The sequence below is a fragment of the Oryctolagus cuniculus genome, chromosome 9, assembly GCF_964237555.1.
Source record: "Oryctolagus cuniculus chromosome 9, mOryCun1.1, whole genome shotgun sequence".
Taxonomy (NCBI): Eukaryota; Metazoa; Chordata; class Mammalia; order Lagomorpha; family Leporidae; genus Oryctolagus; species Oryctolagus cuniculus.
In genome coordinates this window covers 92025798-92096820 of record NC_091440.1, presented here as the reverse complement: position 1 = coordinate 92096820, position 71023 = coordinate 92025798, and the positions used below count along the sequence as shown (strand labels likewise).

At 45.8% G+C, this 71023-nt stretch overlaps 2 protein-coding genes, 1 long non-coding RNA gene and 1 pseudogene across 8 annotated transcripts in view; 2 read left to right on the top strand and 2 right to left on the bottom strand.

Moving 5' to 3' along the window:
* SKA3 (spindle and kinetochore associated complex subunit 3) overlaps window positions 1-5662 on the top strand; it is a 16294-nt gene extending 10632 nt beyond the window's left edge. For 3 of the 6 annotated variants that reach the window (XM_070049144.1, XM_070049141.1, XM_070049145.1), the window contains 2 exons: window position 1; window positions 2057-5662. The exon at window position 1 is cut by the window's left edge and continues 85 nt beyond it. In XM_070049144.1, the coding sequence (XP_069905245.1) occupies window position 1; window positions 2057-2392 (337 nt within the window). In that variant the 3' untranslated portion in view covers window positions 2393-5662. The remainder of the gene's footprint in view (window positions 2-2056) is intronic. The other 3 variants (XM_017343469.3, XM_051850698.2, XM_070049142.1) reach the window with 2 other exon arrangements.
* Window positions 5663-14543: 8881 nt separating this feature from the next.
* Window positions 14544-20677, bottom strand: SAP18 (Sin3A associated protein 18). The gene is made up of 4 exons (XM_002712801.5): window positions 20415-20677; window positions 20097-20206; window positions 15190-15312; window positions 14544-14954 (listed from the first exon to the last, which is right to left on the bottom strand). The coding sequence occupies exons 1-4, from the start codon at window positions 20541-20543 to the stop codon at window positions 14798-14800; spliced, it is 519 nt and encodes a 172-aa protein (XP_002712847.1). The 5' UTR covers window positions 20544-20677; the 3' UTR covers window positions 14544-14797.
* On the top strand, window positions 20643-70764 carry LOC103349028 (uncharacterized). The gene is made up of 5 exons (XR_001793731.3): window positions 20643-20906; window positions 31705-31842; window positions 43515-43758; window positions 55630-55682; window positions 55787-70764. It is a non-coding gene; the product is annotated as an uncharacterized lncRNA (long non-coding RNA).
* On the bottom strand, window positions 21722-21849 carry LOC127492252 (U2 spliceosomal RNA; annotated as a pseudogene).
* Window positions 70765-71023: the final 259 nt, after the last annotated feature.

Below are 71023 nucleotides of genomic sequence, written 5' to 3'. Positions count from 1 at the left end.
GGTAAATTCCAGACTCAGTCTCTTTAACAAGTTTACAATAATGTAGCTGTTAGAAGCATATTTATAATACATTTCCAGAGGGTAATTTAGCAGCATAAATTAAGAGCTTTAAAAATTTTTCATAATCTTTAGCCATGTCTCAGAATTTGTTCTAAGGCAAGTTAGGAAAAAGATTTATAACAAAGAATGTATAAGAGGAAGGAACAGCATTAATTATAAGGGCAAAACATGAGAAACTATTAATATCAAATGACAAAGGGGAAGCAAAATACAATAAGGTGTATACATAAGATCTGTTATCATCCATAAGGTCTTAGGCTTTGAAAAACAGAACATAGAATGTTTTCAAGAAATATGGAAAATGACATGTATGTGTATGGGTATACACTACAATATATACCTGTATTTTATTTTATGGAAAAAGATTGGCTAGAGGTGCTGGCATTGTGACGTAGTGTTTGAAGCCACTGCCTGCAATTCTGGCATCCCACGTGGGTACTGGTTTGTGTCCCAGCTGCTCCACTTCCAGTCCAGCTTCCTGCTAGTGGCCTGGGAAAGCAGCGGAAGACGGGCCCCTGCACCCATGTGGGAGACCTGGGTGAGGCTCCTGGCTTCAGTCTGGCCCAGTGTTGGCCATTGCAGTGAACCAGCAGATGGAAGCAGGTATCTCTCTCCCCACAACCCTACTCTTTCAAAAATAAATAATTTTTTAAGATTTTTTTTTTCAGTTTGGAAAACACTGATTTATTCAATTATTTTTTATTTGAAAGGCAAAGTTACAGAGAAGCAGAGAAAGAGATCTTCCATCCACTCTTTCACTCCCCAAATGGCCACAATGGTTGGAGCTGGGCCAATCCGAAGTCAGAAGCCAGGAGTCTCTTTCAGGTCTTCCACGTGGGTGCAGAGGCCCAAGGACCTGGGCCATCTTCTATTACTTTCTTAGGCACGTTAGCAGGGAGCTGGATCCAAAGTGGAGCAGATGGGACTCAAACCGGGCCTATATGGGATGCTGGTGTTGCAGATGGTGGCATCCCCTGCTATACCACAGCACTGGCCCCCTGAAAAACTAATTTTTAATTTTTATAACTTGTACTTAATTTAAAATTAAGTAGTCTCATGTGGCGTTTAACTGCTGTGCGGGATGGTACAGCTGTAGACAAATAGTGCTGTGTTATCAGTTAAGAGTTTCAGGTAACCATCCATTTACATTTAGTCTACTCCTCATGTTTCCATTCACATGGAAAGCATCCTACTGATGTACACTCCTGGCCTTTCTCCTCTTAACCACCCTGACCCTAGGAGATGTAGTGACTTACCCAGTTGGTCAATTTAGTGTGATTAAACTGCCAAGCTTACTTCAGAGTTCCTTTCTCCATTGCCTGCTTGAGGGTATGTAGTAACACTTTGCCCATACATGCCAGGATTCTCATCTGGCCGAGTTTAGTGTAGTCTGAAACAAGGTGGGTGAGTCCATCTAAACCTGGTGGTTTAATTAAAAAGTCCATTTAATCCTCACGTTAAGTTCTAACTTAACTAGCCTTTTCTAGTAATGAAGATGGTATTTAGTATTCCATATGCTATTTCCTTTCCTTTTTTAAAAAAAGATTTATTATTTTTCATTTGAAAAACAGAAGTGGAAGGAGGGAAGGGAAGAGAGAGAGAGATCAATCTTTTATCTACTGGTTTTCTCCTAAAATTCCCACAACAGACAGGACTGGACCAAGCCAAAGCCAGGAGTCAGGAACTCTGTCTAGTTCTCCCATGTGGGTGGCAGGGACAAGGTAGTTGGGCCATCATCTCCCTCCGGTCTCAATAGCAGGAAGCTCGATGGAAAGCAGAGGTGGGACTTGATTCCAGGCACTCTGATTTGTGTTGCACCAGCAGCAGCTTAACCTGCTGAGCCTCCATAGAGTTTCAGTTTCAGAAGTTGGTCATGGATAGAGTCATTTTGAGGCCCACTTGGAGACCCCAACAGAACTAACAATTAACTAACAGTTTTTGTTTATTGCATTATTTTATACTACTATAATTTAATGACTGTTTTTTAATCCCATAGGTATCCACAAATTTTCCATTATCAAAAACAAACAAATCATCTAATGATTTGGAAGTTACAGATTGTACAACATTAGTTTTAAATTCAGACAAGTGCTTTGAGAATTTTGCAGATCCCTCTTCTCCTACGATTTCTTCTTATGAGAATCTGCTCAGAACACCTACACCTCCAGAAGTAACTACAATTCCAGAAGATATTCTCCAGGTATTTTTCCAGCTATTTTTTCTGATATTCTTTCCAAAATTAATTACTTATATATTAAAGACCTATGACTGGCTGGTGCCGCGGCTCACTAGGCTAATCCTCCACCTGTGGCGCCAGCACACTGGGTTCTAGTCCCGGTTGGGGCACCAGTTCTGTCCCGGCTGCTCCTCTTCCAGTCCAGCTCTCTGCTGTGGCCCGGGAGTGCAGTGAAGGATGGCCCAGTGCTTGGGCCCTGCACCCCATGGGAGACCAGGAGAAGCACCTGGCTCCTGGCTTCGGATTAGTGCAGTGCGCTGGCCATAGCAGCCATTTCGGGGTTGAACCAATGGAAGGAAGACCTTTCTCTCTGTCTCTCTCTCTCTCACTGTCTAACTCTGCCTGTCAAAAAAAAAGACCTATGACTGTCCATCGTCAGACTAATGTGCTAAGTTCAGTATTGAGAAAATCTGAATTCTAGGCTGTTAGGTGTTTCTAACCTATCCATAGCTCTTTTGAGCTAGTGACTTAAGATTTTAGTGATAACACCCTGAGGGGCATTTGCTCTTTAACTTCATGTTCTGAAGTACACAATATTTTCTAAAAGTTGTTCAGCTGGCCGGCACTGCGGCTCACTAGGCTAATCCTCTGCCTGCGACGCTGGCACACCGGGTTCTAGTCCTGGCCAGGGTGCCGGATTCTGTCCTGGTTGCCCCTCTTCCAGGCCAGCTCTCTGCTGTGGCCTGGGAGTGCAGTGGAGGATGGCCCAAGTGCTTGGGCCCTGCACCCCATGGGAGACCAGGATAAGTACCTGGCTCCTGCCATCGGATCAGTGCGGTGCGCCGGCTGCAGTGCGCCACCGGAGCGGCCACTGGGGGGTGAACCAACGGAAAAGGAAGACCCTTTTCTCTCTCTCTCTTTCTCTCTCACTTTCCACCCTTCCTGTCAAAAAAAAAAAGTTGCTCAGCTGCCATTCCTGTGTTGATCATTGTTCAATTTGAAGTGCTGTTGGCACGTCGTTTCTGCTACAGTTCTCCGTAGCAGGGTGTCATGGAAAACATCAGTGTTGAACTTCCTGGACTGCAGTTTGAGAAACACTGATTTTTGTATATTAGAATATCTTAATCTACTGATTTATAAAAACTGCCAACTCTGTTAAATAACCAGTGTGATTTCTTTTACACTCCCACTTGAGAAGTTATAGTTTTGGCAATAATTGCTTAGGCAAATGGAATTCTTAATAACCACTCCTGACATCTTCTTGGCTTATGCAGAGTCACAGGGATAAGCCACTTGGGAAGATACCTAAATGCAATTAGACTATATCCTGGCCAGCACTGCAGCTCGCTAGGCTAATCGTCCGCCTGTGACGCTGGCACCCCGGGTTCTAGTCCCAATTGGGGCGCCGGATTCTGTCCCGGTTGCTCCTCTTCCAGTCCAGCACTCTGCTGTGGCCCGGGAGGGCAGTGGAGGATGGCCCAAGTGCTTGGGCCCTGCACCCGCATGGGAGACCAGGAGAAGCACCTGGCTCCTGGTTTTGGATCGGTGCAGCACACTGGCCGTAGCGGCCACTTGGGGGATGAACCAATGGAAGGAAGACCTTTCTCTCTGTCTCTCTCACTGTCTAACTCTGCCTATCAAAAAAAAGAATATATCCTAAGATATCAGTAAAATATTTATTCTCCTTCTTTATCTTTTCTGTTTTCCTGAGCGATACAAGAATTTGGGTGAGGAAGGAACATCTCTTGTCATGATGGGAGTTTAAGTTTATATTTCCCTGTGGTTGATTCTTTGCTCCATATTTCTGCATGAAGGGAAAGAAACTTCTTTATGTATGAAAAAAATTGGTGATATTTCAGATTCTTCTTTTATAATCTTTATAACTGATGAGCATTCATTTTGGATTTTTCCTGTGTTTATTTCCGCTAAATCCTTGTAGAAGCTCAATTTGCTTTCATGAGTGTATTGCTACTGAGTGCATATTGAAAGGCTTTATGCACTGGTAAAAAATAATTCTTTTTTTTTTTTTTTTTTGACAGGCAGAGTGGACAGTGAGAGAGAGAGACAGAGAGAAAGGTCTTCCTTTTTGCCGTTGGTTCACCCTCCAATGGCCGCCGCGGCCAGCGCGCTACGGCCGGTACACCGCGCTGATCCGATGGCAGGAGCCAGGAGCCAGGTGCTTTTCCTGGTCTCCCATGGGGTGCAGGGCCCAAGCACCTGGGCCATCCTCCACTGCACTCCCTGGAAACAGCAGAGAGCTGGCCTGGAAGAGGGGCAACCGGGACAGAATCCGGCGCCCCAACCAGGACTAGAACCCGGTGTGCCAGCGCCGCTAGGCGAAGGATTAGCCTAGTGAGCCGCGGTGCCAGCCAAAAAATAATTCTTAAGAGTTTTAAATGATCTATATCTTCAGAATTTCCAGGGCTTTTTTTGAACATTTTGTAACATCTTCCACATTTATATTGATCATATAACTTTAAATACAAAAGAATTTTCTTGGTTCTGCTGACAACTAGGAGGGCAGGGTCGGTACCGTGTGGGAGTCGGGAATAAGGAAATGGCAGGGAGACTCACTGAGTTTCCTGCACCTTGTTTTCTATCCCTGTTGTATCCAAACGGAAACCCTCGAAAAAAAGGAATTATGCATGTGTACTAGAAGTACTCAAAAAAATTTATTTTTGTTTTAGATTTTAACAAAATACAATTCAAAGCTGGCTACTCCAGTAGCTGTTAAAGCAGTACCAGCCAGGAAAGAGTTCCTCAAATATGAAGGACAGAACATCCGGGATATTGGCAACAAAGAAAACTGGTGAAAGTGAGTATGTTACTTTCTGAAGAAAGTACACATGCTATTTGAGAAGGGCATTTAAAAATTACATTTGATAAGCCAGTCCCAAAGGGACAAATCGTATGTTCTCCCTGATCTGTGATAACTAAGGAAATCTGTAGAAGGGAAATTGTCACTTTGAGAAGCAATGACTTGAACAGCCCTTGTCTTGACTTTTGAGAAACAGGTTTTTTTTGTTTGTTTGTTTTTCTGAATGGAGAATGGGAATGGGAGAGGGAGAGGGAGGATGAGGTGGGGTGGGAGGGTAGGTATGATGGAAAGAATCACTGTATTCCTAAAATTATACTTATGAAATTTGTGCTCGTTCAATAAATGGTTTTCTTTGGGAAAAAAATTTAACATTTGAGTGGTAATAAAAATTTTACTTTTAATTGATAATTTTTATTTATATCTGTTTGCAGAAATTCTAGTGGATCCATCTATTATAAAAACTGTATGGAATCAGAAGAAGGCATAACTGGACTTATTCACATTTCCCTACGGCTTCCCCTTTTTAAATCTAACCCGTTGTAATGAGCAACATGGACACTGGTGTCTTATCATGCTTTTAATGAAGTTTTGATTCAGTTCAACCTCAATCTTGTTGACATGTAGCTCTGTATCATTGATACTAAATTACCCTGCTTAAGCTAACAGAGCGGAGTGGTTTAAGTAATATTAGGAAGTAGGTCAATAATTTTAAAAATTTGAATGCTACTGTTTGATCTCTGAATAAGGCCACCCACTTCTCATGGCTGCGTGGTTACTGCCGTCTGCTAGCTCTGCCTTTCTCCTCTCATGACAGTCCCAGCGTCTTCTCTACCTCTTGCTTCATTGGTGTACTTTTAAGACTGTTGCTGGATGCCGATAACAGAAGCACAACTTCAACTAACTTAGGAAAAGAGGAGGAGCTCACAGGGTGAAGTGCACTGTGACCCTTGAGGAGGAGGCGGGTCAGACAGTTGGAAGCAGGGCTCACAGCTCTCTAGCTGTGCACCCTATGTCAGCTTTGCACCCTGTGTCACGTTTCATTCACTTTGGCTCCTTCCCCCATGTGGCCGCTGACCTCCGAAGCTCCACTCTTCAGCTCGGCCACCCTGAGCAGCCCAAGCCTCAACTCTGTCCGAAGGTTCTGATGGCTCACCCTGGGCCAGAGGCCCTCAGGTGAACTCTCATGCGGCCACAGAAGTCTCTAGGGTTAATAGCTTCAGACTGTCCTGTCCATTCAGCATAAGATGCCACCGATTTATGTACAACTGGAAAGGGGTTGTCCAAATGCTAACAGTGCTGTTAGAGAACTTCTCAAATGGGGAAATAAGGACCTGGCCTCCTGTGAAAACTGGTTAAAGATGTAAGAAACAGTTGACAAATGTCAGGGTGTGGTGCTTCAAAGGCGTAGTTTTGGGAACTCTGATGAAACAAAGATTAACCTCTTTTATAAGACTGTGCCTTAAAGTCAAATGGAGGACGTGTCACAGTGTGCTATGCTAATTTTGCGAGGTAACTGTCACCAAAACAAAACCTGGTTCATTTCCTTGATCTAGGAATTACTGTGTAATGCTAAGTGTAATTTTTGTTAAATATAATGTAAAAATTATTTTTGAGAGATTTAATCTCTCAAGGTAAAGCCCTAGTCAACATTATATATGCTGATGACTCCAAAATGTGTGTCAGCCTTGCTTTCAGTACTTACCGTGTGTGTGTGTGCATCTGGAGCAGGAGGGACTGCTGGGGGAAGGAGGGTATTCACAGCGTACCACAGACTAGAGGATGGAGGGCACAGAGTCATCTGGCAAGGGAAACTGAGAAGAGGCCAGTAATGTAGGAAGACAGGTTTCAAGGAGAGAGATTCTGTCATTCTTGCTGAGAACTCTAGTAAACAGGACTGAGAACTACATCTGCTGCATCTGGCAAAGTTGACATTACTGAACACTGGTTAATTTTGATAATGACAGAAGTCCTGGGAAGGATAGAGAGAACAGAAGTGAGGGGGTAAAGACAGTGGCTTTGGACAACTCTGATGGTTTTGCTGAAGAAGGAAGACAGCAGCTAGACAGGAGATAGGGTTTTTGGGTTTTTTTTTAATATTTATTTATTTGACAAGGTAGAGTTGGGGGGGGGGGGGCGGTATCTTCCATCCACTGGTTCATTCCCCAGATGGCCTCAGTGGCTGGAGCTGGGGCAATACGAAGCCCTGAGCTTCTTCCAGGTCTCCCATGTGGGTGGCAGGGTCCCTGGGGCTTGGGTCATTTTCCCCCAGGTGCATTAGTAGGGAGCTGGATCAGAAGTGGAGTGGCCAGGACTCGAACTGGGGTCCATATGGGATGTTTTACCTGCTATGCCACAGCACTGCCCCAGTAAAGAGGTTTTCAAAGATGGACAATAGATGGATACCTACTTCTGATTGTCCGTGAGGCCATGACATTGCCCCACAAATTCAACTTTTCCAACTTCCCAACCCTTACCACCTTCCTCCTATAATCCTCAGGACTATTGGGATCTTCTGGTATTTCCCCACAGTTCAAAATGAAATCCAAGGGTCAGGCATTGTAGCACAGCAGGGCAGGCTGCTACTTGGGATGCCTGCATCCCATATTGAAGTGCTGATTTAAGTCCTGGCTGCTCCACTTCCATCCGCTTCCTGTTAGTATGCATGTGAAGGCAGCAGAGTCCACAAATACTTGGGTTCCTGCCACTGACATTGGACACCAGGTGGAGTTTCTGGCTCCTAGCTTCAGCCTTGCCCAGCCCTGGCTCTTAACAGCATTAGGGGAGAGAACCAGGGGATGGAAGATAGATCTCTTTCACCTCTCTGTCACTGCCTTTCAAATCTTAAAAAAAATCCAAGACCCTTAGCACAGCCTACATGAACCTACATGATTGGACCACAGCTGCTGACACTCTATTCACACACACCCTTCCCTTTCTTCCCTTCCTCAGAGCCTCAAATGTCCTGCCCCACCCTGCCTAGAATACTTTTTCCTGCCCCCTCTGCTTTGCTAGATCCCTCTCCTGCTCAAGCAGTGGATACCCACTATTGCCCTCAACAGATAGCTCTCCTCCAGGATCAACCCAAGCACCATCCCAGCCCCCTGCCCACCCAGGCACAGCTGTGACTGCAGCCAGTCAGTGAGACCCAATTCTGGGACCTTGGGGAAAAGAGCAGCACGCTTCTTTCCCAGAGATGCAGAAAGACCCTTAGCACTGCTGGCCTCCATCTTACCACCATGAAGGGACAGCTTCCCCAATGAAGCCCACACACACGGGCCCTAGTCTGAGGGGTGACTGCAGTTTAGTGCGGTGAGCAGCTGAGCCTCCTTGTGGTTAAGCTATCTGGAATTTTCTGGTTATTTCAAACTTTAAAGGGTCACATGTCATTTTATCCAAGACTTACTTTTTAGCCTAAAAGAGGTCCTTCTAGTTCTCAGTGCCCTATTCTCATTCTTCATAGTATCTGCGCTTGTAATGAAATTATTATGGTATACATTTATTGAGCAAGGATTTTATTTCCTTGTATTCATTACCCTGGTACCAAGCGAGTTAAAATATTTATTGATGGAATTAATGGTAACATCAAGCCATTACTATGCCAGGCATGGTTCTAAATGCTTTGTTCATCTGTTTAATCTTACATTTAGTGGTATCCACATTCCAATGAGAAAATTAAGGCTGTTAACAATTGACTTTCCCCTCCCATGTCCCATTTCCTACCCAAGTCTTGTTGGTTTGTCAAGCCCAACTGATGTCTCTGATATCTCTGGCATATCCCCTCCTCTACATTCTCTGCCAATACCCTGATTCTCACCTAGATTATTGTGATAAAATCCGACGTTTCTATCTGCCAGCTCAGTACATAAGAAATGCTCCACTGATCCCAAGTTCTGTCATTCCCTCTTTAGCTCTTGCTGTAAACTTTATCTGGAGTACAAATTCCACTACTTTAAAAGCTGGACATGGAGTTGGCGCTGGGGCATAGTGGGCTAACCTTCCACCTGCAGTGCCAGAATCCCTTATGAATGCTGGTTCCAGTCCCGGCTGCTCCTCTTCCGATCCAGCTCTCTGCTATGGCCTGGGAAAGCAGTCAAGATGGCCCAAGTGCTTGGGCCCCTGCCCCTGCATGGGAGACCTGAGAGAAGCGCCTGGCTCCTGGCTTCGGATGGGCTCAGCTCTAGTCATTGAGGCCATCTGGGGAGTGAACCAGCAGGTGGAAGACCTCTCCCCCTCTGTAACTTTGCCTCTCAAATAAATAAATAAAAATCTTTAAAAAAATTTTTTAAATCCTATTCTAAAAGTTGGGTAAGGTGCCAACACCATGGCACAGTGGGTTAAGCTGCTGCTTGCAGTGCTGTTTAGAGTTCCAGATGCTCCACTTCAATTCAGCTCCCTGCTGGTGTGCCTGGGAAGGCAGTGGAAGATGGCCCAAGTCCCTGGGCCCCTGTCACCCACATGGGAGACCCAGAAGCAGCTCTTGGCTTCAACCTGGCCCAGGAGCTGTTGCGGTCATTTAGGGAGTGAACCAGCGGATGGAAAATCTGTCTCCTCTCTCTGTAACTCTGCCTTTCAAATGGATAAATAAATATTTAAAAAAATAAATAAGAGTGTGGGGCCGGCACCTGCAGAGTCGGCATCCTACATATTCAAGTCCCAGCTGCTCCACTTCTGATGCAGCTCTGTGCTATGGCCTGGGAAAGTAGAAGATGGCCCAAGTCCTTGAGCCCCTGCACCCATGTGAGAGACCTGGATGAAGCTCCTGGCTCCTGCCTTCAGATTGGCACAGCTCCGGCCGTTGCAGTCATCTGGGGAGTGAACCAGCAATGGAAGACCTCTCTCTTTTTCTCTCTGCCTCTCTGTAAACTCTGCCTTTCAAATAAATAAGTCTTTAAAATAAATAAATAAGAGCTGGACAAGCTCAAATGCCATCTCCAGGGCAGCTTACACAACCCTGACGTAAACAACATAATCTCTTCAGTTGCAAATTATGTCTTAAGATTTTCCTGTCCATGTTTCTCCTTACTAGATTGTAAGACTTTCTGAGAAAGAAATCTGTTTGTGTCAGATGGATCTTTGTGTCACCAAGCCAGAACACCTGGTAATAAAAGCAGATACGGAATTAATGTTATTCCCTGCAAATAGTATAAGGAGAATTTAAATAATCAGGAATATTGCAAATTCTCTGCAAGTTTCCAATGTCCTTAGAATTTACATGGATTTTAAATTGCGCTTAATTTCATTAAATCCTGTGAAATTTTAAAAGTAGGTTGTTACTGGGCTGGCATGCCAGCCTGGGTGGGACTGGAAATTCTGAACAGCCAAAGGCACAAAGTGAGAGGTTAGGAGTTTTTTCCCCTTTATGACTGACATCTACTGAACACTCGAAGTCCATTAGGCTCTCCTAAGCACTGCTTCACTGGCTCCTCCCAACAGCTTTATGAGGTAACTCGTCATCATAGCTTTCTGTAATAAAGTCTGCATAAAATCCTGAGACTAAGGATTCCTGCTTTTTAAAATTGCTCTTAGGTTTTGGCTTTTTCCCCTCAGGGTTTCTTTGAGGGCAGGGGGAGGTACCTATGTTAGCTGCCTACGATTAATCGTTTCTACCAGAATATACTTCAAGTTTATTCCACTGCAAACTCCGGGGAACTACAGCTATCGGAAAAGCAACCTCTATCTATCCCAGCAGTAAGTCAGAACAGGTGGACTTTCTGTTAACCACATTCAGATGAAACCATGACCGTATTCTTTCAAAGAAGGATAGGTGTTTTTGGCATATATAAAAACCGAATAGAGCTGGCATGGCACAGCAGGTTAAGCTGCTGCTTAGGGTACTGGCATCCAGTACTGAAGTGCCAGTTCGAGTCTCAGCAGCCCTTCTGTTCCAGCTCCCTAATGCACCTGGGAAGGCAGCAAAGATGGTGCAAGTCTTTGGGGCCCTGACACCCGTCTAGAAGACCCGGATGGAGTCCTGGACCAGCCCCAGCTGTTGTGGCTATTTGGGGGAAGAGCTTTCTGACCCTGTCACTCTGTTTCAAATAAACCTTAAAAAATAAAGCAGGTCTACTGGCTTTGAGAGAACTGTTCCTGGGCAGAAGTATGTATTACAGAGATAACTTCATTACAAGTACAGTTGTCAGTGTGGTGTAGGGGGAGCCAGATAAAAAAAAAAAAAAAAAAAAAAAAAAGCCCAGTTCTCTGTTGCTGCTACTTAGGTTCACATGCCCCAGTTCTGAGCGATGATCCTGAGGAGCCACTATGGCGCTGTGGGTTAAGCCGCTGCTTGATGACCATGATCAGGCTTTCAGTTCTAGTCCTGGCTACTCTGCTTCCAACCCAGCTTCCTGCTAGTCTGAGAAGGCCCAAATACTTGGACCTCTGCCACCCACGTAGGGGACCAGGATGGAGTTCCTAGCTCCTGGCTTTGGCCTAACCCAACTTGGCTACTTGTGGCCATTTGGGGAGTAAACCAATGGATGGGAGATCTCTATCCCTCTACCTTTCAAATAATTTTTTAAAAGCCTCTATCTCATCTATAAATGGAAACTTTAACCTTTCTATCCCAGCTGTAAATGTTAATACAGGAAGGACTTATATCCTAATTATAAGCTGAGTTTTAGAGTGTTGTCTTCTCAAGTCAAACAAAAACCAAAAATCCTGTTGCATACAACAGGAATTTGTGTCCAAACAGAAAGAAGGCAAGTTTAGCTAGAGTTTAAATTTTAGAGAATTTTAAATCCTTAATACCTCATTCCCCCTCAATTTATACCCGCCCCTCCTGTGCATGTGTGTGTAAACACATGCATACAAAGTTGACATCTTGTCGCTCCCCCTCTTCGTGGAGGAGCAACACAGGACCCTGCGCTGTTCTTTCGTCTGCTCGGCCCTCCCCGGGTTTGCTGCTGGTTCTTCCCGGGTTGGCTACTATCCCTTCCACCTCCGTGGAAGGGCAGTTCCCCCTGGCCACATTCCCCACTTCCGCAGGGGAGCGGCACACCGCCGGCCAGCTTTCTCGGGGGCTGCACAGGTGTTCCTTCAGCTAGATGTTCCCCTTAGATGTTCCTGGTGAATGCCGTCTCTCTCCTCCTTTATAGTCCTCCTCTGCCAATCCTAACTCGGCTGCCCACACGCCGAGTACGCTGCTCTCCTCCAATCAGGAGCAGGTCCTACAGTTTACTGGTTGAACTGGAGGCAGCTGTGCAGAAGCTGTTTACTTCTCTCCCAGCGCCATATTGTGGGAGAGCAGATGCATAGAATAAGTCTTAATTCCAGTAACTTAGTCTAGTCCGAGTTGCTCCCCACACATCTGAAATATGCGAGTCAATGATTAGAGTGTACTAGTCTGGGGGGCAGTGGTGTGGCACAGCAGGTTAAGCCGCAGCCTGCAGTACCAGCATTCCATGAGTGCTGGTTTAAGTCCCAGCTGCTCCACTTCCAATCCAGCTCTCTGCTAATGAGCCTAGAAAAGCAGCAACAGACGGCCCACGTAGGAGATCCAGATGACGCTCCTGGCTTCAGCCCGGCCAGCCCCGGGCTGTTACAGCCATCTGGGGAGTGAACCAGTGAGACGAAGCGGTTTCTCCTCCCCTCTCCCCCGCATAATTCTGCCTTTCAAATAAATCAATCAATACCAGCTTGGTTTTTATACACTGAGAAAATTGAGATATAATGAATTTCAACTCAAAAACATCTACGAGCAAGTGAGGCTACGAAGGGCAGGTAACTAGATCACTGAGCAAGACACTGATGTGGCCACTATTTATTTGATATTTGAGGAAACAGCTGTTAATATTCAAAGCCATACTTAAGTTTTTTGCTTTTTAGCATTGTATTCAGTAACAGTCACTAGGTATTCTCTAATGATACTTTCAGCAAAAAACTGAAATTTTTAAAGGAAAAACTCCATGAAGGAACTAAGCAAAGATTAGAATTTGACAAACCAGCCAAGCCACTTTAAACTAGTGGGAGAATGACCTGAAATTACAGGACAGCCCATGTTAAGAGTTCACATCCTATGAAAAACTGGCTTCTAGGCCTTTGATTTAGTTCCCACCCTTCTGATCTGCATGGAACATCAGGTCTTTCCCATCCAGAAATAAGAAGGGAAATTTAGGTTTATCTTAACTTTATGGCCTATAGGACTCAAGCCTATGTAGTTCAAAGATAATTTGGGTTTGAGGCAGAGCACAGCATTGAAGGGGCATTAAGGTCTAGGCTCCACTCACCTTTGCCACTGTTGATTAGCTTTGCAACAGGGACACTAAGTCTACATAATCATTAGATCTTAAAGGGCTGAGTTTGAAGATACAAGTAAGAGCTAGTGCAATTGAGCATCACCACTACTGCATATATTTTCATTTGGGGATACACACTTTTAATCTGTTATAATAGACTGAAAGTACCACCCAATGCCATGTGGTCTATAAACTTCAAAATGAGACTAGAAGAGTACCACAGAAGAAGACAGAGGTCAGTTTTGACTAAACTGTTTATGGCTAAATTAACTAGTGTTTATTTTTTGTCATCTGTCTGGTACTAAGTCCTTAATATTTAATTTTCACAATCAACAACAAAAAAACCCAACTTGATGTGGGGCTACTGGTTCAATCCAGATTTCAAAGTTTTGCCATCATTGGTCTTAAGCACTATGTATGCTATATTGCCTTTCCAATCAGACGAACACAACAGAATGTGGGAGGATCTCCTCTGTCCTCATCCTTGCCCATTCTCTGTTGGTTTTACGATGCCTTTCATTCTTCTCTCCATTTTCAGATCTTCAAGGTAAACCTCTCCAACCTTATCCTAAGATTTTTTTTTTTTTTTTTTTTTTGACAGGCAGAGTGGACAGTGAGAGAGAGAGACAGCGCACCACGCAGATCTGATGGCAGGAGCCAGGTGCTTCTCCTGGTCTCCCATGGGGAGGGCCATCCTCCACTGCACTCCCTGGCCATAGCAGAGAGCTGGCCTGGAAGAGGGGCAACCGGGACAGAATCCAGCGCCCCGACCGGGACTAGAACCCAGTGTGCCGGCGCCGCAAGGCGGAGGATTAGCCTAGTAAGCCGTGGCGCCGGCCCCTTATCCTAAGTTCTAACTGGTTCATTGCCTTCAAAACCAGCCCTCCCGCCAACTCTCCCCACCCCCCGCCCATTTTTAAAACAGAAAGCCCTCTTTGTGGCACCTGCTCTTTTCTACAACCTTTTATGTCACTGCACCCTGATCAGGGAAGGCCAATCTCTTCCAGCACAGGCAGTTTTCTTTAACTTGCCTCAGTTCATACAATTTCAAAATGCCTCATCCAAACACATCCTTTTTCTAACTGCAAACAAGGGTCTATTACCACAAAGTTGGGCCCGATTTCATAAAACGCCATGGCTTTCTTGTACAACCCCTCTGAGACTTAAGACACACACCCCTCTCCACTACTCAGTGTAAGTCTGCAAAATGACATTAAGCCCTGTTCCCTTGCCCCCATTAACTTTCACACTCAAGCAGATTGCACACATGTATTTAACAATACAGTTTTACACAGAATGCTAAGAGCACTTTTCTTTGTATTTTACAGAAGGGCTTGAAACATATGGACTATTAATATTCATACCATAGCACATCCAAATCTCCTAAATAGAAGCATTACAATTTGTTTAGAATTTAAAGGCTTAATGGCAATAATCTGGAGAGGAAAAAGAGTAAGTTTATTTTACATAACCAACTGAAAAATAAAGTCAAGAAATAGTAAATAGAATTTAATATGGTCTCATGCGCCCTGAAGTGGGTGGTGCCCGATTCGGAGGGGTGATCGCTATGTCCAAATAATCTCCTATTTGGAACTTCTGTGACTGCAGGGTCATGGAGTCATCAGTCCCCTTTCTGCCGGACATGGTGCTGCCAATCTCCTTAACTCTGCAGGAAAGGAAACCAACTATATAGTACAAATATATATATAGTACAAAGTGAATATGGTACTGGCTTTGCCCCATCATCTTAAACAGTTAAATCTGAGATATATTAAGATAAGCCAGATAGTAATATAAATTCATATTCCCCCACTGAAGAGATTTATTAAAGAGGTTATTTCTATCAGTTAAAACACACCAAAAACAAAAATTATAGTAATGAAAAATGAGAAGTTACCTACCGATAACCAGGTCTTTTAATATCTGTAAAAACAATTGCAAAATTGAAATGTGTGCCCTTCTTTCTAGCTTCTGGGTAGACTTCTTTAACTAAACTGGTCAATTCTTTCAGGGTTGCATCCATCCTAAATTTTTTTAGGGAAAAAAAAAAGACATTTACAATTTATTAATCAGCAATAACATAACAATGAGTTAATTTCATGTGTCACAATCGTGACTTAGGAACTCCCAGGGTCTTTTAATACAAGAACGTAATTGTATGTCAATCTTTCTTTAATAAAAATTTTATTTGGAAGGTAGAGGTGGGGAGGTATCTTCCAATCACTGGTTTACTCTCCCAACCCACAACCAAAGTCATGAGCTGAGAACTCAATCTGGGTCTCCCTTGTGGGTACAAGGACCCACACATCTGAGTCATCACTGCTGCCTCTCAGGGTGCCTATTAGCTGGAAGCTGAAATCAGAAGCAGAGTGGGGGGGGGGGAGGGCAGTTGTGGCGCAGTGAGTTAAGCCTCCACCTGCGATGCCAGCACCCCATATAAGCACTGATTCAAGTCCTACTCATTCCACCTCCAATCTAGCTCACTATCAACATGCATGGAAAGGGCAGTTTAAGATGGCCCAAGTGCTTGGACCCCTGCCACCCATGGAGACCAGGATGGAGTTCCAGACGCCTGGCTTTGGCTTGGCCCAGCCCAGGTGTTATGGCCATTAAGGGAGTAAACCTGCAGACAGAGGATCTTTCCCTCTAACTCCGCCTTTCAAATAAACTCTTAAGAGAAAAAATTCAAAGCAGCAGCAGAGCCTGGACCCAAATCCAGAACTCCAGTATGGGATGTGGACATCCCAAGCAGCATCTTAACCACTGCGCCAAATGCCCACATTTCATCACTGCTAAGACATGCACTCTTCCACATTTTCTCATCTCTAAAACTGGAATGCGTCTTCGAATCAAAGTGTTAGGTATAGTTACTGTTTTTCTTTCTTAGATGTGATCTTATCAGTTTAAAACAGATGGAATCCTGGAGCCAATGAGACAAAGTTTTCTCAAGATTAAACACAAGCTTCTTTCACAACAGATTGTCCCTTGAAAATATTTTTGGAAATAAGAATCCCATATAGTCCTTTGAGCTACCACCTATAAAACTCTAAAATACAAGAATTTGAGATACAGTAACCACCTAGTATATATTTTTTTTTCCATAACTAGAAAAATCAGATTGTTTGGAACTTGAAAAAGCATTGTCTGTAGAGTGCTATAAACCAGCACAAGGATACTAGGCACTTCTGGAAACTAAACAGCATTCTGTTAACACAATATGACCATACCATCTTCTATTTTCCACTGCTGCCCAATCATTCTTTTTTCTCTCTCTCTCTTTTTAAAAAGATTTATTTATTTATTTGAAAGTCAGAGTTACACAGAGAGAGGAGTCTTCCATCTGCTGGTTCACTCCCCAGTTGGCCATAACAGCTGACCCGAAGCCAGGCGCCAGGAGTTTCTTCTGGGTTTCCCACGTGGGTGCAGGGGCCCAAGGACTTGGGCCATCTTCTACTGCTTTCCTAAGCCTTAGTAGAGAGCTGGATCAGAAGTGGAGCAGCCGGGACTCGAACCAGCACCCATAAGGGATGCCAGCATTGCAGGAAGCGGCTTTACCTGCTATGCCACAGTGCTGGGCCCCCCAGTCTTTAACAGTTCCCTAATGGACCTCAAAATCTTTCCCCCCAAACATGCCCCTCCTCTCATATTTGTATGAAAAAACCAACACCCACTCTGTTGCCCAGATCATCACTCCAAGCATTATTCATTTCTTATCTCCACCCTGTTAACAAAGTCCTAATGTTCCTATTCCTAGATACACATGAAACCTAATTTTTTCTTGCACTCTCACATCACTGTTTTATTTCAACCTCTCATTAATTTTAACTCTCTACTTTAACCCATCTCTCAGTGTTTTAGTTCTATTTTTATATAAAACTGATATGCAAAGCAAGATCACTTTGTACTAACTCCCAGGAGTTCGTACTGCAGACAGCACTGCCAAGGTCTGCACAAGGAGCAGCAGTCCCAGGACGTCAAGTTTCTGCATGATTTTCAGGTGTTTCACCAATACAGACACAACTTACACTGGCACTGGCTCAAACAACATTTTGCTCACACAGGGAAGAGATGGTAAGAACACCTTCAACAGTAAGAGTTTCCCATGGTTAGGTCTTGCCCTGAAGCCAACACAAGGTCTACATGCGCCCATTATGCTCCAGGCAAAGGACTTCTGTTTACTCCCAGCTGGATACACATACACACACACACACACACGTAAGCAAAACACAGCAGTATACCTCAAGCCCACAACAGGGCTAAAATACTCTTCAAACATTCGGGCTGCCATTATGGCGCAGTGGGTTAAGCCGCTGCCTGTGATGCTGGCATCCTGTATGCACACAGGTTTGAGTCCGGCTGCTCCACATCTGATCCAGCTTTCTGCTAATGTGCCTGCAGAACCAGCGGAAGATGGTCCAAGTACTTGGGCCTTTGCCACCCACATGGGAGACAAGGACCGAGTTCCAGGATCCTGGCTTTGGCCTGACCCAGCCACCCACTGCTGCAACCATTAGGGGAATGAACCAGCAGATAGAAGATCTCTCTCCCTCTGCCTTTCAAATAAATCTCACACACACACACACACACACACACACACATACAACTCAAAGACAGACTAAAGTCTCTTCAAGGAATGTTCCAGATCCAAAGCCCTTCTGTGCAAGCCATGCAAGGGGCCCAACTTAATAAATGCTTATTATTGAAAGAGGGAGAAGGAGGAAAAGCAATACATAAGAATATGGTAAATTACATCCCAAATTTCACCAAGGAGGAAAAGCCATACATAAGAACATAGTAAGTTATCCCAATTTTCACCAATCAGAAATAGTGACATTAACATCACTATGGGCTTTAAAAAAGGAAGGAAGGAAGGAAGGAAGGAAGGAAGGAAGGAAGGAAGGAAGGAAGGAAGGAAGGAAGGAAGGAAGGAAGGGATTGATTTACTTTACTTATTTGAAAGGCAGAGTGAAAGGAGCAGAGACATATAGATCCTCCATCCACTGGCTCATTCCTGAAATGGTTGTGCCCATCAGGGCTGGGCCAGGCAGAAGGCAGGAGCCAGAAACTCCATCTGGGTCTCCCACGTGGGTGGCAGAGTCCTATGCACTTAGGCCATCTTCCACAGCCTCACCCTCAACCCCCATTACCAGCGAGCTGGATCAAAGTGGAGCCAGCAGCCAGAACTTGAACTGGCATTGCCATAAGGGATGCTGAGGTGACAGCTGGAGGCTTAACCTGCTATGCTATAACACTGGTCCCGGTAGGCATCTTCTGTGCCTATACAAAAAGTAGTAAAGAGAAAAATTCCCCAATATATCAAGCATATTCTACATGTGAAGACTTATGACACAAAAATTTAAATCCTACAAGAAAACATATTTTTAATAAAAATTAATTTTACTGGGGCCAGCGCTATGGCATAGCAGGTAAAGCCACCACCTGCAGTGCTGGCATCCCATACGGGCCAGTTCAACTCCCAGCTGTTCCACTTCCTATCCAGCTCTCTGCTATGGCCTGGGAAAACAGGCTCAAGTCCTTGGGCCCCTGCACGCGCATAGGAGACCCGGAAGAAGCTCCTGATTCTGAATCAGTCCAGCTCCAGCCGTTGCAGCTGTTTGGGGAGTGAACTAGTGGATGGAAGACCTCTCTTTCTGCGGCTCTGCCTTACAAATAAATAAATCTTAATTTTACTTTAACTGGAAAAAAAGAGCTCAAACTGAAGAAATTATAAGCCTTCGGATAAGGACTCACATTGTTATGTAAGTCTACAGCTTTTTATCCTGTCAGAGTTCACATTCTATTCTGCAACAATTAGCTTGGTCATTTTAACTGTCACCATTGAACACCAACACTAACATAAACTCTGAGGTCAGAATTATTTATCTGTCTTGGAAACAACTTAAAAAAAAAAACCTGACATTTTCTATAGATCATTCTAATACAGTGAATATTTATGACAATACACATTTATAATATACAAATATATTTTAGAAAGTTCATGGAAAATGGAATTACAAGTATGGGTTGTTGTTTTTTTTTTGGGGGGGGGGGGGCAGGCATTTGGCCTAGTGGTTAAGATATCTGCATCCTGTACAGAGTGCCAACAAAGTTCAATAACCATGTCCACATCCTGACTCGTGCTTCCTGCTAATGTAGACCCTGGGAGGCTGTGGGGATGGTTCAAGTAGTTGGGTCCCTGTCAACTACTTGTTTGAGTTTACAGCTCCCAGCTTTCAGCCTTGGCTTAAACCCCAGTCACTGCAGGCATCTGAGAAATGACACAGTAGCTGGGAACTCTTTCTGACTCTCAAATGAATTAAAAAAAAGTGTTGGTTTTCCACAAACTGCTTTTGGTCTTTTTTTTTCCCTAGTGCTTCTCCATCTAAGGCTTCATATTAAGCCGAAATTTTCTTTAGGATAACAGGGATCACTCCAACAGCATCCCGTACCCTTACTATGTTATCCTACTACCATTGATACAATTTTGAGTCCCTTAAGTCTGGTATGGAATTTTAATTAAGTACATACTCTTATCATTTTCCTATCAGGCAGCAATAACAGGATAGCAACCTTGGGTCTGTCAATTCTTAACCCAAAAGTTTCGGCGACAATTCTAAAAGCATTAAAAAAAATGAACAAATCCCCTTTCCCCTAACAGTAAAAACCTTTTTAACTTTCTCGGAGCTGCACCCAGAGGCCCACAGTGGAAGAGAAAATCTGGAATCAAAGATTAACTCTAGCTAAGGCAATTAAGGAGCGGACGTCGCAGGTCTCCGCCAGGGGCCTGGCCCGCCCCCGCCGCGCTCACCAAGTGTAGATCTGCAGCTCGCTGGACGGTACGTTTCCGCGGGAGAACTCATCCATTCGGTGGTGGCGGCCGTTATTGGTGGTGAAGACCCGCAGCAGCAGCGGGCATGTCTAGGGGAAGGAGAGGCGAGGGGAGGGAAAAGGCAGAAATTAAGCACGGCGGCCCGGGCTTTCTTCCATCCCGAAGCGTCGCGGCCTCCCAGCCGCGCCGGGAGCAAACACACGGTCTTCTCCACCGCCACACACACAGGCCGCGCCTTTCTGCCCTACCCGGCGCACCTCCACGTCTTCCCGGACCCCACAGCGCCAAGGCCCTCACCTTCTCGCGGTCAATCGGCTTCTCTGGCTCCTTTTTAATTTCCTCCTGGGTAACGCGCGATTCCACCGCCATCTTCCTCCTACGGCCCGCGAGACGCTCGCTCTGACCTCCGACCCCTGCAGCGAGCATGAGCACGGAGTCTCTCGCGAGGAGAGGCTCGAGGCTTTATAAAGAGCCGGGGGGCGGGGCGGGGCGTCTCCCGGCGCAGGCGCCCTTCGCGGCCCGGCGCCTGGGGATTACGGCCTCTGCGAAAAGGCGGGCGCGGGCGGCCGCGGGGTGGAGCCTTGGCCGGAAGTGCTTATTGTCGGTCCCCGGGCCGTTAGGGGGTGACGTATTTATCCCGTTAAACGTTGACTGGCGAATTAAGCTTGAAGTGGCGGCTTCACATAAAATAATGAAAACCTGAGCGAACCCAAAACGCTGAGGAACATGGCAGCCCGTTCTTTATTAGCAAAATCACAAGAATAGCGGCCTGGCACCTACGGACCTCAGGTAAAATGAAAAGCGCAGAAACAAAGCCTTTTGGCAAATGATTAAGACATCGCATAATGGAGAGGAAACGAATTGGATTCTTTTCACGCAGTACACGGCACACACACTTGAGGCGGACCAGAGACCTACATGCGAAAGGCGACATTAACAGCTTTAATGACCTGTAGATAGGAATATGTGCTACAAAAACACCAGCCAGAAAAGATGACATCTGACTAGATTAAATCTGGAAAAAAAATCTTCAAAATACATCATAAAGAGAAAAACAGAAGATAACGTAATGCATATATTGACCAAATCTTGTATCCAGGGCCAGGATGGTGGTGTAAAATAAGGCTGCTGCCCGTGTCGCCGGCTTCACGTGGGGCACCCATTGGTACCCCAGCTGCTCCACTTTCCACTCAGCTCCCTGCTAATGGCCCGGGAAAGCAGTGCAAGATAACCCCAGTGTCTGAGCCCCTGCCACCTACGTGGGAGATCAGGATGAAGCTCCTGGCTTCTGGGTTTCAGCCCGGCCCTGGCCATTGGGGCCACCTGGGGAGTGAGCCAGTGGTTCGAAGATCTGTTTCTAGCCCTCTATCTAACTCTGATTTTCAAATAAATAGGTAAATCTCAAAAAAAAAAAAAAAAAAAAAAAAAAAAAAAAAAAAAAAACCTTGTATCCAGACTATGTAAGAACTAAGGAGGAAGACAATACAATTGAAAAATGGGTAAGATAAAATGTTTTTAGAAAGGAAGTCCAAATGGCCAATGACTATATAAGGTGATCAGACATTAATCAGGGAAATGCATTAAAACCAAATGAATTAGAAACTGACAATAGCAATCATGGTAGACTAATGGAATTCTTACATACCACCGGTAAGAGTATAAATTGTTACACCCACTTTGGAAAATGAATTATTTAATATACTTGATCTTAGCCAAAAGGCCAAGAAGCAATTAGAATTATTTAGTACAACTGAAGATATGTATACATCTAACAGCCCCATTCTGTGGAGTATAAACCCTGGAGAAAATATTGCCCAAGTGTATCCAGAAACATTACAAGAATGTACTTAGCAGTATTATAAGAACAAAAAACTGAGATGAGCCCGTGTTGACTAACAGCAAAACAGTTCAATGAATAGTAGTATACTGTATAGCAAAAAAACTACTAGACCACAAAAAAAAAAAAAAAACCCTGCTAGAAAACAAATACTATAAAGCAACAAAAATTACAAGCTACAGCTGCATAAAACAGGGATCTCAGAAACATAATGGCAAGTATAAGATGCCAATGACAAAAGAATGTATGCTGTGTGTAAATCCATTTTTATAACATACAAAGCAGACACAACTAAAATATGTTGTTCAAGATTCCCAGGTGTTAAAACAATCAAGATAATTATAGAAGTCAAAGTGGTGATTACTTCTCAAGAAATAACAGGATTGTGATAAAGGAGGGGCTTCTATACTGTTGGCAAAATGTTTTTAACTTAGGTAGTGGTTATATAGTTGTTTGAATTAAAATTAGTCTTTAAGGAGTATATTTATGCTTTTTGCACTCATCTGTGCCAATAATAGAAAAGTAGACAAAAGGCATGGGCAGGCATTTAAAAGATAAAGCATAAATTTGAATGTAAATATTTGGAAAAAATGGCCAGTCTCATAAATAATCATAGAAATACAAATTAAAGTCACAAATATAAAGAACATTGAACATTTTTACTAAATAGACCAAAATGTAAAAGTCTGACAAGTAAGTGCTGGCAAGGATATGGGAGAAGGGAATTTTTATAGACTATTCTCATCTACTTTGGAAAATTAAATGGCGTTATTTTAGAAAGATTAGATATGTGAACACCTTAAGGCCCCTGTTCTAATCCTCATGCATACCTCAGAAAACTTGCATAGGAGCACAAGGTGATATTCCTTATAACTTGTAACTATCAAAAAGTATATTCATAAATTGGAATACCATAAAGACTTGAAAATGAATCAATACAGTTTTTAAAAATATAGAATAAGTCACAGAAGAATATAATAGGGTTCAATTTATGCAAGAGTCAAAAATAAGAACCGCTTCCCTAAAAGATATTGTTTTGGGAATAAACACAAATGGTGAAGTCATAAAGAGGAGCCTGGGGATGATCAATTATGGATTTGGGGAAGTGTTATCTCTGTGGGATAACTTGAGTAATGCAAGTTATGAAGGGTATTCAGAGCCTGTAAGGTATCAGTAATGTACTCTTACTAGGCAGGGTATGATTGTTCATTCTTTAAAAGTGTAGCTGTAGGAGTGGGCCTTGTGACCCAACGGGTTAATCTGCCACATGGCATGCCGGCATTCCCTATTGGAATGCCAATTCAAGTCCTGGCTTCTCCATTTCCAATCTAGTTTCCTGCATCTTGGGGAGTAGCAGATGGTGGTCTAGTAATTGTGTTCCTACCATCCACCTCAGGGACCCAGATGAAGTTCTGGGTTCCTGGCCTTGGCCTGGCCCACTGCTGACAGTTGCAGGTATTTGGGGAGTGAACCAGCAGATGGAAGACCTCTTTCTCTCTCTCTTTCCCTCCTTTTCAAATTTTTTTTGTTTTGTTTTGTAATTAAGATTTACTTACTTATTTGAGAGGCAGAATTAGAGGGAAAAGCAGAATGAGAGGCCTTCCATCCGCTGGTTCATTTCCCAAATGACTGCAATGGCCAAAACTGGGCCAGGCCAAATCCAGGAGCTGGGAGGTTTTTCTGGGTCTCCCATTTGGAAGCAGGGGCTCAAGCAGTTGGGCCATCTTCCACTGATTTCCCAGGCCATTACAAGTGAGCTGGGTTGGAAGTGGAGCACCAGTCCCTTTTTTGTAAAGTTTAAGATGTGTGATTTAGATCACTGTTTTTTATTTATTTTTTGTTTTAATTTTGCTTAGGATGGGACCTGGCATGCAGGTTATGTTAAATTTTTTTCAAAAATTCTATGATTATAAAATTAAATCTTTTTCAAAATATCCAGAGTTTAAAAAGGCTGACACATGAGGGCACTCTAGTCAATCAAAGGGAAAACATTGGAACAATGAAAAGGAATCTCTCAACATTTTATTGGTGATATTGACATTTTACTTCTTTAATATAAGTTCTCAGCCTTTTATTTCCTTTTTTTACAGATTTATTTATTTTATTTGAAAAGCAGAGTAACAGAGTTAGAGACAGAGAGAGGTCTTCCATCCACAGGTTCGCTCCCCAGATGACCACAATGACTGATGCTGAGCCAGGCCGAAGCCAGGAGCCAGGAGTTTCTTCCGGTTCTCCCACGTGGGTTCAGGGGCCCAAGCACTTGGGCCATCCTCTGCTGTGAATTAGACGGATTAGCAGAGAGCTGGATCAGAAATGGAGCAACTGGGACTCGAACTGGCACCCATATGGGATGCCAGCACTGCAGGCAGTGGCTTTACCTGCTATGCCACAGCACCAGCCACAAGCTCTCAGTCTTGAACTTTAAAAAATAGCCACCTCTTATCAAAATGGAATTCCCTAATACCTTGGGGCATTAGAACCGCAGCTATATTTTAGAATATGTGAGCATTTAAATAAGTTTGTAGAAGAATGGAGTCAAAAGATAAATTTAGGGGTTGTGATGAGCCTAGCAATTAAGACACTACGTAAAAAAACTCACATCCCACATTGGGAGTACCTGAGTTTAATTCCTGGCTGTGGCTCCTGACTCAAACTTCCTTTTAATGCAGACTCTGGGAGGCAAATAATTGGGTTCCCTTCACTCTCATGGGAGTCCTGAATTGAGTTCTTATCTTACAGATTTGGCCTATCCTAGATCCAGCTGTTCTGAGTACTTGGGGAGTGAACCAGGAGATGGGAGCTTTCTCCCTCTGTCTTTCCAGCTCTCAAAAATGAGAGAGAGAGAGAGAGAGAGAGAGAGAGAGAGAGAAGTGCAAGAAAATTTTGAAGTTCATGCATAGTTTTTTCATAGTACATACTTTCCATGAACTTTTGAAGACCTCTTGTAGTTAGGGTAGTTGTTCAGTCCATTTGGCCTTATAGGACCATCTCAGTAGAGAAATTGTATTTAAGTGTGAACATCTTTTCTCTTTTTCATTAGATTTTACACACATAAGTAGTACATTTCCAGATGTATAGCCCAAGGTATTTAAAGCAGTGTCTCAAGCAGATACTTCTACAGCATGTTCATAACAGCATTATTCTCAACATCCAAAAGACATAACCCAAATGTACGTTGGTAGATGAAAAGATATACACATAATGGAACAGTATTCTGCCTTAAAAAGGAATGAAATTCTAACACATGTTAACAACATGAATGAACCTTGAAAATATTATTCCAAGGGACATAAGCCAGGATGGATTTCTAATGGCAGGGAAATAAGTATTCATGAACACAATACAACATGTGTTTCTGGGGGCCAGCCCCATGGTGTAGCAGCTAAAGCCACTGCCTTCAGCACCAGCATCACATATTCAAGTCCTGGCGGCTCCACTTCCAATCCAGCTCCCTACTAACATCCCTGGGAGAGCAGTGAAAGGTGGCCCAAGTGCTTGGGCCCCTGCACCCGTGTGAGAGACCCAGAAGAAGCTCCTGGCTCCTGGCTTTGGATTAGCTCAGCTCCAGCCATTGCAGCCATTTGGAAAGTGAATCAGTGGATGGAAGAGCTTTCTCTCTCTCTCTCTCTCTCTCTCTCTCTCTCTCTCTCTCTAACTCTGCCTTTCAAATAAATAAAATATTTTTTAAAAATTAACTAACTTAAAAAAGTGTTTCTGGGAAAGATTTAATGGAATCTATTAATCACACAATTTTCTGATTCTTTGTAAAAGTTATGGATTATAAATTTGAGTCCTTTCAGGTGATTATTAAAGTTTCTCAAATCTCTAAAATGATAAACTTTCCTTCCAATGCAACTACAAGAGACAATACATACAGTCTAAGCACAATATTTATGAGGTTCTATTGTAGTAAAGCATCTGCTTGTTACTAAGAGTAAAAAAGATATAAAAATTCCCTTAACATTAGAAGAACCAAGCCTGCAGTTATATTATTATTACTTAGAGGATAGATTACTTTCTGTTCCCCTAAGAACTTGCTGTATTTTCACAGAAGAGCATATACACTACAAGCAATGCTGCACTTCACTAGTCCTAATTGGCCTTGCTGTGTCACCCTTGCAGCCATCTTCTCACATTACAGACCGAAGGGTAGTGTTTTAAAAAATCCTAACCCCTGCCAGTGCTGTGGCTCACTTGGCTAATCCTCCGCCTGCGGCACCGGCACCCCGGGGTTCTAGTCCCAGTTGGGGCACCGGGTACTAGTCCCAGTTGCTCCTCTTCCAGGCCAGCTCTCTGCTGAGGGCGGTGGAGGATGGCCCAAGTGCTTGGGCCCTGCACCCGCATGGGAGACCAGGAGGAAGGACCCGGCTCTTGGCTTTGGATCAGCGCGGAGCGCCGGCCGTGGCAGCCATTAGGGGAGTGAACCAAGGGAAGGAAGACCTTTCTCTGTCTCTCTCTCACTGTCTATAACTCTACCTGTAAAAAAAAAAAAAAAAAAGTCCTAATCCTTGATTAAAAGCCTTCAAAGAATCCTATTGCAATTTAGAATAGAAACCAACTTATGTACTAAGTTCCTACTGTCCCCTTTGGCCTTCTCCTCCTTCCAACCCCCTGCAGCCAGGCAGGCCTTTCCTGCCTAGGACATTCGCACTTGCTGCTTTCTCTGGCTGAAGCACTCTCCCCAGACTGTTGTGCCCCCACCCCATCTTCATTCACATTATGATCACAGTCATCTCAGAGAAGCCTTTTCCAGCTTCACTAAGGTTCTACCTCCTTCACTCCTCCACTCATCAGTCACCCATTTATTTCTCTTAGCATATCTCCCTTCTGATTGGCTTATGACTAGCCTCCCTTTCTAGAATGTAAGCTCCCCAAGGGCTGACATTCTGTCTGTCTTATCTCTGCTTCCACACCTTCTAGCCCATTCCTCATATAGTGGGTGCTCAGTAAGTATTGAGTGATATGAATGAACAGATAAATCACTAGACTGCTCCCACTGATACGGGCTAGGCAGGGAGCTGTTGAGCACAGGAGCTGAGAGACTGCTAGAAGCCTTTGTGCTGGAGCCTCATACTGCCTAAAACCCCACTTGCTTCTGCACTGACCCAACATGGTTGTAGCCTTCACACACACCCACTTTCCCATCATGCGCCTTAGCCTCACTTCTCATGCACAGAATGCCATGATGACCACGTGGAGATCACCCAGGCACTGCAGCCCTGCCCAAAGCCCATCCTACTTGAATATTCAATTAGGGCATCATCTTCTCTTCTGTACACAGATGACCCTAACTTTGGTGGGGGTAGTTGCATTTCCTTCCTCATGGAGAAGGGTTGCCACACTCATATCTTTCCTGCACCTCTGTGTCTCTGAATTCTCTCACACCAAGAACTTGGAATAAACCCAGCTGGGGACTCTATTCCCCATAATACTACTAAAATAGACTACAGGGGCTGACGTTGTGGCACAGTGAGTTAAGTCCCAACCTGCAGCACTGGCATCCCATATGGGTGCCAGTTTGAGTTCCAGCTGCTCCACTTCCAATCCAGCTCCCTGCTAATACACCTGGGGAAGCAGCTGAAGATGGCCCAAGTCCTTGGGCCCCTGCATCAGTGGGGGAGATGCAGAGGAAGCTCCTGGCTCCTGGCTTTGGCTTGGCCCAGGCCTGGCTATTTTGGCCATTTGGAGAGTGAATAAGCAGATGGAAGATCTCTCTCTCCATCTCTCCTCCTCTCTGTAACTCTGCCTTTCAAATAAATAAATAAAAATAAAATAAAATAGACTATGGTGTATGATTTAGGAACCCACTTTTCCACTAGGCTCAGGTTGTTCTCATCTCATTTGCAGTACATTTTAAGTCCATGAAGCAGAATGAGGGATTCTATTGCCTTTTCAGAGAATAGAAATATCTCTCAACTTACCCCTATGTTAAGCATTTGAATGATCAGATTGAAAATGGCTTTTAAACAAAGGAACGCTTTCTCAAGAGGCTGTAGAATGTCAATATATTTGCCAGAAGCAAGTTTAGAAGGCAATTAAAATTTTAATACTCAAGTGGACAGTGAGAGAGAGACAGAGAGAAAGGTCTTCCTTTTTCTGTTGGTTCACCCCTCAATGGCCGCTCTGGCGGCACGCTGTGGCCGGTGCATCGCGCTGATCCCAAGCCAGGAGCCAGGTGCTTCCTCCTGGTCTCCCATGTGGGTGCAGGGCCCAAGAACCTGGGCCATCCTCCACTGCCCTCCCGGGCCACAGCAGAGAGCTGGACTGAAAGAGGGGCAACTGGGACAGAATCCGGCGCCCCAACCGGGACTAGAACCTGGTGTGCCGGTGCTGCAGGCGGAGGACTGGCCTAGTGAGTCACGGTGCCGACCTGAAAGGCAGATTTTACAGAGGCAGAGAGAGAGAGAGGTTTTCCATCAGCTGGTTCACTCCCCAAATGACTTCAATACCTGGAGCTGTGCCAATCCAAAACCAGAACCCGGGAGATTCTTCTGGGTCTCCCACGCAGGCACAGGGGCCCAAGGACTTGGGCCATCCTCTACTGCTTTCCCAGGCCATAGCAGAGAGCTGGTTCAGAAGTGGAGCAGCTGGGACTTGAACCAGCGTCCAAATGGGATGCTGGCACTGCAGGCGGTGGCTTTACCCCTTACGCCATAGCGCTGGCCCCAACATCTTAGACTTTAAAGTCAGAAGGATCTTAAATTTAAATTTCACCACAGGCATGTGTTAACTGGTTAATCTGAAGTCCCTTAATTGCTCTGAATTGATAAATAAGTTAGGAACAATTAAATATCAAATAGTCTGTTACGAAGAATAAGTACATCTGAAGTAATTGGTACAGTTTTGCTATGCACTTAGCACTCAACAAAAGTGAGCATTATAATCATTACTGTCACTATCATTATCATGTAGATTTTATCTTTTAAAATGAGGCAAGAGGATCAAATTAATATGCTAATTCCCTGTAATGACCAAGGATGGCTGATTCTGTGAAATCTTTATAAATAGAATAGCATTGCTGTCATAATTACTTAATTATAAACTTTTGCCAATTCATTATGCACATTCAAAGATCTAATTGTCAATCATTGCAAAATATTGGGAACATGTTTATTCAATTGGGAAAAAAAAGCAGCCATAGAAATTGTTTGGTTTAGGCCTTTAATCATTAAGTCTGTAAGGAGTGTTTTTGGGAAAAACTGGGGTGGCTCTTCTGGCCCTGATTCCAAGATTGCACATAAAGAAAAGCTTCCAGGCCAGCGCCGCAGCTCACTAGGCTAATCCTCCGCCTTGCGGCGCCGGCACACTGGGTTCTAGTCCTGGTCGGGGCACCGGATTCTGTCCCGGTTGCCCCTCTTCCAGGCCAGCTCTCTGCTGTGGCCAGGGAGTGCAGTGGAGGATGGCCCAGGTGCTTGGGCCCTGCACCCCATGGGAGACCAGGAGAAGCACCTGGCTCCTGGCTCCTGCCATCAGATCAGCGCGGTGCACCGGCCGCAGCGCGCCAGCCGCGGCGGCCATTGGAGAGCGAACCAACGGCAAAAAGGAAGACCTTTCTCTCTGTCTGTCTCTCTCTCACTGTCCACTCTGCCTGTCAAAAAAAAAAAAAAAAAAAAAAAAACTTCCAACTTCCAATACTGTAAGTAATATTTTTGGGATTAGGAAATATTTGTGACTGAATGTGATATTGATATCCACCGTGACATGAATAAAATTTAAGTCTGCCTTCAGGGTACTTCAGAAAGTTCATGAAAAAATGGAATTGAAAATGTTTATTTTGGTACAAAAAATTTTAAAGTCCATGCATAGATATTTTTCATCATACACATTTTTCATGAACTTCTTGAAGACCCCTCATATATATGGATTTCAAAAAATGCAGCAAAACCAACTTATCTTTTAATTTCATTTTCCACAAACACTTCGAAGTACTTTCATTTACCTAAATAAAATATATACTTGCCATCGGTGCTGTGGCATAGCTGGTAAAGCCGCCGCCTGCAGTGTCAGCATCCCATTTGGGTACTGGTTCGGGTCCCGGCTGCTCCTTTTCCAATCCTGCTCTCTGCAATGGCCTGGGAAAGCAGTGGAAGGGCCCGGGTCCTTGGGCCCCTTCATCCGCGTGGGATGCCTGGAGGAGGCTCCTGGCTCCTGGCTTTGGATTGGTGTGGCTGTGGCGGCCATTTGGGGAGTGGGCCAGAGAATGGAAGACCTCTTTCTCTGCCTCTGCCTCTCTGTAACTCTGCCTTTCAAATAAATGGGTAAATCTTTTTTTTTTTTTTTGACAGGCAGAGTGGACAGTGAGAGAGAGACAGAGACAGAGAGAAAGGTCTTTCTTTTCCATTGGTTCACCCTCCAATGGCCACTGCAACCAGCGCACCGCGCTGATCTGAAGGCAGGAGCCAGGTGCTTCTCCTGGTCTCCCATGCGGGTGTAGGGCCCAAGCACTTGGGCCATCCTCCACTGCACTCCCGGGCCACAGGAGAGAGCTGGACTGGAAGAGGAGCAACCGGGACAGAATCCAGTGCCCCGACCGGGACTAGAACCCGGTGTGCCAGCACCACAGGTGGAGAATTAGCCTATTGAGCTGTGGCACAGGCCAAATAGGTAAATCTTTTTTTAAAAAAAAAAGTGCTTAGCACTATAATATATGTTAAATAATTAAAGATTTTCTGTATGCTTAAGTAATAATTGCAGTATCACATTCTCCCCTTTTAGATTTATATGGTAATAGCAATAGTTAATATTTATTGATCACTGTGTATTAGCTCTTCATCACTGTGGTGAAGAACCTGAGAGAAGTTAATTTTGTAAAGAGATACAGTTTATTTTTGGCTCATGGTTCTGAAGTTTCAAGTCCAAGATAGGGAATGTAGGTTAGGGAGGGACCCATTAGTTGGGATACCATGAAGATGGAGCATGGCAGTGGTGGAACATATGTGGAGGAAGAATCGCATGGTGAGCCAAGAAGTACAAACCTTCTAAGACTGACTCAGACTACCAAAACCAGTCCTCTGTGAGAACTGTCCTCCAAGGGCATGCCCCCAGTGACCTAAGAATCTCCCACTAGGCCCACTTACTAGGCACCACAATTGTAATGAACTTCACTCTCAGTACCATCAACTTAGGACTTTGTGATTTAACCATGTGCATGAGTTCAAGAGCTGTATCTTGTTTAAGCCATAGCACACACACCACATCAGGTGTCTTTTTATTGCTGTGCAACAAATCACCCAAAAACACAGGAGCTTAAGACAATAATCATTTTATTTTTTAATCTTTTTAAAGATTTATTTATTTATTTGAAAGGCAGAGTTACAGAGAGGCAGAGGCAGAGAGAAAGAGAGAGAGAGAGACTCTTCCATCTGCTGGTTCACTCCCCAAATGGAGGCAACGGCTGGAGCTGGGGCAATCTGAAGCCAGGAGCCAGGAGCTTCTTCCAAGTGTCCCACACCTTTGTAGGGACCCAAGGACTTGGGCCATCCTCTACTGCTTTCCCAGGCCATAGTAGAGAGCTGGATCGGAAGTGCAGCAGCTGGGTCTCAAACTGACGCCCATATGGGATGCCGGCACTGCAGGCAGCAGCTTTACTGCCTTCACCACAGTGCCGGCCCCAATAATCGTTTTATTTGGACTGGGTTCATATAAAAGTTCTCTGTGTCTTACCCAAGTAGGCAAATGTTGTTACCTAATAGCTCAACTTTGTGGAAAGGAGGGAGAAGAAACTAAATGCCTCTCACATCATGTTCTCAGGGTTCCAATAACAAACAGAAGCTGCAAGACATCCTGAGGACTTGGCTCACTGCCTACACATTCATTTTGGCAAAATTCTATTGGTCAAGCAAATAACAAAGCCATGCCAAGAATCCAGGAAGAGGAGATCACTTCTTGGTAAGAGTTGCAGCAAAGACATGTTGCAAAAGCACACAGAGTAGGGGAAAGGTGCTTGCTTTTGTTTTTTGCAATTTACAAGCTAAGCAGTTTGTTGCAACTGCAAGCATTGTTTCATTTAATTTTCCCAACAGCCCTATGAGACGGGTATATTATTAAAAGAGAAAACTAAAATATAGGGATATGATTGAAACAACTTTCTAATAAGGAAAATGTTTTTGTTTTTAATGAATAAAACTAAAAAATAATAGAATGTTAAATGAAAAAGCAGGATGCAATGTTATAAAATAATTCAATTTTTAAGATTTATTTATTTGAAAGGCAGAGTTACAGAGAGGCAGAGAGAGAGAGAGATCTTCCATCTGATGGTTCACAGCTCAAATGGCTGCAATGGTCAGTGCTGGGCCAGGCTGAAGCCAGGAGCCAGGAGCGCCATCCAGGACTCTTATGTGGGTGGGCCATTTTCTGCTATTTTCCTAGGAGTGTTAGCAGGAATTTTTTTTTTAGAGATTTATTTATTTACTTGAAAGTCAGAGTTACAGAGAGAGGAGAGGCAGAGAAAGAGAGAGGGATCTTATATCTGCTAGGCCACTCCCAAATTGGCTGCAATGGCCAGAGTTGAGCTGATCCAAAGCCTGGAGCCAGGAGCTTCTTCCGGGTCTCCCACATGGGTGCAGGGGCCCAAGAACTTGGGCCATCTTCTACTGCTTTCCCATGCCATAGCAGAGAGCTGGATCAGAAGTGGAGCAGCCGAGACTCGAACCGGTGCCCATATAGGATGCTGGCACTGCAGGCAGTGGCTTTACCCGCTACACCACAGCATCGGGCCCCCATTAGGGTTTTTTTTAAAGATTTATTTATTTGAAAGTCAGAGTTACACAAAGAGAGGAGAGGCAGAGACAGGGGGTGAGAGAGAGAGAAAAAGAGAGAGAGAGGGAGAAAGGTCTTCCATCCACTGGTTCACTCCCCAATTGCTACAATGGCCAGAGCTGCACTGATCCAAAGCCAGGAGCCAGGGGCCCAAAAACATCTTCTAGTGCTTTCCCAGGCCACAGCAGAGAGCTGGATGGGAAGTAGTGTAGCTGGGACTCCAACCGGTACCCATAATGGATGCTGGCACTGAAGGCAGCAGCTTTACCCGCTACACCACACACCGGCCCCTTCCTATTATGTTGTGTTTTTTTTTTGTTTTGTTTTTTTTTTTTTTTGACAGGCAGAGTGGACAGTGAGAGAGAGACAGAGAGAAAGGTCTTCCTTTGCCGTTGGTTCACCCTCCAATGGCCGCCGCGGCTGGCGCGCTGCGGCCGGCGCACCGCGCTGATCCGATGGCAGAAGCCAGGAGCCAGGTGCTTTTCCTGGTCTCCCATGGGGTGCAGGGCCCAAGCTATGTTTTTAAGATACATGCACGCACATATACAAACACTCTATAGGGAAATATTTTTAAATATTAAGAAATTTCTCTTAATTAGAGAATAATCTAAGCCAAATTTTTGTGTTTTCCAAGTTTTCATGATAAGAATATATTTCCTTTTAGAAATTAAAAAAAAAAAAAAAACAATGTTTTAAAAAGCTACCAAAATTCAGGCCAGCGCCGCGGCTCACTAGGCTAATCCTCCTCCTTGCGGCGCCGGCACACCGGGTTCTAGTCCCGGTCGGGGCGCCAGATTCTGTCCTGGTTGCCCCTCTTCCAGGCCAGCTCTCTGCTGTGGCCAGGGAGTGCAGTGGAGGATGGCCCAAGTGCTTGGGCCCTGCACCCCATGGGAGACCAGGAGAAGCACCTGGCTCCTGCCATCGGATCAGCATGGTGCACCGGCCGCAGCGCGCTGGTCACGGCAGCCATTGGAGGGTGAACCAACAGCAAAGGAAGACCTTTCTCTCTGTCTCTCTCTCACTGTCCACTCTGCCTGTCAAAAAAAAAAAAAAAAAAAAAAGCTACCAAAATTCAAATAAGAAAAAGGTGATCTGAAAGGCTATGTTGAATCAGTAGCTAATAGTCTTCTAAAGTAGATAGCCCCAGGCCCAAATAGGTTCATTGATGAATTATACAAAACATTTAAGGAAGAAATAACACTAATTCTTTACCATATCTTGTATAATATAAAAGCAGAAAGAATATTTCCTAACTCATTCCATGAGGCCATTATTTCTCTAATACTAAAACCAGACAAAGACATTGTAAGAAAAGAAAGTTACAGACCAACATCTCATGAACACAGATGCAAATTTTTTAAAAAAATCAGTAAACTGAGTCTAACACTATACAGAAAGAATTATATACCATGTCCAAATGGGATTTATCCTATTATGCAAGCTTGACTCAATATTAAGAACTCAATGTAATCCATCACATCAACGGACTAAAGAAAGAAAATCATAAACATTATCAATAGATGCATTAAAAGTTTTTAACAAAATCAAACACCATTGATGACTTTTATTTCTTTTAAAGATTTATTTATTTGAAAGGCAGCGTTTCAGAGAGAGAAGAGACACAGAGAGAATCTTCCATCTGATGATTCATTCCCTAAATGGACTCAATAGCTGGGGCTGGGCTAAGCCAAAGCCAAAGGCTGGGATTCCTTCTGGGCCTCCCACATGGGTAGCAGGGGCTAAGGTGATGGGCCAACTATCCCTGCCTCCCCACGTGTATTAGCAGGGAGCTAGATCAGAAGTGGAGCAGCCAGGACTTGAACCAGTGCCCATACAGGATGCTGGCATGCCAGGCTGCGGCTTAACCCACTTCACCACAATGCCAGCCCAACCATTCATGATTTTAAAAACTCAGTAAATTAAGAATAACTTTGCCAACTTGAAAAAGAACATTTAAAAAATGTCTATAGCTAACTATTAACTGGTGGGAAACAAGATGCTTTTCCCCTCAGATCAGGAACAAGGGGCAAGGGTGTTCCCTCACCACTGTTTCTCAGTATTATACCTGAAGTCCTAACCAACACAATAAGGCAAGAAAATTAAATAGATACAGATCGAGCAGGAAGAAATAAAACTGTCTTAGTTTACAGGTGAAAGGTATTTGTGTAGGTAAATCCAAAACACTGACAACCCCAGATGCTCACGAGTATGTGGAGCAATAGGAACACTCTTTTCTTACTGGTGGGAATGCAAAATGGTACAGCCAATTTGAAAGATAGTTTGGGGGCTGACGCTGTGACGTAGTGGGTAAAGCCACCGCCTGCAGTGCCGGCATCACATATGGGCACTGGTTTGTGTCCCAGCTGCTCCACTTCTGATCCAGCTCTCTGCTGTGGCCTGGAAAAGCAGTAGAAGATGGCCCAAGTCCTTGGGCCCCTGCACAGCATGGGAGACCTGGAAGAAGCTCCTGGCTCCAGGCTTCAGATCAGCTCAATCGGCTCATCTCCAGCTGTTGCAGCCCTTTGAGAAGTGAACCAGTGGATGGAAGACCTCTCTCTCTCTCTCTCTCTCCCCCCCTCTCTCTCTCTGTAACTCTGTCAAATAAATAATCTTTTTAAAAAAATTGCCAGGGCTGGTGCTGTGGTGTAGCAGGTAGAGCCGCCACTTGCAGTACCGGCATCCCATGTGGGTGCTGGTTTGAGATTTTTAGAAAGTCAGAGTTACACAGAAAAGAAGGAAAGACAGAGAGAGAGAGGTCTTCCATCTGATGGTTCACTCCCCAATTGGCTGCAATGGCTGGAGCTGCGCTAATCCGAAGCCAGGAGCCGGGAGCTTCTTCTGGGTCTTCCATGTGGGTGCAAGGGCCCAAGGACTTGGGCTGTCTTCCACTGCTGTCCCAGGCCATAGCAGAGAGCTGGATCAGAAGTGGAGCAGCCGGGACTAGAACCGGCGCCTATATGGGATGCCATCGCTTCAGGCTTTAACCCACTGCACCACAGCACCGGCCCCCCACTAAGTTATACAAGTTTCATGCATTTCATATATATAGATTTAGGAACATAGTGATACTTCTCACCTTACCCTCCCTCTCACCCACGTTCCAACCTTTCTTCCTCCTCCCTCCTCCATTTCCACTCTTAATTTTTACAAACACCTACTTTCAGTTTACTTAATGATCATAAGGTTAAGCCTACACTAACTAAAAGAGCTCAACAAATAGTATAAAGAAAAAAAATAGTGTTTCTCAACAAAAGAGACAAGGGCTATAAATAGTCATGCAATCTCAAAATGTCCATTTCACTCCAATACGTTACATTTTAGGTACTCTAACTAACATAGCTATTGTATTGAAAGAGTTTTCAACTCCCCTGGAAAAAATAAGAAAACATTATTTGTTTTAAAGAAGTCAATCTAATTTTGTTGCTTTCTCAAGCCCAATAAACCAATTAAGTTGTACTTAGTGTCTGAGTTGATTCGTGATACTAAGTTAGATATCAGGGCAAATACTTTGTGTTTTTAGATAGTACACTAAATGGTTCCCAGGCCATCAGCAGAGGGCTGGATCAGAAGAGAGGCAGCTGGGACTTGAACCAGCACTCATATGGGATATCAGTGCTTCAGGTAGAGGTCCAACCCACTACACCACAGCACTGGCCCCCACTAAGTGGTTCCTAAATAGTCTCCTATCACATGAAAGAGTCAACATATTAAGTGCTTAATTTACTAAGGGAGAACCCTAAGCCTTAGGACCCTGAAATCTACAGAAGGCAGTTTCAGCATTACACATTAAAATCATGTGTTCAAGTGCAGGATACTCCTGAGTGATTTTTCCCAGTCGGCTAACAAGCCAAGAATTAAAAAATTGCTAGGGCTGGCATTATGGCATAGTGGGTAAGACCGCCGCCTGTGACTTTGGCATCTCACTTGGGCTCCGGTTTGAGTCCCAGATGCTCCATTTCTAATCCAGCTCTCTGCTAATAATCTGAGAAAGCAACGGAAGATGACACAAGATGGCCCAAGTCTCTCTCTCCTCTCCCCCATATCTCTGATTTTCAAATAAAATAAACAAATCTTAAAAAAACAAAATTGTAAAATCAAGAATTGTTGCCAGAATTTGAAACAAATTCATTAATATGGGTTGTCCATTTTCATACAGAAACACATCTGCTTGAGTGTAGGGAATATTTTTAGATACTCCATACACTAATAAAACTATTTGATAACAAAAATTCCACCATTTAATATTATTTTTTCCTCATTTTAAGCATTAAATCATATAGGCTTGATGATTATATTATTTATTCTCCATAAATAAAAATTTTCTTCTACCAAATTAGAAATAGCAGCTTCTAATAGAATGATTCCTTAAGTTTTTTTAGATATTGAGCAAATACCTAAATACTTTTTTAAAAGATTTATTTATTTATTTGAAAGACAGAGTTACAGAGAGGCAGAGGCAGAGAGAGAGAGAGAGAGAGAGAGAGAGGTCTTCCATCTGCTGGTTTACTCCCCAGATGGCCGCAACAGCCAGGGCTGTGTCAATCCGAAGCCAGGAGCCAGGAGCCAGGAGCCAGGAGCAAGGAGCTTCTTCCAGGTCTCCCACATAGGTGCAGGGGCCCAAGGACTTGGGCCATTTTCTATTGCTTTCCCAGGCCATAGCAGAGAGCTGGATTGGAAGTGGAGCAGCCAGGTCTCGAACTGGCGCCCATATGGGATGCCGGCACTGCAGGCCAGGGCATTAACCCTTTGCGCCACAATACTGGCCCCCATCACCATTTTAATCTAGTGAATGGGCAGATCCCAAAATACATATGGGCCTTGTGCAGTCGGCATTGTTTCTATAGGTAATGTGATAAGTGGATGTGGTGCTTAGCTTAGCTACGGATGTTTTGCTAAGAAATGTTCACATTGAAGGAAAAAGTAAGATCTTTAACATTTTGAAAAATATCCACAGTATGGTCTGGTAGAAACACGGTCAGATTGTTTTTTCCATAAGAGTATTTAAAAACAATACTAATAGAAACTAGTTTGAGCATGACTCCTCCCTATTTTAGTTATTGACTGTGGGCAAGTCTCATGTTCTTCCTGAAGCATGGAGGTAAGGAAAGACACACAGCTATGTCACAGGATTATTGTGAAGGGTAAATTAAAGGAGTGGGGCCAGCACTGTGGCGCTGGAATTCCTGCAGCACTGGAATCCCATATGTGCACTGGTTCAAGTCTTTGTTGTTCCTCTTCCAATCCAGCTCTCTGCTTTGGCCTGGGAAAGCAGTAGAAGATGGCCCAAGTCCTTGGGCCCCTGCACCCGTGTGGGAGACCCGGAAGAAGCTCCTGGCTCCTGGCTTTGGATCAGCTCAGCTCCAGCCATTGCGGACATTTGGGGAGTGAATCAGAGGATGGAAGACCTATCTCTCTCCCTCTCTGTGCCTAAAACTCTACCTCTCAAGTAAATAAATAAAACCTTTTTTAAAAAATCAAGGGTGTGTGATACTGTAAAGTAATTAATTTATTTGAACAAATACTTTGTGAAAAATTACTTTATGACATGCCTAGCAGTGTTATAGGTGCTGAAAATAGAGTAATGACAAGAACGAATTCCCTGCCCTGTGGACAGGGACATTTGAGGAGGGAGACAGAACATAAATGACAAGATACAAGCACACATATGCATGTGTGTGTGTATACATATAATTTCAAACCATGGTCCCTTCTATAGACAAATATGGCACCGTGCTCGGAAGCCACAGGGACTTAGGATGACCAGGAGGAGGTCTAGAGGATGAGGGTTGCAGGTAGAATGTGCGCTCTGGGAAGGGGCTCAGATGGCCGCAGCTGCCTGCGAGGGAGACAAAATGCAGTAAGGGCAGCTGCAGCAGGGCAGCCAAAGAGAACAGAATCAGAAGAGGCAGAGAAGTGCTCAGGGATCAGGTCACCCGCCAGAGACTGTGGGAGGTGTTTGAACTTGACTTACATTTTCAAAGACTGATTGATTCAAAAGGCATAGCGATGGAGTTGGATGAGAGAGACAGAGATCTTCCATCCACTGGTTCATTCCCCCAAATACCCACAACAGCCTAGGCCAGGCCAGAGCCAGGAAGAGTCCAGAACTCCATCTGAGCCTCCCACATGGGTGGCAAGATCCCAGGTATTTGGGCCATCATCTGCTGCTTCCCAGGTCCAGTAGTAGGAAGCTGGATCTGAAGCAGAGTAGCCAGGACTGGCACTAGGCACTCCCATGCAGGACGCCAGCATTGCAAGTGGTGGGTGGATTAGTCCACTGCCTGCCCTGAACTTCATTTTCACTGGGGTAGCAGTAGTAGTGGTTAGGAGTCTTACCGTAAAGAAGGGAAGACCCTGGCCAATTTTAGAAAAGGAATTCACTGGGCCGGCGCCACGGCTCACTTGGCTAATCCTCCACCTGCGGTGCTGGCAGCCCGGGTTCTAGTCCTGGATGGGGCACCGGATTCTGACCTGGTCGCTCCTCTTCCAGTCCAGCTCTCTGCTGTGGCCTGGGAAGGCAGTGGAGGATGGCCCAAGTGCTTGGGCCCTGCACCTGCATGGGAGACCAGGAGAAGCACCTGGCTCCTGGCTTCGGATCGCACAGCGCACCAGCTGCAGTGGCCATTTAGGGGGTGAACCAATGGAAAAGGAAAAGCTTTCTCTCTCTTTCTTTCTCTCTCTCTCTCTCACTGTCTAACTCTACCTGTCAAAAAATAAATAAATAAAAGAAAAGGAATTCACTGAAAAGGAACTAAAAGGCTCACAGAACAGCCAGGAGGGCTGATGAATCAGGACAGAAAACCACGTAACCACAAGGTGAGGGTGGGCAGTGGGCAACACAGGAAAATTATCTCCAAAAGTAGCACGGAGGGGCCTGGCTGCAGCCCCCGGGGTGGATTCCAGCTGGTCTTACTCCAGATCACCTGGAGTCCCCACCGTGGCGCCCAGGGCAGTGTGTCTAATGGATCCTTCCAGCCAACAGTGGCCATGTAGGAAGAGGCTGCCAAGACAGGGTGTCAGACACTTGGTGTCCAGCTGTCCCTGAAGTCTCCACGTGTGACTGCAGTCTCCACGTGTGACTGCAGTGGCTCAGGCCAGGTGTTGCTCGATGACCTCTGGAGCCATTTATTCACTCTGTAGACAATGAAGAGAGGAAGGAAGAAAATATAGCTGTGGGTCACTTCTCCATGCTCATAATGCTTTCTGTTCAAACACTAAACGTCATGACATTTAAAAATATGATGTAGGCACCGCGGCTCACTAGGCTAATCCTCCGCCTTGCAGCACCGGCACACCGGGTTCTAGTCCCAGTTCGGGACGCAGGATTCTGTCCCGGTTGCCCCTCTTCCAGGCCAGCTCTCTGCTGTGGCCTGGGGGGGGCAGTGGAGGATGGCCCCATGGGAGACCAGGAGAAGCACCTGGCTCCTGCCATCGGATCAGTGCGGTGCGCCGGCCGCAGCGCGCCGACCGTGGCGGCCATTGGAGGGTGAACCAACGGCAAAGGAAGACCTTTCTCTCTGTCTCTCTCACTGTCCACTCTGCCTGTCAAAAAATAAAAAAATAAAAAAATATGACTTCTTGGGGCTGGTGCTAGGGCACAGCGAGTTAAAGCCCCAACCTGCAGCATTGGCATCCCATATGGGTACTGATTGGAGTTCTGGCGGCTCCACTTCTGATCCAGCTCTCTGCTATGGCCTGGGAAAGCAGTGGAAGATGGCCCAAGTGCTTGGGCCCCTGCACCGCATGGGAGACCCGGAAGAAGCTCCTGGCTCCTGGCTTCGGATCAGCTGTGCTATGGCCGTTGCGATCGTTTGGGGAGTGAACCAGTGGATGGAAGGGCTTTCTCTCTCTCTGGCTCTACCTCTCTCTGTAACTTTCTTCCAAATCAATAAAATAAATCTTTAAAAATAAAAATTATAAAAAATATGACTTCTTACAGAATTAAGGAAGAATTTATTCAAAATAAAAGCAGTTGATCACCTATTGCAGTGGTAACGTGTTCTGTTAGAGGAAGCCAGGGAACTTATTGTGAGGAAGCATATTTTTCACTGCGAGCACCTTCCTCACTGGGGTTATGACTCATGCACATTCTTGGCAACCAGATTCCAGTTCAGACGAATATTTAGTTTAATTTCTTTCAAAACTCTAAGCGCTGAGCAAGGAAAAGAGAGAAAAAGCAACTGAGTAGGCATGCACTGTACGTGGAAGACTTCAAAGCCAAGAAAGCACATGGTCACTCCGGTACATAGAGGCACCGTCTCGCTCAGGGCAGTCTTGCGGATCAGCTGTCATCTGAGGCTACGGAAAGGAGACAAACAAGGTAGCAGTTAGAGCCAGCTTTAATTGGCGTTAGTTCAAGACTATTGCCTTGTGGAACCGGAAATAATCACCAGATTGTTCCTGAGACTAGTACAAGCCTCAAGCAGTGATACAAAAACATTGAGATGTCCCCATTTGTGTAAACAGTTGTGACTGGCATTTTACATTTTGATGGCTCTCTTTAACTTCTAAACCAGAGGTTTGGGATCCTGGCTGTACATTAGAATGCCCTGGGGAGTAGGGGTGGGGAGGTGACACTGTAGCATACAGGGTAAATCCACTGCCTGTGGTGCCGCCATTCCATATGGGTGCAAGTTCGAGTCCCAGCTGCTCCACTGCTGACCCAGCTCTCTGCTATGGCCTGGGAAAGTAGTAGAAGATGGCCCAAGTGCTTGGGCCCTGCACCTTTGTGGGAGACCTGGAAGACGCTCCTGGTTCCCGGCTCCTGGCTCCTGGCTCCTGGCTTCAGATCAGCCCAGCTCCGGCCGTTGTGGCCATTTGGGGAGTGAACCAGCAGATGGAAGCCACCTCTCTCTCTGTCTCTCCCTCTCTCCGTCTGTAACTTTGCTTTTCAAATAAATAAATATTAAATAAATGTTTTTAAAAAATCACCTGGGCAACTTAAAACAGCAACACAAAACAAGTAAGAACAATCTCTTAGCAGCTTCCAGAGCTCCCAGGTAATTCTGATGTGCACAGCCAGGATTGGGACCCCTGATTTAGGAAAGTCCAGCTGTGCAGTTCAAGCAGTCAGGCAATTTCTGTGTAAGATCACCAGTGCCTTGGATGACTCCTCTTTGTTATTTATACAGTTCTAAGATTTTTTTTTTTTTTGACAGGCAGAGTTAGACACAGAGAGAGAGAGACAGAGAGAAAGGACTTCCTTTTCCGTTGGTTCACCCCCCAAATGGCTGTAATGGCCGGCGCGCTGTGCCGATCCAAAGCCAGGAGCCAGGTGCTTCCTCCTGGTCTCCCATGCGGGTGCAGGGCCCAAGGACCTGGGCCATCCTCCACTGCCTTCCCGGGCCACAGCAGAGAGCTGTACTGGAAGAGGAGCAACCGGGACAGAATCCGGTGCCCCGACCGGGACTAGAACCCGGGGTACTGGTGCCTCACCAAGTGAGCCACAGCGTCAGCTGAGTTCTAAGATTTTTTTAAGGCTTAATTAGTCATTTTACTTGATGTATATTACTGGGCAGGATAACATGCCTCTAAGTTTTTGTAGTTTTCGTTTTCACAAGTTTGAATTTTAATTGCCTGTTTGAAAGGAAATCAGGGGCCGGTGTTGTGATGAAGTCAGGTAAGCCACCACCTGCAATGCAGGCATCCCGTATCTTGGCTTCTGATCCAGCTCCCTGCTAATGTAACTGGAAAGGCAGCAGAATGTGATCCAAGTGCTTGGGCCTCTGCAACCCACATGGGAGACCCAGACAGAGCACTTGGCTCCTGACTTTGAAGAGTGAACTGGTAGATGGAAGATCTCTCTCTCTCTTTCTCTTGCTCTCTGTAATTCTGCCTTTCAAATAAATAAATAAATCTTTAAGAAATTAAAAAGTGCCGGCGCTGTGGTGTAGCAGGTAAAGCCACCACCTGCAGTGCCAGCATCCCATACGGGAGCTAGTTCAAGTCCCGGCTGCCCCACTTCAGATCCAGCTCTCTGCTATGGCCTGGGAAAGCAGTAGAAGATGGCTCAACTCCTAGGGCCCCTGCACCCATGTGGGAGACCCAGAGGAAGCTCCTGGCTCCTGGCTTCAGATCAGTGCAGCTCTGGCCGTTGCAGCCAATTGGGGAGTGAACCAGTGGATGGAAGCTCGCTCGCTCTGTCTCTCTCTCTCTCCTTCTCCTTCTCTCTCTGTGTAACTCTTTCAAATAAATAAAATATTTTTATTTATTTATTTATTTTTTAACAGGCAGATTTAGACAGAGAGAGAAACAGAGAGAAAGGTCTTCCTTTCTGTTGGTTCACCCCCCAAATGGCCGCTTCGGCCGGTGCACTGCAGCCGGCGCGTTGCGTTGATCCGAACCCAGGAGCCAGGTGCTTCTCCTGGTCTCCCATGCGGGTGCAGGGCCCAAGCACCTGGGCCATCCTCCACTGCCTTCCTGGGCCACAGAAGAGGGCTGGCCCGGAAGAGGAGCAACCGGGACAGAATCCAGCACCCCAACCGGGACTAGAACCCGGTGTGCCAGCGCTGCAGGCGGAGGATTAGCCAAGTGAGCCACGGCACCAGCCCAAATAAATAAAATCTTTAAAAAAAAAGAAATAAAATAAAAATAATTAAGCCTTGAACATTTAAAATGGAAATATTTTTCTTCGTGCTCTCTAGACTTTAAACAACGTCTTATTTTTAACTCAGCTTAATTGTTGTTTGTCTGCTAAAGTGCAAGGGTATGTAACCATAAATTCGTAAGTTACACGGAGGGCATGAATTGGGTGTAACTGGGCAGCACAGGGGACGCTACAGTGGATTATTTCTGTTCTCCAGGACAAAGGGAATGACTGTAGCCGGCACTTCCTGCTCTGTGCAGCAATGGTCTCCGACGCCTCCAGTGCGTGGAATGTTCCAGCCGGCCTGAGACCACAGAGCTGCCGCTCGAGGCAGACACCTGTTCCGAGAGTTCTGTGGGCTCTGCGACGATTACCAGCTTCCAGAAGGAAAAGAACGGCTCACAGAGGGGACTTGACCACTACTAGCTTCAGTAGTGAGTGCACTTCAGGGTCCCCATAAGGTCAGCTCTAGAGACGATATTGTATTGGTAGGTCTGGGGTGGGGGGCACAGTTAACCTGTGGAGAGATCATTGAGACACGCCCGCCTCTGGGCAGGGCAAGGGCTTTCCAGTAAAAGACTGAGTATAGTTAGGAGCTGAATTCATGACCATAAAGAAGGATTTTTTGTGAGGGATGTTGCACATGATGGGGTTTCCTCTCCGTCTTTGTGTCTTCAATCATTGTGAATCTCCAGTACCTTCCTGGAAACTATTTCTCAGACCCCTTTGCCTCCAGGGTTCTCAAATTCATATCCCGCTGAAGACAGGCACTCACATATTATTTGAAAAGCAAAGGGACACAGAAGCCATAAACACCCCGCTGTGGGATTCCCCCACCCGCTGCCGCTGTCTGATCTGCACGGAGCTTCTCAGCCAGGAAACAGGGAGTAACAAGGCCCCAAGTCTCTGTCCCACAACCACCATGATGAGCATGGAAGCTAATCTCTGCCTCCCTGGTTTTTGGTCCCTGAAACCTTCCAGCAGGTTTAAAAGCGTCTGATTCCAAAATTAAATCTCTCTATGCTTAAGCTATCTAGGATGGCTTCTATTTTTCCAATTGTATACAAACTAGTAAAATATTTAGTGGCAGAAGTGGCTCCAGGAAACCAAATGAAAGGTGTCTATGCCCATAATAGCCAAGGGTGATTAACTTACAAACACCAGAATTTGTTGCTCACAATTCTGGAAGGGAGGTTTCCAGATCAAGGAGACAGCTGATTCAGCGTCCGTTTGGGGCTCATTCCTCACAGGTCGTAGCTTCTATGTGTCCTTGCATGGCACAAAGACAAAAAATGGACAAACAAGCTCTCTCAGGCCTCTTAAGTAAAGGCATGATCCCATTCACAAGGCCACCCTCATGAGCTAGTCACCTCCCACGGACCCCAGCTTAGAATACCAACACACCAGGCATGAGATCCCCACAGGTGACCTTTGGAGGTCACATTCAGATCACAGCAGAGGGTCTCTGGACATGTCTGAAGGCAGTGAAGTCCTCATCTTGGTGGAAATGGGGTCCTGGAGGGGGCAGAGCATGCAATGACCCCACAGGTGACCTCAGAAAGAGAGCAGCGTGTGGTGGACAAAGGTGGTTGCTGGAAGAGACACAGTGGCAGCAGCTGCACTTGTGAGGGCTGGGGCAGGAGCCTGCCTACTCAACCTGCATGGAAAGCTTACAAGAAGAAATCTCATCCCCAGGGCAGAGATTTCTTTATTTGAAGGGTAGAGTTGCAGAGAGGGGAAGGCAGAGAGAGAGAGAATCTTCCATCCGCTGGTTCACTCCCCAAATGGCTGCAGAGGCCCCGGGCTGGGTCAGGCCAAAGCCAGAAGCCAGGAACTTCATGGGAGTCTCCCACAGGGGAGCCTGGGCCCAAGCACTTGGGCCATCCTCCACTGCTTTCCTAGGCTTAGGGAGCTGGGTCAGAATTAGAGCAGCTGGGACACAAACCGGTGCCCATCTGGGATGCCTGTACTGCAGGCTGTGGCTTAACTCGTGTACCCCATTGCTGGCACCAGGGCTTCTCATTTTCAACTCAAGGCCTCGTTACAAAATAGAGATCTTCAACAACTGCCCTGAATGCACACCTTGTTTCTTGTAGTTACAGGACTAACACCACCTCCCCGAAAAGTCCTGAAGATTGAACCTGTGGATTACAGAATTACAACATGCCTGTACCCCGAATCCACAGTCTGTCCCGTACATTTCAGAGATTCGATGGAGAAACGAGGAGGGGAGGATTCTGTGACTTGGAATGGAGTCATCTGGATGGATGTATCTGGAACCTCTTAACATAGGCGGGTACTTTAAAAAGTTTGTGGAGGAGCTGGCATTTGGTGCAGCTTTTAAGACACCTGCATCCCATTTCAGATGTGCCTGGGCTTCAGCTCCCTTTTAATGTGGATCCGGGAAAGCAGCAGGTGATGGCTCAAGTACCTGGGTCCCTGCCACCCATGTGGGAGACCTGCACTGAGTTCTGGCTTTGGCTGGCCCAGACCTGGCTGTTGCAGACATTTGGGGAGTGAACCAGAAGGTGGAAGATCTCTCTCTCTCTGTCTCTCTCTCTCTCTCCATCTTTCTCTCACTCTCTGCCTTTCAGATACATTTTTTTAAATAAATAAAAAAAAACTTTTAAAGAAAGTCTGTGGATAAAGGGAATGAAGAGATATTTATTTTGGTAAAAACATTTAATGTCATGAATATTTTCATATGAATTTCCTTTGGATTTCTTGTCAGAAGGAGTAGCTCTCCTATCTAGTCTGAGATGTGTGCCCCATGTTTTTTAAGATTTATTTATTTATTTGAAAGGTAGAGTTACAGAGATGCAGAGGCAGAGAGAGAGAGAGAGAGAGAGAGAGAGAGAGAGGTTTTTCATCTGCTGGTTCACTCCCAGATGGCCTCGATGGCTGGAGCTGGGCTGATCTGAAGCCAGGAGCCAGGAGCTTCTTCCAGGTCTCCCACATGGGTGCAGGGGCCCAAGGACTTGAGCCATCCTCCACTGCTTTCCCAGGCCACAGCAGAGAGCTGGATCAGAAGTGGAGCAGCTGGGACTCAAATTGGCACCCATGTGGGATACCGGCACTGCAGGCAGCGGCTTTACCTGCTGCATCACAGTGCCAGCCTCAGTGCCCCATTCTTGAAGCCCCCAAGGAATCTCTTCCCAGGCTGAAGCATTTGAAGGGGATACTTATTCTCCAGGCTGTCATCGCCGTCAGCAGTCCCCAGGAGCCAGGTTCAACTCTGATCCATGGACAGGAAGAGAGCTGCACACCAAGGGGGCCTGGGAGATGTCGGTGGGAAACTGGAACCATTTACAACCTTCCAGGTCCTTTCTGGGATGTCCTGGCTGCCTTGTGAGCAGGTCTGCTCCGCTGGATGCCCCTGGGCCAAGCTGCAAACAGTCCCGAGCCAGGGGCTGCAGGCCTTGGCACCGAAGTGTCACGCTGCAGCACAGGGGAGTCCAGTATCCCATGTGTCCCAATTCCTCCCTGGCACTTGGTGGGACAGCTAGTTCATTTGTATTTTTTAGCTCCTCCTACTCTCTATGGAATGAAAAATGAGTCCAAGGGTCTGAGCCGAGGGCCAGATGGGAGGAATGCTCAGGTCGGTCATGGCTCCCCACAGGTGGCTGAGCCTCCCCCAGTATTTCCTCAAAGCTAAGACCTCCCAGTAGGGAGACACATCAACCATGAAGAGACAAGATTGTCAGTTATATCTGTGAGATGCCATTAGTTATAATATGTATCTTAACCCAGAAGTGTTAAAATGAGAAGGAAAAAAAATCTTAGAATCAGTGGAAAACAGTCACGCCAACTCCTCAGACCTGCCTCCTCCTCCCTGCAGAATTCCTAGTTTCCCAGGAGGCACCTTTGTCCTCACACAAGTAATCTGGCACAGTCCAGCACATTCCGGATTATAGGAAAAAGTCTATTTCCTAGTACACAAGATATATTACCAATAAGGTGAGAAAATGAGTAGGGAAAAAACTATAGACGTATTTTAGGAAAAATACTTACAACACATTGACAAAAGGCTCTATCTTTAATATGTAAAGAATTCATAAGCAGTCCCAGCTGCTCCTCTTCCGATCCAGCTCTCTGCTTTGGTTTGGGAGAGCAGTAGAAGATGATCCAAGTCCTTAGGCCCCGCACCCATGTGGGAGACCAGGAAGAAGCTCCTGGCTTCGGATCGGTGCAGCTCCGGCCGTTGTGGCCATCTGGGGAGTGAACCATCGGATGGAAGACCTCTCTTGGTCTCTACCTCTCTCTGTAACTCTGTCTTTCAAATAAAATAAAATAAATAAAATAAATCTTTTAAAAAAGAACAAAAAAGAAAAGAACAACAAATAGATAAATAATACTTTATTTAAGGGGGAAGAACCACTATAACCCCAAAGTTGTACCTATGAAATTTATATTTATTAAATAAAAGCTTTCTATAAAAATATTTTATTTTATTTTTTAAAAAGATTTATTTATTTTACTGGAAAGTCACAGTTACACAGAGAGAGGACAGGCAGAGAGAGAGAGAGAGAAAGAGGTCTTCCACCCACTGGTTCACTCCCCAGATGGCCGCAACGGCCAGAGCTGCGCAGATCTGAAGCCAGTAGGCAGGAGATTCCTCTGGGTTTCCCACGTGGGTGCAGGGGCCCAAGGACTTGGGCCATCCTCTACTGCTTTCTCGGGCCATAGCAGAGAGCTGTATCGGAAGTGGAGCAGCCAGATCTTGAACCAGCGCCCATACGGGATGCTGGCACCATAGGCGGCGGCTTTACCTGCTATGCCACAGCGCCAGCCCCAAAATACCTTATTTTAGAGAACAAATGTTGTTATGGGGGAAATAGGGATTACCAGTGTGTATGAAGTGGGTAATGAACTTTTTCTAAGGTCTGAAGGAAAGACAGATTTTTCAAAGATTTATTTATTTGTTTGAAAAAAAGAGTGACAGAGGGAGAGACAGAGAGATCATCCATCTGCTGGTTCACTCCCAAATGGCCCCAACAACTAGGTCTGGGTTAGGCTGAAGCCAGGTGCCTGGGACTCCCAAGTAGGGGTCAGGAGCCCAGGTACTTGGGCTATCTTCTGCTGCTTTCCCAGAATTAGCAGGGAGCTGGATCAGAAGTGGAGCAACTGGGACTCAAATCAGTGGGCTCTGGTGTCACAGGCAACAACTTAACCCACTGTGCCACAACACCAGTTTCAAAACAGACTTTTGATAAAAATTTCAGTATCTTATTTGTGATGTAGAGACAGAGAGCTCCATCTGCTGGTTCACTCCTCAAATGCCCACAACAGCTGGGACTAGGCCAGGCCAAGCCAGGAGACCAGAACTAAATTCAGGTCTCTAACACTGGTGCAGAGTTCAACGTGTATGAGCCTTAACCTGCTTCCTCTCAGGGTGTATGTCAGCAGAAGTTGGAGTCAAGAGTTGGAGCTGGGAGTAGTTCCCAGGTACTACAGTGGCGGACATGGGCGCCATAACCGCTAGACTACATGCCTGCCCTGGTAATGCTTTTTGGCCTTTGTTTGATATTTAATATTTGTTTATTTATTTGAAAGGCAGAATTACAGAGAGAGATCTTCCATCACGCCCCAGATGGCTACAAGGTTGGAGCTGGGCCAGTCTGAAGTCAGGAATCAGGAGCTTTTTCTGGGTCTCCCACATGAGTACAGGGGCCCAAGGACTTGGGCCATCTTCTGCTGCTTTCCCAGGTACATTAGCAGGGGGCTGGAATGGAAGTGGTACAGCTGGGACTCAAACCAGTGCCTATATGTGATGCTGGCTCCACAGGTGGTAGCTTTACCACCACTGTGCTGGCACCAGTAATGTACTTTTTTTAAAATTTAAGGTAAACAAATTTTATGTTTTTCATATCTACATGTTTAGGTATCCAGTAATACTTTCCACCCTACCCTCCCTCCCACGCATGCTCCCACCCTTCCTTGCCTCTCTTATTCCCTCTCTTAATTTTTACAATGATTTACTTTCAGTTTACTTTATTTATTTATTTATTTATTTATTTGACAGGCAGAGTTAGACAGTGAGAGAGAGAGAGACAGAGAGAAAGGTCTTCCTTTTTCCATTGGTTCACCCCCCAAGTAGCCGCTACGGCTGGCATGTTGTGACCAGCGCGCTGCGCCTCTCAGAAGCCAGGAGCCAGGCACTTCCTCCTGGTCTCCCATGCGGGTGCAGGGTCCAAGCACTTGGGCCATCCTCCACTGCACTCCCAGGCCACAGCAGAGAGCTAGCTGGACTGGAAGAGGAGCAACCGAGACAGAATCCGGTGCACCGACTGGGACTAGAACCCCGGGGTGCGGGCGCTGCAGGCGGAGGATTAGCCAAGTGAGCCGTGGCGCCGGCCGAATTATTACTTAACAACAATACCCTTGATGTGTTTCTATGGGGGTGCAAACTGTTGAAATCTTTACTTAATGTACACTAAACTGATCTTCTGTTAAAAAAAAAAAAAAAAAAAAAAAGAAACTATCAATTCCCAACTTGACTCTCACTGGGATTAAACATGACAATAGGTCTGATCTGATTTCATCATCATTTAAAAAAAAATCATCTATTATTTTTCACTTTATGTTTCTGTGTGGGAACAAACTGTTGAAATCCTTACTTAAGGTATACTAAGCTGATCTTCTGTATACTAAGATAATCGAAAATGAATCTTGATGTGAATGGAAGGGGAGAGGGAGTGGGAAAGGGGAGGGTGGTGGGTGGGAGGGACGGTATGGGGGGGAAAGCCATTGTAACCCATGAGACGTACTTTGGAAATTTATATTCATTAAATAAAAGATAAAAAAAAAAAAAAAAAAAAAAAAAAAAAAAAAAACAATACCCTTGAGTGCAAATGGCCTACATTCTCCAATTAAAAGATACAGACCATTTGAATAGATTAAAAAACAAGACCCATCTAGTGTGGAATATCTTTTTCTATCCTTTCACTTTCAGTCTGTGTGTGTCTTTATTGGATAAGTGTGTTTCTTGTAGATAGCAAATAGATGGGTCTTGTTTTTTAATCTATTCAAATAGTCTGTATCTCTTAATTGGAGAATGTAGGCCACTTACACTCAAGGGTATTGTTGTTGGTGGTGTTTTTTTTTTTTTTTGAGAGAGAGGTTTTTTTTTTGTTTTTTTTTGTTTTTTTGTTTTTTTTTGTTTTTTTTTGTTTTTTTTTTTTTGGACAGGCAGAGTGGATAGTGAGAGAGAGAGACAGAGAGAAAGGTTTTCCTTTTGCCATTGGTTCACCCCACAATGGCCGCCGTGGCCGGTGCGGTGCACTGATCCGAAGCCAGGAGCCAGGTGTTTCTCCTGGTCTCCCATGGGGTGCAGGGCCCAAGCACTTGGGCCATCCTCCACTGCCTTCCCCGGCCACAGCAGAGAGCTGGCCTGGAAGAGGGGCAACTGGGAAAGAATCCGGAGCCCCGACCCGGACTAGAACCCAGTGTGCCGGTGCCGCTAGGTGGAGGATTAGCCTATTGAGCTGTGGCACCGGATTCTTTCCCAGTTAAGTAATAACTTGGCCCTGCCATTTTCCCATAAATATTTCTATTGCTTGCTTTGGATTTCCTTTGTACTTTTACTAGATTTTCTGCCTTTACATTCTTTCATAGTGATGACCATGTTTCTGTGTTTCTGTGTGTAGCACTTCCTTAAGCATCTTTTGTAAGGCTGGATGAGTGGTGACAAATTCTTTCAATTTCTGTTTCTAACGGAAGGTCTTCATTTCACCTTCATTCATGAACGAGAGCTTTGCAGGATACTATATTCTGAGTGACAGTTTTTTCTTTTAAGACTTGGTCTAGGGGCTGGCACTGTGGTGTAGTGCGCAAAGCTACCACCTCCAGTTCTAGCATCCCATATGGGCGCCGGTTGGAGTCTCAGCTGCTCTACTCCTGATCCTGCTCTCTACTCTGACTTGGAAAAGCAGTAGAAAATGGCCAGATCCTTGGGCCCTGCACCTTGGAGGGAGACCCAAAAGAAACTCCTGGTTCCTGGCTTCAGATTGGCACAGCTCTGGCTGTCTGGCCATCTGGGGAGTGAGCCAGCAGATGAAAGACCTCTCTCTGTCTCTCTGCCTCTCTGTAACTCTGCCTTTCAAATAAACAAATTTTTAAAAATATTACAATAAAACAAAATAAAGACTTGGTCTATGTCTCTCCATTCTCTCCTAGCCTGTAAGGTTTCTGATGAGAAATCAACTGTGAGTCTAATTGGAGATACTCTGAAGGTAATCTGGCATTTCTCTTGTGCCAGAGGGTTTTTTATTACTGATTTAATCTCTGTCTTGGTTATTGGTCTGTTTAGGCTTTCTATGTCTTCGTGATGAGATTTTTGTAGATTGTATGTCCAGGAATCTATCCATTTCCTCTAGATTTAGAATCTTCATTTTTAAAAAATATTTATTCATTTATTTGAGAGGCAGAGTTACAGAGAGAGGGATAGATAGCATATAGATAGTAATCCCCCATTTACTTATTCACTCCCCAAATGGCTGCAATGGCTGGAGCTGAACCGATCTGAAGCCAGGAGCCAGGAATTCTTTTGGGTCTCTTTCATGGGCACAGGGGCAAGCACGTGGACAATCTTTCCCTGCTTTCCTAGGCCACATGCAGAGATTTGAATCAGAAGAGGAACAGCCAGAACATGAACCAGTGCCACATGGGCTACTGACACAACAGATGGAGGCTTAACCTATTATGCTACAGTGCCAGCCCCTTTTCTTCATGTTTTACTGTTGAAAGTATGACTACAATGTGTCGTGGTGAAGATCTTTTCTGGTCATGTCTATTAGGACTCAAACCTACTCACTCTGACACATCCTAACCCTTGTACCAAACACATGCCCCTTGCTTTTCCCTTTATGAGAGAGGTTGAGAGAATCCTTAATTCACTCAAGGGCCATTTGCATTTCTTTTTCTGTACATTAACTGTTCATGTCCATTTTCCACTTTCTTTTAAAAAAAGCTTTTTTTAAAAAAAAATATTTATTTGAAAGACAGAGTTACAGAGAGAGGTAGAGACAGACTGAGAGAGAAAGAGAGGTCTTCCATCCACTAGTTCACTCCCCAAATGGCTGCAATGGTCAGAGCTGAGCTAGTCTGAAGCCAGGATCCAGGAGTTTCTCCTGGGTCTTCCACTTGGATTCAGGAGCCCAAGCACTTGAGCAGTGATCCCAATGATGAATTGTCCCTCCAGCCCCTGCCGGGGCCTCTCAGCACCAACATTCAGCTCTCACAGACCTAACTCAGAGAAAATCCCATGCATGCCTGCTGTTCAGTGTCCCCGAGCAGGTCCATCCTGCCTCAGGAGCCTCTTGGGCCAGCTGAGTCTCATGTCCATCATCTCATCTTCATCTTTTTTCTTTTCTTTCTTTTTCTTTTTTTGGACAGGCAGAGTGGACACTGAGAGAGAGAGAGACAGAGAGAAAGGTCTTCCTTTGCCGTTGGTTCACCCTCCAATGGCCGCCGTGGCCGGCGGGCTGTGGCCTGCGTGGCTGCGCTGATCCGAAGCCAGGAGCCGGGTGCTTCTCCTGGTCTCCCATGCTGGTGCAGGGCCCAAGCACTTGGGCCATCCTCCACTGCATTCCCTGGCCACAGCAGAGAGCTGGCCTGGAAGAGGGGCAACCGGGACAGAATCCGGCGCCCCGACCAGGACTAGAACCCGGTGTGCCGGTGCCACAAGGCAGAGGATTAGCCTAGCGAGCCGCGGCACCGGCCCATCCCATCTTCATCTTGAGTCAGCTTTGATCTCCTTCCTCCAGTTTCAACCTTGGCTCTGTAACATCACACTTAGCCACTCTCCCCAACCCAACACAGTAGGAGCCAGGCACTTCCTGAAGGAGAATTCAGTCAGTTACTAGCAGATTTCCTCCTATAGATACCTCTCCATGGACAAGACTGTATCTGGAAATGACCTGACCAGTTTTTAGATTTAATATATTTTTTAAAGTGTTCATTCACTCATTTGTTCATTTGAAAGGCAGAGAGAGTCTTCTAGGCACTCATCAACTGCAATAATAGCCAGGATTAACCAAGCCAAAGCCCGGAACCAGGAATTCCATCCAGGTCTCCCACGTGAGTGACAGGAGCCTAAGTATTAGCGCTGTCACCTGCTGCCTCCCAGGGTGTGCACTAGCAGGAAGCTGGAATGAGGAGCAAAGCCAGGACTCAAACCCAGACTCTGATATACAATGTGGGCATCCATGAGGCATCTTAACCACTGTGCCAAATGCCTGCTTCCAGAACTCTGTCCCTACAGACCAAGAACACATTCTCAGTTAGGAAACTAGCCTTTGGCTCCACCGCATCCCAAGAACTGTGTAGAATTTTCTCTGTTCTTCATGCTCCCTTTCCCCATTCCTCTGGCACACTGCAGTTTTTGTTGTGTCCGGTAGTCTCTTTTGATAGACGTCAAATGGACATAGGACAGGGAAAAATCCTTGATCTGTGAACGTATCCCCTTCCTTTGTTAGTGGCATGCTCGCTCCACTCTTAGTTTTACATTTCAGGAAGTTATTTGGCTCTCATTGCTTCAACAGCAACACCAACAACAAAACATGAAAATCCTTGCATACCTCGTTTGGAGAATTTTAATGTTTTTCATTTACCATTGTAAAGCCAAGGGCACTTTTAAAGCTGTCTTATACACAGTTATCGTGTGTATGGCAATCTGTCTTTAAATAGGGGTGAATTACTCTTTTTAAAAAAATTAATCCTAAGGACTGGCATTGTGACACAGCAGGTTAACCCTCCACCTGTGATGCTGGCATCCCATAGGGGCTCTGGTTTGAGACCTGGCTGCTCCTCTTCTGATCTAGCTCCCTGCTAATGTACCTGGGAAAGCAGCCAAGATGGCCCAAGTGCTTGGGCTCCTGCACCCATGTGAGGGACCCAGGAGAAGCTCCTGGCTTCTAACTTTGGCCTTGGCTATTATGCTCATTTGGGGAGTGAGCCAGCAGATGGAAGATCTCTCTCTCCCTTCTTCCCCCTCTCTGTCATTCTGACTCTCAAATAAACTTTTAAAAATCACATCGCCTCCCATAAATATGTACATTTTTTAAAAAGACATTTAATTTTGCCACACCTCAAAGTTCTCATCTGTAATGAGATAATTATACCAGCCTCGTAAGATTGCTAAAATGATTAAATTACATGTATTAATATTTGTAAAACATTTACAACAGTGTCTGGAACTCAGGAAGTGTTTGTAAGTGATAAGTGTTAGATGTGAGCATGGTCAGAAAACTGCTTTTTTTTTTCTTGCATGAGAGTTGTTTTTTTTTTTTTTTAATAATGCTTAGTTTATTTTCATCTACTTTAAAGGCAGAGCAACAGAGAGACAAAGACAGAGACAGAGATAGAGATCGTCCCTCCGCTGGTTCACTCCCCAAATGCCTACAATAGCCAGGGCTGGGCCAGGCTGAAGCTGGGAGCCTGAAACTCCATCCAGGTCTCTGACATGGTGGCAGGGACCCAAGCACTTGAGCTGCTGTCTTCCAGGGCTTATCAGTTTTATGAGGAATGTTTTTAGGAGCTCAGTGTTAATTGGTTGTTGGCTTTAACGTGTTATTGACTAAAGGACTCACACCTGTAGAGTGTTGGTCGGCCAAAGCAGCAGGATGTGGAGTCTCAGAAAGATTCATCACAGAGTGAACACTCTGTGGAGCCAAGAGCCAAGAACTCCATCTAGGTCTCCCACGTGGGTAGCAGGGGCCCACGCTCTTAGGCCATCTTTTGTTGCTTTCCCAGGCAGGCCCAATAGCAGGGAGCTGCACTGAAAGTAAAGCAGTCTGGACTTGAACCAGTGTCCATGAGATGCTGGCGTTGCAGGCAGCAAACAGCTTAACCCACTGCACCAAAATGCTGGCCCCAGTGCTTACTGTTTCAATTGAGTTTATGCTCAAATGTATTTATTTATTTATTAGAATTTGAGAGGTAGAAAAAGAGTCTCCATTCACTGATTCACTCCCCAAATGCCTGTAACAGCCAGGGTTGGGTGACGCCTGAAGCTGGGAGATGGGAGCTCGGTCTAGGTCTCCCATGTGGGTGGCAGGAACTCAGTTACTTGAATCATCACCTGTTACTTTCCCAGTTCTGCACTACAGGAGCCAGAGCTAGGAGCTGGAGCCCCTAACAAAGCCGGTTATTCCAGGTGCAAATGTCTTGACTGTAGTCTTAACTACTAGGCCAGACACTTACCTAGTGGGCACATTTTATCATATGTAAAATACATCTTCACAAGTTTCATTTCAAAAAGCGTCTCAGTTTTCTCCAGGATTTTTATGTCCTTCAGTGCTTTAGTTTTTCTTTTCTTTTTTTTTTTTCTTTAGGTATTGAGCAGAAGAAACTTGGAGGATGTGAACTGAATTGCGAGATGCTCCAGGTGCATTTTTACTGATGTGCTTAACTTATTCACCCTCTCTTGATTCCTCTCTGCTGGCTTGTTGATCACCTCCAGCCCTGTGTCTTGACCCCTCCCTGTGTTAGGTGTCCATTTGCCTTCTGGACTAGATGCTGTGCTTACTTCTTTGGATCAACTTGACTCTCCCTTGGCAAATACACACTTACGACTTGAACCTGTTTGGCCTAGGTGAGCAGGGATCTCGTGCTCAAAACCGACATGAACCTGACAGGTCAGCAGGTAGCACTGCAGGTAAGAGTGAGATTTCCAGGATGCCTTCTGCCAGGTGCTGGGAGGATGGAAAGGCCTGGCCGCAGATCTGGAGCTTCCGTCAGGTCACACAACTGGTGCTGTTTCCTTTCTGCACTGTTGGCTATTGACAGGAAGGGCATTGTCTTACTCAGCTTGGCACACAATGCTAACTCCATTGCCTGGCACACAGTGCTCAGTAAATACTAGGCATATTCATACTTGGTGGGGTCCTTCCAGAGCCATTCAATCCACATAGGCCTCCAAGTTTCCGTCACAAGAAGGACTCTCCGTAGCAGGTGAGCGGCATCTGTGCTTTTCTCCTGAGTCCCCTGTACCATTTCTCACTTTATTCTTCTTGCCCCTTTAGCTTAATGTGGAGGAACAGACTAAAATTTCCTCCTCCTGTCCTGCTCAGGCCTTCCCACCCCTTCCCACCAGTATGACATATTCTGTAGTGTGTCTACTTTGCCTTGACATTCTGCTTCCTGTATCTGCCTTTGCACCTGCTATTCTCTCTGCTGAAAACTTCCCCTTCCCCTCCAAAGTCAACTCCTATCCATCCCTCCAGACCGAGAGGTCACTAAAGTAGTAAACCTGAGAGATTTGGAACCAGCAAGGTACAAGATGTTCCTTGTATCTGAGTAGCATTGCATCCCTCCACCCAACTGTGCCTACCACAGCCCAGGCAGGAGCCAACCTGCCTGCCCCCACATGTGAACTATCACCAAGCCTGCTTAGGTCCATGGATTTTTGACCCAAAGGGCTCTCATTCTCACTGCCACTGTTGGGACCTAACCTAATCCCTAAGTCTACTGAACCTCTCGTGAACCTCCAAAATGGGGTGTGGTGGAGAGCTGGAGGGCCCCAGAGCAACAGGTGTAAAGTGGGCTGGCTCTAGGCAAACCCGGTGAACCAGGATCTACAACCACCCTCAACTCTAGCCTGGCTCATGTCTCCATCACCTCTCGCCTGGTCTCCCTGCTCCCAATCTTGCCTTACCCATTCTATAACTTCATACAACAGTCAAGAGATCTATTTAGTACATTTGTTAGCCAGCTGTCCATCTCTATAACAAATATCAGAGAGGCTACTTATGAAGTTTACTTTGGTTTTGGAGGTTCACAGTCCAAGATCAGGTGGCTCTGTTGATCTCGTCTCCAGTAACAGGGTGGCTGGCAGAGGGTGTGCAGAGAAGGATCCCATGGCAAGCAGAGAGCAACTGGGCTTGATTCAGGCTTATCTAACCCAACCTCCAGGCTTTTTTCTCCAAGAGCTGAATGGATAAACTGTGGTACTTCCAGAAAATGGAATATTATTCAGTGCTGAAAGGAAATAGGCCATCCAGCTCTATGAAGCTATAAGAAAACCTACACACATATTGCTAAGTCAAAGAAGCTGATTTGAAAAAGGTACATACCAAGTGATTCTAACTTAATGACATTCTGGAAAAGACCAAACTACAGAGACAGTGAAAGGATCAGTGGTTAGAACTGAGGAAGGGAGGCTGGTGGTGTGGCATATCAGGTTAAACCACTGCCTGCAACACTGTCATCCCATATAGGCACCAGTTCGAGTCCCGGCTTTTCCACTTCTTCTCTGTGCTGATGTGCCTGGGAAAGCAGTGAAAGATGGCCCAAATGCTTGGGCCCCTGCACCCACGTGGGAGACCTGGAAGAACCTACTGGTTCCTGGCTTTGGCCTGGCTGAGCCCTGGCTGTTAGGGCCATTTGAACCAGCAGACGAACAAAATCAATCTCTCTCTCTCTCTCTCTCTCTCTCTCTCTCTCTCATTCTCCCTCTCTATGAACTCTATATTTCAAATAAATAAATAAATAAATCTTTACAAGTGAGGAAGGAAGGAGTAGGTGGATCATAATGATGAAACTTTGCTGGTATACATTTGTCCAAACCCATAGAATGTACAATACCAAGAGTGAACACTAACGTAAACTCTGGACTCAGGGTGGCAATGATCTGTCGATGTATGTTCATGGATTGTAACAATCCATGCTCTTAGGGTGAGGAATATCCTCAGTAGGGGAGGCTGCAAGTATGTGGGAGCAGAGGGGTTGTGGTAAATCTCTGAATCTCCCACTCAATTTTGCTTTGAACCTAAAACCACACTACAAAAAAAAAGTATTTTATAAAAAAAAAAAAAAAAGCACAACTCCATGGTTCTTGTCCCCATCTCTCTGGTATTCTTTTTTTTTTTTTTTTAATTATTTTTATTTTTTTTACAGGCAGAGTGGACGGTGAGAGAGAGAGACAGAGAGAAAGGTCTTCCTTTGCCGTTGGTTCACCCTCCAATGGCCACCGCGGCCAGCGCGCTGTGGCCGGCGCACCGCGCTGATCCGAAGGCAGGAGCCGGGTGCTTCTCCTGGTCTCCCATGGGGTGCAGGGCCCAAGGACTTGGGCCATCCTCCACTGCACTCCGTGGCCACAGCAGAGAGCTGGCCTGGAAGAAGGGCAACTGGGACAGAATCCGGCACCCCGACCAGGACTAGAACCCGGTGTGCCGGCGCCGTAAGGAGGAGGATTAGCCTAGTGAGCCGCGGCGCCGGCCCTCTCTGGTATTCTTAACCTTGTCCCCAGTAACCTTAAACCTCCTGTGTGGTAAAACATCGTGCTGTTATATCATCGCGGACTGTGCCTGATTCAGTTGTTCATGGGGTAAACTTCGAGAGTCTGGCACTCAAATGAGGTTTTGGTTACTAAGAAAGAGTTTTCTCCCAAAACTGTTTGTTCTGCCTTGAGCCTCGAAAGTCTGCTTTCACAACTTATTTTTACGCGTTGTTTTCCTTCCCAAAGGCAGTAAACACATCTCATAGCCAGATTCAGTGGTGGAAGGGAGGTGGAATAAAGAACTAATGAGGATGCACATATATGTCAAAATACTAGCCTTGTACATAGGCACACGCAACAAACACACAGACACTTTTTAGAACAATGGAGGTGGGAGTTGGCCTAGCAGTTATGTACCACTAGTTAGGTGAACTCCAGAACATCTGAAGATGAAGTGGAATGCTGTACAAAAAATAAAAGCCTTGTAGGTCTATGTTATTGACACAGAAACATATGGGGGGCAGGGGCTGGCGCTGCGGCATAGCGGGTAAAACTGCCACCTGCAGTGATGGCATCTCATATGGGTGCTGGTTCAAGCCCTAGCTGCTCTATTTCCGATCCAGCTCTCTGCTGTGGCCTGGAAAAGCAGTAGAAGATGGCCCAACTGCTTGGGCCCCTGACCTGCCTGGGAGACCTGGAAGAAGCTTCTGGCTCTTGGCTTTGGATCAGCGCAGCCCTGACTGTTGTGGCCATCTGGGGAGTGAACCAGCAGATGGAGGACCTCTCTCTCTCTCTGCCTCTGCTTCTCTGTAACTCTGCCTTTCAAATAAATACATAAAATCTTGAAAGAAAGAACGAGAGAGAGAGGGAGGGAGGGAGGGAAGAGAGAGAGAGAGAAAGAGAGAGAGAGAGAGAGAGAGAGAGAGAGAGAGAGAGAGAGAATGTGTGGGTCTGTTCCTAAGGTTGAAAAAAAAAAACCAACAAACCCAAACTGGGATCCTGCAGACACGCCAGCCATTTGCAGAGTGAAACAGCAGGCAGGGGCTCTCTCTCTCTCACTCTCTGTAACTCTCTCAAATAAAATAAATCTAAATAACAATAATATTAATAATAATAAGTTCATGGAGGGACAGCCATTTAGCCAGCATCTTAAGATGCCTGAGTGCCATATCGGAGTTCCTGGATTCCATTCTCAGCTCTGGCTCCTGACTCCGGCTCCCTGTCAATTGCACCCTGGGAGGCAGCAGGTGACGGCTCAAGTAGCTGGTTTCCTGCCACCCACGTGGGAGACCTGCATTGAGTTCTTGGCCCCTGGCTTCAGTGTCCCCAGTTGTTGCTGACATCTGGGGAGTGAAACAGTGGATAAAAGCTGCCAGTCTGCTAGTCTTTCTCTCTCATCTCTCAAGTAAATAAAAATTTTAAGAAATTTTTAAGTTTGTGGAAATGTGGAATTAAGTGTAAGTTTATTTTTTGACATTTCCTGTGGTAGGAACACAGGGAATGTTATTTTTGCCCACGTACACTTTGCTATGGTCTCTATGTGTCCTTCCAGAACCCCATTTGCAAACAGGTCACGTTCTGAGGTTGGTGAGGGTTAGACACCAAGAGACCTGTTTTTAGGGGGACACATTTGAGCCCATATTAAAAATATTAAAACTAGAAAAAACGATGGATTTCTGAAAACTACACATCAGACTACGGTGGGATTTTAACCTTCAATGTGTAGAGAACACCACTCCCTGGGAATACGAACTCTCCAACTGTTTCCTTTCTCTTTTTAAAGATTTATTTATTGGCTGGCGCCACAGCTCAATAGGCTAATTCTCCGCCTGCGGCACTGGCACACCGGGTTCTAGTCCTGGTCGGGGCGCTGGTTCTGTCCCGGTTGCCCCTCTTCCAGGCTAGCTCTCTGCTGTGGCCAGGGAGTGCAGTGGAGGATGGCCCAAGTCCTTGGGCCCTGCGCCCGCACGGGAGACCAGGAGAAGCACCTGGCTCCTTGCTTCGGATCAGCGCGATGGGCCGGCCACAGAGCAACGGCTGCAGTGGCCATTGGAGGGTGAACCAACGGCAAAGGAAGACCTTTCTCTCTGTCTTTCTCTCTCACTGTCCACTCTGCCTGTCAAAAAAAAAAAAAAAAAATTTATTTACTAGGGCCAGCGCTGTGGCATAGCAGATAAAGCCATCACCTGCAGTGCCTGCATCCCTTTATGGATGCTGGTTGCAGTCTTAGCTGCTCTACTTCCAATCTAGCTCCCTGCTTACGTCCCTGGGAAAGCAGTAGAAGATGGCCCAAGCGCCTCAGTCCCTGCACCCACGTGGGAGACTTGGAAGAAGCTCCTGACTCCTGGCTCCAGCCTGGTCCTGTCCTGGCTGCTGTGGCCATTTAGGAAGTGAATCAGTGGGTGGAAGATCTCTCTCTCTCTCTCTCTCTCTCTCTCTCTCTCTAACTCTGCCTTTAAAAAAAAAAGGTTTACTTATTGATTGATTGATTTGAAAGGCAGAGTTACAGAAAGAAAGAGAGAGAGAGAGAGAGAGAGATCTTCTGTCTGCTGGGTCGCTTCCAGTTGGCCACAATGGCCAGGGCTGGGCCAGGTCAAAGCCAAAAGCCAGGAGCTTCATCTGGGTCCCCCACATGGGTGCAGAGACCCAAGCACTTGAGCCACCTTCTGCTGCTTTCCCAGGCCTTTAGCAGGGAGCTGGATTGGAAGTGGAGCAGCCGGGACTGGAACAAGTGCTCATATTGGGTGCCGACACTGCAAGAGGTAGCACCCACTGTGCCATGACGCCAACCCCTCCAATCATTTTCTCACAATGAAGGTGTGCACTGATGTCTGATGTATCTGGGCAGATTTGGGTCAGGAATTCAGGACAGAGCACAGAGGGAGCCCAGCTTCAGGAGGATGCACGCACGGCACTAGGCACTTCTTTCAACAAATGCCCCCTGGCTTGGGTCTCCCCACAGAAGGGCCTCGTTTGCCCCAAGGCACTGCGCGTGTGGAAAGGCAGGGAATCTCAGCAGCCACTCCCTTCTCCTGGCCCCTTGGCCAAGAGGGGCTGTCCCTGGAGGAGCTGCTGGACCTCCCTGAGGATTTCAAGGCACTCTCTTGGGTTTTCTAAAAATTTACTTTTGGGAGCCAGCGCTGTGGTGCAGGAGGTAGGGCCGTGGCCTGCAGTGCTAGCATCCCACATGGGCACCAGTTCAAGCCCTAGCTGCTCCACTTCCAATCCAGCTCTCTGCTATGGCCTAGGAAAGCAGTAGAAGATGGCCCAAGTCCTTGGGCCCCTGCACCCGCGTGGGAGACCCAGAAGAAGCTCCTGGCTCCTGGCTTTGGATCAGCACAGCTCCAGCCATTGCAGCCATCTGGGGAGTGAACCAGCGGATGGAAGACTTCTCTCTCTCCCTCTGCCTCTGCCTCTCTATAGCTCTGCCTTTCAAATAAATAAATAAATCTTTAAAAAAAAACAAAACAAAAAAAAAAAAAACCTTATTTCTGCATCCTGTTGTGAGATAAAGTGCAGCCTCCCTGTGTGCAGAGGGCAAAGAATAATTACTTCAATTTCATCTTAAAGTCTAGAATGTTCCTGGTGATTAGATGCTGACAAGGCTTCATGTCTTACCCAGTCCTTTCCTGTTTGTTTGTTGAGCTTGCTTTGGTGGGGGGGAGGACCCAGGCCCTGGGGCCCTGTAGGATTTCGCAGGCTTCACAGGTTCACTCCCTGTTAAGAGGATGGAGTCTCCCTTTTCTCCTCGTCCCAGGCTGCGCAGCGCTCACGCGCCTCCTGCACCGAGACTGGACCTCCAGCCCCCAAGCGGGAGGTGGGCGTAGCACAAAACAGGCAGGAAAGGCGGGAGCGGGAGCGCGGACATCCGAGTCCACAGTAGAACTTGCTGGTAGGCTTTGCAGAATAAGCAAGCAAGGTTTGTTAGGGGAGGCCCAGGAGGATGGTCGGTGAGGACGCTGGCCAGGAAGTCCCAGGCTGCGGGCCCCACAGGTGTGGGCCTCGTCGACCCTGCGACTGGAAGGCCCTTTGATCAAATATTTTCCACATCTATTTATTAATAGCAGCAGCCGCGTTAGCCACACCGTCCCCTGAGTGCGGCTCAGCGGTGACGGGACCTTGGGCGCTCGCTCCCCCAAAATGTGCCGACCGGAACACGCGGTCCTCCCCAGGTTTCTGTTTGTGTTCTGGCGGGGAGACCGGGGAGACGGAGGCACCGAGAGACTCACCAGCCAATGGGAGGGCCGGAGGCTGAGGGCAGAGTCCTCCTGGGGCGCTGGGGCCTGAGGATCCTTCAGGAGGGCGGGAAACGCTCTTACCTGGTCGGGGTCCCGGAGGCCTCCTCCGCGCGCACTGTGTGGCAGCCGCCCCTGGCTCTCGCTGGAAGCCAGAGAGGCTGCCGTGAAGCGCTGATGTGTTTTTGTTCTGTTTTCCTGTAAGAGGTGCTTTCGCTTCCCAGAAAATTTACAGTGGTGCCCCCTTATCTTACACCCCAGGAGATGCCTGAAACCATGCATAGGACCAAACTCCAGACTGCATAAACTATGTTTATTCCTAAACATATATTCCTATGATAAAATTTAACGTCTAAATTAGGCAGAGTAAGAGGTTAACAGCAACAGCTAATAATAACTAATAATAAAATAGAATAACGATGACAATAGCTTAAGAAAAGTTATGTTAATGTGGTCTACCTGTTTATTTTTGGAATTTTCCATTTAATATTTTTAAACCTCAGTTGACCTTGAGTAAATTGAAACCACGGAAACCATCAGAGGTGAAGGGAACTACTGTGCTTAATACTAGGGTATATATACAAGTGTTTTCCATTTTTTTTGAAAGGTTTATGTATTTATTTATTTATTTTTGACAGGCAGAGTTAGACAATGAGAGAGAGAGAAACAGGGAGAAAGGTCTTCCTTTCCGTTGGTTCACCCCCCAAACGGCTGCTACGGCCAGCACTGCGCTGATCTGAAGCCAGGAGCCAGGTGCTTCTTCCCGGTATCCCATGCAGGTGCAGGGCCCAAGCACTTGGGCCATCCTCCACTGCACTCCCGGGCCACAGCAGAGAGCTGGACTGGAAGAGGAGCAACCAGGATAGAATCTGGTGCCCCGACCTGGACTAGAACCCGGTATGCCAGAGGATTAGCCTAGTGAGCTGCGGCACTGGCCTGGTTTATGTATTTATTTAAAAGGCAGAGTTACAGAGAGAGAAGGAGGGACAGAGAGAGAGGGAGAGATCTTCCTTCTACTGGTTCATCCCCTGCAAAGCCAGGAGCTTCATCTGTGTCTCCCACGTGGGTGGCAGGTACCCAAGTACTTGGGCCAACTTCTGGTGCTTTCTGAGGCCATTAGCAGGGAGCTGGACTGCAAGTAGAGCAGATGAGACTCAAACTGGCACCCACGTCGGATGCGGGCACTGCAGGCAGTGGCTTTATCCACTGTACCAGGATGCCAGTCCTGTACATGAGCTTTTAATGCTATAGTATATGTGAGTGTACACAGTTGTCCGTTGGTGTCCATGGGAGATTGATTCCAGGATGCCCTGTGGATGCCACATTCATATATGCTCAAGTCCCATATATACATGTGGGATATATATATATATGTGTATATATATATATATATTTCTATATAACCTACATACATTCTCTTGTAAACTTTATTAGTTTTTTTTTTTTTTTAAGATTTACTTATTTGAAAGAGTTACAGAGAGAGACAGAGAGAGATGTGGTTCACTCCCCAGATGGCCACACCAGCCAAGGCTGGGCCAGGCCGAAGCCAGGAGCCAGGAGCTTTATCTGGGTCTCCTACGTGGGTTGCAGGGGCCCAAGCATTTGGGGCATCTGCTGCTGCTTTCCCAGGCCATTATCAGGGAGCTGGATCAGAAGTGGAGCAGCCGGGACATGAACTGCCGGCTTTACCTGCTACGCCACAACACTAGCTCCTCTCCTGGATACTTTAAATCATCTCTAGATTACTTTTATTGCCTAATACCATGTAAATATTATGCAAATAGTGGCATTGTATTGTTTAGGAAATAATGACTAAGTTAGAAGTCTTTACATGTTCTGTACAGATATAATTTTTTTCTGAATATTTTCAACCAAGGGTTGGTTGAATCCACTCATTTGGAACCCATGGATGTGGAAGGCTGACTGTCTTCAAAAAGTTCATAGAAATGTACATTACCATTTCAAAATGTTTTCATTTTATTTGAAAGAGAGACAGAGATACTCAGATCTTCCATCTGCTGGTTCACTCCCCAAAGGCCTGGGATTAAGTCAGGCTGAAACCAGGAACCCAGAACTCAGTTTGGGTCTCCCAATGGTTGGCAGGGACCTGAGTGCCTGAGCCATCACCCGCTGTCTTCCAGGATCCGCCTTAACAAGAAAGTAGTGTTGGAAGCAGAGCTGGAATCCAAACCCAGCACTCCAATACGGGACGCAGGGGTTCCACGTGGCGTTGTAACTACTGCACTACATACCCACTCCAGAAGAAACTTTTTAAATTATCCATAACCCTATCAGGTAGTGATAACCACTATAAATATTTTGGTGGGTTTTTTTTTACTCATTTTATACAATTACACATATACACTTAAATATATAATTTTAGATCAAAATTTCATAAATAATTGTTTCTAAAAATATGGAATGAAACTCACATGTATTAGCTTATCATCTCTCTTTTTTAAACTCTACACTAGGGGGCCAGCACTGTGGTGCAGTAGGTAAAGCTGCCGCCTCCAGTGCCAGCATCCCATATGGGTGCTGGTTTGAGTCCTGGCTGCTCCACTTCCAATCCAGCTCTCTACTATGGCCTGAGAAGGCAGTGGAAGATGGCCCCATTGCTTGGGCTCCTGCACCTGCATGGGTCACCCAGAGGAAGCTCCTGGGTCCTGGCTTCAGATCAGCATAGCTCTGGCCATTGTGGCCATCTGAGAAATGAACCAGCAGATGGAAGACCTCTCTCTCTCTGCCTCTCCTTCTCTCTCAGTGTAACTATGACTTTCAAACAAACAAATAAATATTTTTTATTATTATTTTATTTTATTTTTTGACAGGCAGAGTGGACAGTGAGAGAGAGAGACAGAGAGAAAGGTCTTCCTTTGCCGTTGGTTCACCCTCCAATGGCCGCTGCGGCCGGCGTGCTGCGGCCGGCACACCGCGCTGATCTGATGGCAGGAGCCAGGTGCTTCTCCTGGTCTCCCATGGGGTGCAGGGCCCAAGCACTTGGGCCATCCTCCACTGCCTTCCCGGGCCACAGCAGAGAGCTGGCCTGGAAGAGGAGCTACCGGGACAGAATCCGGCGCCCCGACCAGGACTAGAACCCGGTGTGCCGGCGCCGTAAGGCGGAGGATTAGCCTAGTGAGCCGCGGCACCGGCTACAAATAAATCTTAAAAAAAAAAAAAAAAAAAAAAAAAAAACCTTTACACTAAAACATGCTTTAGAAAAATTCACATATCCAGTAAATTTTTTTACATAAAAGACAATAAACATCTTAACATGTCATTAGGTCTTCTACAGAATCATGTTTTATGACTCTGTAGTATTCCACTTTGGGAAGGTATTCTGAGATTCCTGAATTGCCTGAGGTCAAGCAACGTTCCCACAATCTGACATGCATTTGCATTTCAGTTCATAAAAGGGATCCCTGTTTCAGGAGGGCTGCTGTGCCAGGGTCACCTCAGCTTTAAAGAACATGGAGGTTCTTGGGTTCCCACCTCAACTTTAGTGGGTGACAGGGTCGGATTTGGGGGCCCAGAAACTTCATTTTACACAGTCCATCTGGAAAATACTTGTGAGTATTTTCTACTGGCCTTTTATCACTTTGATGTGAACATTCTTTTCTGGATGTAATTATCCAAAATGATCGTGGTGGTACCCCCACTTGCTTTCATGCTCCTCAGTGACAACTTGATTGTGCAGTCTCTCCGTAATGGGAGGGTGTGTGGGAAGAGAAGCCATAGGAAGGCAAGCCAGGCTGCATCCCTAATCACCGAGTGTCACTGGGCAAGCCACCTGCACCCTGCAGAGCCGTAATTTTCTGTTGCAAAACCAATGATGGTGAAAATAATCGTCTCACAGGGATAGTACGGCTACATGAGATAACGTCTGTGAAAGTCTGCAAACCAAAACCTGCTCTAACCTGGTGATGGGGATGACTGTCAGCACCAGCACCCACAGTTCAAGCCTTTCCTCTCTCAGCCAGGAGGATCCTGGGTAATGGTTACTTCTAGACTCAGGATGTCCAGTATGGTAGCCACTGTCCACATGCAGCACTTGAACATTTAAAATGTGGCTTGTCAGAATTTTATTATAGCTGTGCTGTAACTTAAGAGATACACCAGGTTTTGAAGTCATAGTGCAAAGACCAGAAAGTAAAATATTTCGTGAGTAAATTTTTAATATTGATTACATATTGAAATAATAACTTTGGTTAAAGAAATTATATTATTAAAATTAATTTCCCCTTCTGATCATTTTTTTGAGTGGTTAACAAGAAACTTTAAAATTATGTGTGTGATTTGCATTGTATTTTTATTGGATAGTGCCATTCTGGAAATCTTTCCAATCAAATACTTGCATTGAAATTCAAAGTTAAAAAGAAGAATGTATTTCCCCAAAGGAGAAACTGGTCCAAGGGCAAGGCAGTGTTATAATGATATGGGGAGTTTACTCGATTTTCAGGTACCCAGACCCACTGGCCAGCCATGGAACCATGGAGAATGCTATCTCAAGGGTTACTAGGAGACAGCCGGGAATAGACAGAGCAGCTGGCTCCATCAAGTCACATTAAGGGGATCACTGACTATGGACCAGAGAACACTACAAGTGCGTAGGGGAGGTGAGGGACTGGCCAGTACCAAGGCCAGAATCCAACACATGGACATTCTCACAGGAGCAGATATTAAGAGATCTATAATTAGAGGCTAGCACTGTGCTGTAGCAGGTAAAGCTGCCGCCTGCAGTGCCGGTATCCCATATGGGCGCCAGTTCAAGTCCTGGCTGCTCCACTTCCAATTCAGCTCCCTGCTATGACCTGGGAAAGCAGTAGAAGATGGCCCAAGTCCTTGGGCCCCTGCACTGCGTGGGAGACCCAGGAGTAGCTCCTGGCTCCTGGCTTTGGATCGGCACAGCTCTGGCTGTTGCGGTCATCTGGGGAGTGAACCAGCGGATGGAAGACCTCTCTCTCTCTCTCTCTCTCTCTCTCTCTCTCTGCCTCTGTGTCACTCTGCCTTTCAAAAAATGGTCTCCATCCACTAGTTCACTCCCCAAATGGTCACTGGCACCCATATGGGATGCCAGCACTGCAGGTGACTGCTTTACTAGCTATGCCACAGCACCAGCCCCAAATAAATCTTTTTTAAAAAGCACTTCAGTTCAACTTGATATCACTTGTATGCCAACCAATTTCAAATTTAATTCCAAGAATGCCTAACAGTATGTTATTTGTATAAAAGAAAAGAATCGCAAATACATACAATGACATTAACTGAAAGCTAGAATTAAAAAGCTACATGTCACGTGATTTCATTTGTATGTCATTCTGGGAAAGGCAAAATTTTAAGACTGTGTACAGCCGGCGCCATGGCTCACTAGGCTAATCCTCCACCTGCGGTGCCGGCACACCGGGTTCTAGTTCTGGTTGGGGCGCTGGATTCTGTCCCGGTTTCTCCTCTTCCAGTCCAGCTCTCTGCTGTGGCCCGGGAGTGCAGTGGAGGATGGCTCAAATCCTTGGGCCCTGCACCCGCATGGGAGACCAGGAGGAAGAGCCTGGCTCCTGGCTTCGGATCGGCGGAGCGCACCGGCAGCAGCGCGCCAGCTATGGCAGCCATTTGGGGCATGAACCAATGGAAAAGGAAGACCTTTCTCTCTGTCTCTCTCTCACTGTCTAAATCTGCCTGTAAAAAAAAAAAAAAAAAAAAAAAAAAAGAGTGTGTACAAAAAGTCTTCAGTAAGTCCAAGAGAAATGCCTATTATGAAAAAACTATGTGTTCATTTCAAATGTGTTTTTTGCACCAAAATAAACTTATCTTTTAATTTCACTCTTTCATGAACTTTTTGAAGCACCCTTATATTAGTCAGTTTTTTGTTACTAACATGAAATACTTGAAGCAACCAACTTTATGAAGAGATGTTTATTTAACTCACAATTTTGAAGGTTCAAGTCCATAGTTGGGCAGCCCCCCATTGGTTTGGTGTCTGACGAAGGCAGAGCCTGGGGAGAGGATCACACCACAAGTCAGGAAACACAGAGTGGTTGGGCCCAAACTCAGGCTTTTCCTGTAACCTTCTCAGGAGAACCTTCCAAGGGCACGCCTCACTGCCCTAAGGACTTCCTGCTAGGCCCCACCTCTGAACTCCATACTGGATCAAGTTTTCACACCATTAATTCCATTAACATAAGGCAGTGGGGTCTAGTTCTGGGGGACAAACGTCAAACCACGTTGGGGTGCAAAAGTTACTGGTTACCAGGGGCTGAAGCTGGGGAAGGCCTTTACTACAAAGGAGCCTGATGGGAAATGTTCTGTGTTTGCTCACAGCTCCTAACTGCATGTATTTGTCAAAACTCATATAACTACTGAATTATGCTAAAAAGAGAGACTTTAACTGTATGTAAATATTTCAATAAAGTTTTTTTCTGTTTTTTTGAATGTTTAAGCTTTTTGACTTATATAAAGAGAACAAATTTAACAAATTTCACATATACAGCTTTTTTTCAAGATTTATTTATTTATTTGAAAGAGTTACACAGAGAGAAGAGAGGCAGAGAGAGAGAGAGAGAGCGACAGAGAGAGAGAGCAAGAGAGTGAGATAGAGAGAAAGAGGTCCTCCATCGATGGTTCACTCCCCAATTGACTGCAATGGCCCGAACTGCACCGATCCGAAGCCAGGAGCCAGGAGTTTCTTCACTTCTGGGTCTCCCAGGCGGGTGCAGGGGCCCAAGGACTTGGACCATCTTCTGCTGCTTTTTCCAGGCCATAGCAGAGAGCTGGATGGGAAGTGGAGCAGCCGGGACTCGAACCAGCACCCATATGGGATGTCAGCACTTCAGGCCAGGGCGTTAACACACTGCGCCATAGCACCAACCCCCATATATACAGTTTTAAGAGCATAATGATACTTCCCACTCTATTTTCCCTCCCCAATGCCTCCTCCTTCTTATTTTTCTTTTAATTTTTAAAATGACATAATTTATCTTGTAGTCACAAGCTTAACCCTCCATTAAATAAAGAATTCAACAAGTAGTAAGTAGAAAACCACTCTTCCTCAAGAGTAGTGACAAGGGCCTTGTCTATACTCAATAAACTTTTTTTTTTTTTGACAGGCAGAGTGGACAGTGAGAGAGAGAGACAGAGAGACAGAGAGAAAGGTCTTTCTTTGCCGTTGATTCACCCTCCAATGGCCGCCGTGGCCGGCGTGCTGATCCGATGGCAGGAGCCAGGTACTTCTCCTGGTCTCCCATGGGGTGCAGGGCCCAAGCACTTGGGCCATCCTCCACTGCCCTCCCGGGCCACAGCAGAGAGCTGGCCTGGAAGAGGGGCAACCAGGACAGAATCCGGCACCCCGACCGGGACTAGAACCCGGTGTGCTGGTGCCGCTAGGCGGAGGATTAGCCAAGTGAGCTGCGGCACCAGCCTCAATAAACTTTTAAAAACTGCACTGTTCATTGTTAAAAGATAAATGTTTTCACATTTTTCCTTTTTTAAAAGATTTATTTATTATTTGAAAGGTATGGAGAGAGAGAGAAATGTCTTCTGTCTGCTGATTTACTCCCCAAAATAGCCACAACAGCTAGGGTTGGGCTAGGGTGAAGCCATGAGCCAGGAACTCCAGTTGAATCTCCTGCAGTGGTGGCAGGGGCCCAAGCACTTGAGTCATTATCTGCTGCTTTCCCAGCACATTAGCAGGGAGCTGCATAGAAGCAGAGCAGGGACCGGCGCTGTGGCATAAGAGATAAAGCCGCCACCTGCAGTACTGGCATCCCATATGAGCTCTGGTTCGAGTCCAGGATGCTCCACTTCCGATTCAGCTCTCTACTATGGCCTGGGAAAGCAGGAGTGAACCAGCAGATGGAAGACCTCTCTCTCTCTCTCTCTCTCTCTCTCTCTCTCTTTCTCTGCCTCTCCTCTCTCTGTGTAACTGTGAGTTTCAAATAAATAAATATTGAAAAAGAAGAAGGAGAAGAAAGAAGAAGAAGAGGAAGAAGAAGAAGAAGAGGGAGAGGTAGAAGAGGAAGAGGAGGAGGGGGAGGGGAGGGAGAGGGAGAGGGAGAGGGAGAGGGAGAAGGAGAAGGAGAGCAGCTGCTCCTGAACTGGCGCCCATGTGGGATGCTGGCACCACAGGCAATGGCCCAACCTGTTACACCACAATGCTGGCTCCCAGTTTTGTGTAACCACATACGCTGGGCTTCAGTTTTCTGTCAGAGGAACTTAAATTGTTGGAGCCAGCTCAACCGAATGATTTCCCAACAAAAAACATTTTTAATGCCACGTTTTACA

Coding starts and splice junctions, on each gene's coding strand:
- SAP18 (XM_002712801.5), bottom strand. CDS start 20,543: ATGCTCGCTGCAGGGGTCGGAGGTCAGAGCGAGCGTCTCGCGGGCCGT. Junction 15,313..20,096: donor GAGCTGCAGATCTACACTTG/GTGAGCGCGGCG, acceptor AAAAAAATTTAG/GATGGATGCAACCCTGAAAG. Junction 14,955..15,189: donor ATTAAAAGACCTGGTTATCG/GTAGGTAACTTC, acceptor CCTTTCCTGCAG/AGTTAAGGAGATTGGCAGCA.